Source organism: Sapajus apella, unplaced genomic scaffold (assembly GCF_009761245.1).
Source record: "Sapajus apella isolate SASKATOON/1434 unplaced genomic scaffold, GSC_monkey_1.0 scaffold28, whole genome shotgun sequence".
NCBI classification, from domain to species: domain Eukaryota; kingdom Metazoa; phylum Chordata; class Mammalia; order Primates; family Cebidae; genus Sapajus; species Sapajus apella.
The window spans coordinates 23713261-23785349 of record NW_022436968.1 but is presented as its reverse complement, the minus strand read 5'-3'; the positions used below and the strand labels follow the sequence as shown (position 1 = coordinate 23785349).

General features: G+C 41.9%; 1 protein-coding gene and 1 pseudogene across 2 annotated transcripts; one reads left to right on the top strand and one right to left on the bottom strand.

Moving 5' to 3' along the window:
* Nucleotides 1-17235: 17235 nt before the first annotated feature.
* Nucleotides 17236-18873, bottom strand: LOC116561188 (annotated as a pseudogene). Its single transcript, XR_004273327.1, has one exon. The product of XR_004273327.1 is annotated as a phosphatidylinositol 5-phosphate 4-kinase type-2 gamma pseudogene (transcript).
* Nucleotides 18874-29436: 10563 nt separating this feature from the next.
* Nucleotides 29437-66299, top strand: GORASP2 (golgi reassembly stacking protein 2). The gene is made up of 10 exons (XM_032293006.1): nt 29437-29823; nt 49183-49263; nt 50344-50547; nt 51029-51115; nt 52482-52612; nt 55762-55894; nt 57602-57725; nt 62123-62209; nt 63319-63426; nt 64977-66299. The coding sequence occupies exons 1-10, from the start codon at nt 29761-29763 to the stop codon at nt 65315-65317; spliced, it is 1359 nt and encodes a 452-aa protein (XP_032148897.1). The 5' UTR covers nt 29437-29760; the 3' UTR covers nt 65318-66299.
* Nucleotides 66300-72089: the final 5790 nt, after the last annotated feature.

Below are 72089 nucleotides of genomic sequence, written 5' to 3'. Positions count from 1 at the left end.
CCTTGAAGCAGGCAGTCTATCCCTGTCTAAATGTCACAATTGTAAGATCAGACCCTGACTTTCACAAATGCTTGCATGAGCTTGAGCTATGGGAATACAATCCTTATTCAACACGTTCTCTTGCTTGTTAAACAATATTTTAAAATACTGAAATTCCTTGCAACTCTCTTCTTAAAAGAAAAACTCTAAATAAATCCACCCTACTTACCTGTTAACCAAAGCACCATCTTTCCTTCTGAGAAATAAGTAGAAGATGGCTAATTGATCTTGATTGAAGGTGACGATAAACCATAAAATGGATTTGGGTTATATTTCAGAAATTTAGATTAGATATAGGCAAGTTCTTTGTTATGTTAAATATGGGGATAGGGAAAGCTTCATCTCCATCTCTAAGAGTTATCAGTAGAATCAGGACTTTCGAAGAGAGAGGAGGAATCGCATTCTGGGATTCTGAGATAGAGCTGATTACAATTACTTAGGGGCCACAATAAGATGCTCTACCAAGAGTGGGAAGTGAAGGAAATGTCCAGTTTTCAAAGGTTAAAATGCAAGAGAAATACATTCTGGATTAGAGTAGGTAGGGTCAAAGTCACTTAAAGACAGGATGCCTCCCAGGCTGGCAACTCTCCTTTACAATCTGTTTTAATGTCATTTCTGCTCTTCTTCCTTACTGCTGCCAGAAATGTGTTGAAATGGCTGGAGCTCTCCCAGCTGTCTTGGATCATGAGATGACCTTGACAAGAGAAGCCACTTTGCTGAAGATAGCAAATTAAAGGTGTAGCAGGCTGAGATTTTGTTGACACAGAAAAACTGCTCTAACACCACACCTAGAAGGTCTACTTCCAGATGAGGAATTGTTCTCAATGTAAGCCAGATATTATGCATTCTTCTGTTATATGTGGCCTAACCTCATCCAAACAAATGCAACTCAAGTTCACCAACTGTGTAAATTATTTGGGCACTCCTAGCCTAGGGCCCCCTTGAAAGCAAGGAGAAGAGATCAATGGAAAGAAAAGTAAAAACAATAAAAAAATAAAAAACAGTTTAGGAATATAATACATCTATCAAATTAGCTCAGTAACTAAGGGTATATTGTTATGGAACTGAAAATATTTCTCTAGCCACCCCAAAGATGGTAAGATGGCCTTTTGCCAGACCAGAAAAAAATAATTTTAACTCTTAATTGGGTTTTGGTCCAAGTCACTGGAGGAAGCATAAGGGCAGGAGTAATAATAAAGGTGGACGCTGGATGGAGGGAAGGGTGGAGGGCGGCCTAAAAGCTTCACCTGCACACAGGCTAACAGTCTCCTGTGCAGGTGTAAAGACACAGGAGCCAATGCAGCACGTCACCCAGACCCCAAAGCTGAACTAGTGAGGCCACTCCGATGTCACCCCGAACTAACCTCATGGCAAGGATAGCACACGTTAGTAAAATTTCTAGTTACTTGGCCCTTTTATTAATTTCAGCTGATCTATCAATTTGTTCCAACCTGCACTGAATGGAGGTGGGTCCAATTAGTCTCCTCCTGGCTGTGGGGCCTGCTTAATTATATTTGGCATCTAGTTTATCGCCTTAGAGCCTTCTTCATGAAAGATGTCACTGACCTCCTGGAAAAGGAAGTACTTTATAACACACCATTTCCTGGAGAGGATTTCACTTGCCAAATGGGAAAATACAGCTTGTCAGGCAGCTGGGCAAGGCATTCTTCATGCTGAGTGTTTTCTTTCAGCTGTTCAGTAGGCTGTGGCTACCCACACACCAGGCTGCAGAAGCCACACAGCACTGCTAGCAACACTCCCATGGTTAGGCTTCTTTCAGTTCTTCAGAGGTGCCACATTGCTTTAGAACAAGCAATGAACTGCTGATCTGGGTTCAAATGCCGACTCCTCCAGTTATGACATTACCTGGGGTGATACCTCCCGGCAAGACAGCTAACTTCTGAGGGCTTCAGTACATTTATTTGTAAAATAATGGGTTTAAGTGTCCTTTTTAAAAGCTTTCAGCTTTAACAGACTGGAATTTTGTGAGTTATCTTATTTGGAAAAGAAAAATGAAAACTCATCTATATTTTTGTTGCACGTGACCAATTTTTACCAGCTCTATTGAGGCATAATTAACTAATAAAATTGTATATATTTAAAGTATAATACATGATGATTTGCTTTACATATATGATTACCACAGTCAAGTTACTTAACACATCCATCATGTCACACAGTCAACTTTGCGTGTGTGTGGTGAGAAGTCAAAACCTACTCTCAGCAAATTTCAAGTATACAATTCAATATTACTGATTCTAGCAATTATTTGTATTACTCAAATAGCCCACATTCTTTGCCAAAAGTACAAATACATATTTACAGAAAGATGAAAATGTAAATATTCCATAATCTCACCACTGTTAATGTTTTGTGTATATCCTTCCAGACTTTTATCTAAGCATAAACATGCTCAAAATCTTTTTACAAAAAAATCACATGCTATCAACTGCTCTGTTGTTTTTCACTGAACACAATATTCAAAACGTTTTTCTGGCCAGGTGCGGTGGTTCACACCTGTAATCCTAGCACTTTGGGAGGCCAAGGTAGGAAGAGCACTTGAACTCAGGAGTTTGAGACCAGCCTGGGCAACGTAGTGAGACCTCGTCTCTATGAAAAATAATAATAAATTTTAAAAAATATTTTATGTCATATATGTGACATACATATATGTTTAATGATCATAGCATTTTATTGTAAAAAATTCCAAAAGTTAAACAAAACTCCTATGCTTTTTGATATTATTCTGTCATATATATTATTTTGCTATTTTTCTATGTTGTATACACACACACACACACACGTTTAATGATTATAGTATTCTTTTGTAAAAATATACCAAAATTTAACAAAACTCCTATGCTTTTTGCTAATATAAATACTGCTGTATTAAATATTCATGTATATATACTTTGTCTAATTTCTTTGTTTCCTTATGAAAAATTCCTAGAAGTAAAAAGTATCATTCCTGGATTTAATAGTATCCTCTTTTTTTCTCTTTTTTTTTTTTTTTTTTAAATAAGACAGGGTCTCGCTTTTGTTGCCAAGGCTGGAGTGCAGTGGTGTGATCTTGGCTTACTGCAGCCTCAACCTCCCAGGCTCAAGTGATCCTCCGAATTCAGCCTCCAGAGTAGCTGGGACTACAAGCATGCACCACCATGCGTAGCTACTTTTTTGTATTTTTAGTAGAGATGGGTTTTGCCATGTTACCAAGGCTGGTCTTGAACCCCTGGGCTCAAGCAATCCGCCTGCCTCAGCTTTCCAAAGTGCTGGGATTATAGTCATAAGCACCCGGCCAACAGTATCTTCTTTTTAAAGACTTTATAAATATTCCAAATTGTCCTCTGGTGAAGTATATTAATTTATATTACCCCAGTAGTGTGTAAAAAATGCACTTCCCCATCCTCTCGCTCATTCCTTTTACTTTTTATCTTTCCGATAGATACAGCCTATTACTTTTAGTTTTGCATTCTGTCATAACCAGTAACCGACTCCAGAGAGCAGAGGAAAGAGACACAGAACTTGCACCCCTAAAGATGTGGGGAGAGCTGACACAGCCCTCCAGCTGACTACCTGATCCTTGGCTGCAGTAGACAGTTAGGGCACTGGGAGAGCCAGAGCAGCCCACGAGCTGTCATGTAGAAAAAGTGACTAGTAGAAGACAATGTCCAGCTGCCCTACTGGCACCCACTACGTATTTATGCTTTTGGTTATTTGATAAATATTTATTATTTACTATTAGCCAGGAACTGTGCTCTCGAAAATAAATAAATACACTACGGTAAATTGTTACTTATATACCTATTTGTGTTTTGTTTCTGCAAAAGGATTCTATTTTCGGTGTTCAACATTCAGAAGACTATTTCATTTGAAATATTTAAAAGGTGTAGGATCCTCAGATCCTCAGAATAGGATCTGAGTAGATGAAATGGAATACTTCTCCAAATGATATGTTTCCACTGAACCGTGAGATTAGACAGGACCTGGAGATGACATGTAGAATTGCAAAAATGCTCTAAATGGTTCCTTTGGGACCTGGGGAATTGATACAGCCCTAGTCCCAGCCAACTCACCACGTGGGATATGTTTTCACGAAAGGCAAAGCTATCAGGAGTTTGTACTGAGTAGTGGTGGTGGCAGTATTAGCAGTGGTACTAAAACATCTAACAGTTTTTACAGGGATGTAAGTTAAAACATTTTAGTGCAAGAATCTCCAGACTATTGATATTTAAAAATGGAAACTTCTGAATATGACGCTGTGGCAGCTGTTCAATAATTCGCTACAGCTGACTCAGAGAGGATTTCAAAATCAGTAGAGTTCAGCCCCTCTTCCTTACCTGCTCCCAAATAGCGACGTCTGGTACAATAAAAAATCAATAGTTCAGTCATGTGCGTTATCTCAAAGGTGTGAGGCAGTATAATAAATAAGGCCCTCCTTTACTGCCTGCTCAGATTTGTGGGGCAGTTTTCACATTTCACCCTGGGCATGCTACTTGCCCAGCCAGTTTTCCTTTCTGTGAGCTTTGTTTCAGTGGACCAGAGGCTAAATGCCACAGCTTGTAGCTTCCAGCACAGGGTGGGGGGGTGTCTCTCGCAATCTTCCAAATAAATAACAGCCATTCGGGAGCACGGATCTTTGTTTCAGCAGCTCAGGAGAATTCATTCTCCGTAGAGAAAACTCATTTGCTCGTGGCAGTGATTCAAGCCGCCAGCTTCACAGAGAGTATTGCTGGAGCCAAATTCTTTCTCAGTTATGGAGGTCAGAGGTGAGGCAGCTGTGCTTACAGGGCAAAGCTCTTTTATGGATTCCCTTGGCTTTCTGCTTTCTTCTTTACAGCTGATTAACACCCAATGGCCATTTCTTTAAAAAAGAAAAATTCAATTCCTTGATTTAATTAACTTCCTTAACACAGTATTTACCACAGCCTGCCAGAATTCAAACAATGATTTGGGACTTCTTAATACTTGATTTCGGTTTGCAGTAATTCATTGCTTGCAGCTCACTAAATTCCAGATATCATCTCAGGGCTGTGTGGTCAAAATCAGTTCTGGATTCAACCCTTAGCTGGCGCACACGAGGACACCTGAGTGCTGAGTCCAACCAAGGTGACTTTGGACAGTCTGAAACTTTTTGCCCTTAGTGTGAGATTTTGACCCCACTTCATGGTCAAAGCCCTAAAATCAGTCTTCATCCTTCTCCCAATCCCAGACTCCCAACAGCATGGGTTTTGTTATTGTTCATTCTAACAAAATGTGGGGTACTTCCTTCTGCCTCATTTTTTGAACAATCAATAAACAAGTTTTTATTGAAAATCCAGAGAGCATGGTTTACTATCTACATTTACTTAGTAGCTGTGGATTTGGACAACCATATGGATTTTTATTCTTTCATTACAGCTCTTCAGTACTTTATGGTGTAGGCAATACAGTGTAAAGGTTAAGACGGTGACTGTTAAGTCAGTCGTCTGTCTTCAAACCCAGCACTGACATTTAGCAGCTATGTGATTTTGGGCAAATTAATTCCTATCTCTGTGCCTCAGATCCCTCATATGTAAAATGAGGATAGTAACAGCGTCTACCTTGGTGTTAAGTAGTAAAGAAGTTAACAAATGGAAAGTAGTTAGAATGGTGGCTGGGCCCATAGTAAGCCCTCATCATGAGCATGTATTAGAGGACGTCACTACTGAGAGATCATTATTTCATCAAGAAGTGAGGCTGTAAATTATCTACAACTAATTGTCGTGTCAACTACCACTCATCTATTACCCACTTTGTGGGTAATGGTGGGTGATGGAGCTGCAAGGGGTGACTCCTACATAAACTCTACTTTCTGGTTGCTTGGGGATTTTGCACATACATCACAATCATGTGATGAGTTGCTGCATGCAGAGTCACCCCATTGCAGCAGCCTGGCTGTGACTGAGTCAGGGCCATATATCACCAGATATCACCAGATAATACGAAGCATCACAGTGCTCTGACATCCAACTCATTATTTCCTTTAAACCTTTCTAAATCACCTCACCGTTGTCTGTAGTCTGTGCTTCTGGAAAAAGCTCAGGACACAAGAAAGAAAACAATTCAGTCTCCTTTAAAGAGAACCCTGAGGAAGGTGTTACTATATACCAGTGATTATAAGGTGCTTATTTTTTTCACGTTTTTCCTCCTCTGAAATTGGATACAGCAAGATAGCATTGCCATTGCCTACGTGTGCACAAACAGGCTTATAGCTGCCCATCTGTCCCCGCAGTTGAGTGATGTGCATTGTTCATAGCACAGGATTTGAGATTAATCGATGTCAAAATGTCTTTCAGATTGAGATTGAAATGAAAAGTTATCGAACATACAGAAAGGCACAGGAACAGAGCAGGGCAATATATGAGTTAAGAAATAATGCCTAGTCAGCCTAAAAGAGTGCTTTCATTAAACATAAAACAAAAAATTCTAAGTGCTAAGAACACTGCGTCATAGTTTAGTTGACAACATTTTCTTGTTTCTTCATGGTACAGGATTCATTTTACAATTAAAAGCCCTTCAGATTTGATGAAATATGATACATTTTAGAGTGCTAGCAACAATCTGGAGAACCTAAAATAGCTACCTTGAAATTTTCCCCAACATTCCAAACTTTCAGCTTGTTCCACCAGCACTAATAATATTTAATTAATTTTAAAATTTGTCCGGGTGCAGTGGCTCACACCTGTAATACCAGCACTTTGGGAGGCTGAGCTGGGTGGATCACCTGAGATCAGGAGTTCGAGATCAGCCTGGCCAACGTGGTGAAACCCTGTCTCTACTAAAAATACAAAAATTAACTGGGCATGATGGTGTGTGCCTATAATCCCAGCTACTCGAGAAGCTGAGACAGGAGAATCGAATCGTTTGAACCCAGGAGGTGGAGGTTGCAGTGAGCCAATATCAGGCCACTGCACTCCAGCCTGGGTGACAAGAGCAAAACTCCATCTCAAAAAAAATTTTTTTTAAATAAAATAAAACTTTTCTCATTGTTTAAACCTAAACACATTTCTTTTAGAAAAAAAAGTATATTATTCTTGTTAATGTAAAATGAAGGTTTTGATGAGCTAGTTGAATTATTTAAATATAAATTAAAATAAATCTGTTGCCATTAAGATGAACAAAAACGTTTAACCATTTACCACATAAAATTGTCTTACAGTAGAATACAGACATGAACAGAATCCCTTGGGGAAATGCCACATTTTGATGACATTCCACCTCCTCAGATTTATCTTTCCCTCCCAGCCACTGAGGCAGATCCCAATCTGACATTTCCAGACTCGATTTGCATTTTCTTCAAGAAATTTCCACTGAAAAACCCTGCACAAACTGAATTCACAGACAGCTGCTGCCAACTTAGCGTTCTACTCCTCCATATCCATAATTCCCAACTCTTTTTTGTTACTAAGGGATAGAAAGTTTGGTGTCCTACTTTGGCTGTGACGACTGACTCTGCCATGAATTCTTACCAACATTTTGACACAATAGTTTTGAAACTTTGGGAGAAGGGTCTGATTTTAGCCTAGGGAAATCATTTTTCAGGTTGGTACTTGTCCTTCAATTCAATTTGTAAACCCTGTCCTATGTCTTCTTTGACTCAACAGAGCGTCACTTTCACATATGGGCTGGATTCTTCCATCTTGAAGATGAGAAGATCTTGTTCATCAGCAAGTGACACTTTCCCCGCTTGCACTTCCCACTCATCATATGGCTGTTGTCAGGGTCCTATCACAAAGAGCAGCTCATTAACTTTAATTATTTTTGAAATTCATTGGTTCAAAGTGAAGCTAGCAGGTGCCAGAGGTTCATCATTACAGATATTAATTACCAAATGAGTGGAAGCTCTTATTAGCTGATACTTTTTTTTTTTTTTTTTTTGATACAGGGTCTCATTCTGTCACCCAGGCTAGAGTACAGTGGTGTAATCTCAGCTCACTACAGCCTCGACCTCCCAGGCTCAAGCAATCCACCTCAGTCTCTCAAGTATCTGGAAGTACAGCTATGTGCCACCATACTCAGCTAATTTTTTTAAAATTTTTTGTAGAGACGAAGTCTCACTTTTGCCCAAGCTGGTCTTGAACTCCAAAAGTGCTGGGATTACAGGTGTGAGCCACTGCTCCTGGCTGAGCTGATACTTTTTGCTATCTTTTTGTTCTACCATTAAACCAGTTCAGAGTGAGTCTGAGACCCTTCAAACTGGAAGCAGAGAAAAGGTAAGAGCTAAGTGCCCGAGACACAAGAAATCCAAGTTTCAGGCCCCAGACAAGAGCAGAGCATTTCCCTAACTCCTATTCCATCATTTTCCCAACTCAGTCACTATTGCATCTGAATTTAGAAAACCCACAGATTAGTTGGTTTCCAAATCACCGCCAGCTGATGTTTATGTTTAGTTAATTCCAGATAGAAGGTGACACTTAAAAGTTTTGCTGGAATCTCTCTGCATGGTAACCTGTTAAAATTATATTCAATGGCTCATGGAAGTCCTGGCTCTGTGAAGACATGGCATTTTGCTAGTATTCTTTAAACATCAAACCAGTTATGATCTGTTGTAGATTTCATTACTAAATCCATGCTTGTTCCAATTTCTCTTTTTGAAAGTAACTGCCTGATATGGAAAAACAGTATCTTCCAACACCGCTAGAGGCAGTATTAATTAGTATAATCTTCCTTTTAAAATTTCTTCTTCTGTTTTTTTTTTGGTACAATCTTTCTTGAAAGCAAGATAGCTGTAAGATTCAGATGCCATAAACACACGTATCATTTGGTCAAAATTACCACAAGTATTTTGTCCAAGAAAATAATAAGAAATGCAGGCAAAGATTTAGCAACAAAGATATTCATTCCAGCATTAATTATAGTACTGAAACATTAGTAAAACCTAAACATCCCAAATAGGCCAATTTGTCAAATAAATTCCAGTACATCCATCTGAATATAATATAGCCAGTGGAAGTAATATCATATAATATTTGATACAGGGACACATTTACTCTGTACTATGAAGTCAAATAAGCATATTGCAAAACTATATATAATGTTATTCTAATTTTCTGTGTGTGTGTGTGTGTGTTTTTAGAGACAGGGTCTTGCTATATTGCCCAGGCTGGCTTCAAACTCATGGGCTCAAGTAATTCTCCTGCCTCAGCCTCCCTAATAGCCAAGACTATAGGCATGCCACACTGTGCCCAGCCTAATTTTTGATGTTTGTATACATTTATAAGAGTTATGGGTGGTAGAGTTACAGTAAATTTTATTTTCATTTATTTATGTTTCTGTATTTTTCAAATTTTCTGCATTGAACAACTACCCCTCTTTTAGCTACCCGTTTTTAATCTTTTAAAGGAACATAACATGATTTTTAAAAGAAAAGAAAGTGGGCTGGACACAGTGGCTTATGCCTGTAATCCCAGCTCTTTAGGAAGCTGAGGAGGGCAGATCACTTGGGCTGAGAAGTTCGAGACTGCCTGAACAACATGGTGAAGAAACCGGGATCTCTACAAAAAATACAAAAATTAGCTGGTAGCATGCACCTGTAGTCCCGGCTACTCAGGAGGGTGAGGCGGGAGGATCATCTGGGCCTGGGGAGGTCAAGGCTGCAGTGAGCCATGATTCTGCTACTGCACTCCAGCCTGGACGACAGAGTGAGACCCTTTCCCAAAACAACAACAAAAAAAACCCAAAACCAAGTGTGGGAAGTAGAAAAGTTCCTCTTTAAAGTCTCCTTTCTTGTTAAAGAATAAATCATAAGTGTGCTAATAACTCTGTGTTAAGCCCTATCCTATGTAGCTGTTAGACATGCCATGCTTACAGGCACATAGTCCTTGTACTTTAACCAAGATATCTGTGCTGGACCTGCTCACAGGCATGTCCCAGCTCGCCATTGCTTTTACCTGTTTAGAAACGTTTTAAGTTGTTAGCCAATCAGATTTTAATTTAGATTGTGAGGTCTAGCTCCAACCAACGAAGATCAGACACAGCAGTAAGGACACCCCCAAATACGTAAGGAATAAATATGTTTGCTTTTTCCTTTGTTCATTGTACTCTCATGGCAAGATGGCTATCGAGGGTACCCCTCCTGCAATGCAGGAAGTAAAACAGTAAAAATTGCTTTGCTGAGAGATTCGTTGTCTCAGTGCTAATTTTTCTTTGTGGCACCGAGCATTTGTTTCCAACACCAAGCAAGAAACCTCCTTGATGCATAGCACAACGGTATGCCTTAAGTCATACAGAGCATATAAAACTCAAGTCTCTAAATTCAAAGCTGACAAAAATTAAAAGTTTATAAAAATGAAGCTCTTATTCTTTCCAAAAGTCCAGGAAGGAAGGAGACTATGACTTGTTGAGGGCTTGCTATGAGCTAAGCACTGGGCTAGGACCTTTTGTATATATCATGCCTCTTGTCATCACAACAGTGTTATAAGGTGGCTACTAATAACCTTATCCTATGGATGAAGACACAAGATAAGAGAACTTTAAGTAGTTTAACTTAACTCAGTTCAAACAGCTATTAAATGAGAAAGTCAGAATTATGAGTCAAGTTTCATTCATTTGTTCATTCATTAATTTTTTCATATATTTATATACACCTAGTTTTGAAAATAAATGCTTCTAGCAACTGAAAACAGAGTCTAATATAACAAACATAGACAATAATATGGAAAATATCCACAAATTCACCTTCCAGCTTAAGAAATAAATATTTCAGCTACAGATGATGCCCCTGTGTACTGATTCCCAATTCTATTCTCTCTCTTCCAACCAGCAGTAACCAGTATCTTAAACGTGGGGTTTATTATTCCCATGGAAGTTTTTATTCCTTTGCTACCTGTTTGTATCCATAAACTATATTCAATCAACCACTGTTCAGTCAGGAAAACGGAAACCACTCTATGCATTTCACACAACGGAGATTTAATACTGAGAATTGGTTATAAAGGTACAGAAAGGAAGGGTTGAAGAAGCAAATGGAATAAGGGGTTATGTTTAATTTCATCCATTTATCCTCCAGATCAATTCTCTACCTTTTTTTTGTGCTTAGAAAAGTGAGTGATGTAGACTGCCTCACTGGACTCCCTTCATCTCTGGTTTCTGGCTGGCTTTGGCCAATGGGAAGCACTGGTAAAATGTGAAGAGGAAGAGGAGAAGGAGATCAGAGTACCTGTTCACTTGGCTTCTTCCCTGTTGGGTTGCTACAGGTTGGCACTGCTACTGCCAAAAGAGCCACTGATACTACTGAAATGCTTCTCTTCAGTCATCTACTATTGCTGCTGCTGCCATTGCTAGGAGCACCGCCCGGAACAGAAAGAAAAATGACATCTCCCTTCTGTTTTCTAATCTCCTGCTATTGCCTTGCATGGGAAAGCCTAAACAGAACCAACTAGCAAGGAAGCCTGCAGCAGGTATGTAGCTCACAGGTTTCTAGCCTCTTGCAATACGGAAGAGTGCACAGCACACAACCAGCTCAAGTGTCTAGTACTGTTTGCATTGTTTTTTTTTTTGAGACAGGGACTCATTCTGCTCCCTAGGCTGGAGTGCAGTGGTGCAATCATGGCTCACTGCAACCTAGACCTCCTATACTCAAGCAATCCTCCCATCTCAGCCTCATGAGAAGCTGAGACTACAGGTGTATGTTACAATGCCTGGCTAATTTTTAAAAAGTGTTTTTTGTAGAGATGGGGGTCTCACAATGTTGCCCAGGCTTGTCTCAAGATCCTGGCCTCAAGCAATCCCCGTGCCTCAGCCTCCCAAAGTGCTGGGATTACAGGTGTGAGCCAACTCACCTGTTGTTTGCTTTTTTTTTTTTTTTTTTTTTTTTTTTTTTTGAGATGGAATCTCGCTTTGTTGCTCAGGCTGGGGTGCAGTGGCACAATCCCAGCTCACTGCAACCTCTGCCTCCCAGGTTCAAGAGATTCTCCTGCCTCAGCCTCCCGAGTAGCTGGGATTACAGGTACAGCCACCATGCCCCGCTGATTTTTGTATTTTGTATTTTTAGTAGAGATGGGGTTTCACTATGTTGGCCAAGGTGGTCTCAAACTCCTGATCTCAGGTGACCCTCTCACCTTGGCCTCTCAAAGTTCTGGGATTACAGGCATGAGGCACCACACCTGGCCAGGAAAAATAAACACGGTTACTAGCTTCAAGAAGGACCCTTTGAGACTGGTATTGCTTGAAACAAAAATATCTCATTTATCCATTACTAATAATGTTTTTTCTTTTCAATTCAATCTATTACTCTGAACAATATACCTTACATAAATTACCTCTAGAACTCACCTATTATATCCTGCCCCATTCCTAGCCTTGACCACAAAAAGGATTTTTTTCTGAATAACAAAATAATTTTAGATTTCAAGTAAGGTAATGGTAACTTTATGGAAGGTCTGAGCTCAACTATTGCTAGAAACCTTTTTCCTTGGAATGAAATACTACTGTCACCTGACCAGAAGGTTTGTTAAAATAGCACTTAAGAATTGCTAGTGTACAGAGAAACCTTTAGGATGGAAAAAAAAAAAAGAAAAAAGAATTGTTAGGGCATTGCCTCCATAAATATTTGACCTAAAATTTGGATAACTTGCTATTAAATTATTGGCTCTTTGTTAAACAGTTATACCGCCACTAGGTATCATTGTCTAAGAAAAACAGAACAGTATTCATTACCATTCAATTATCTTTGTCTTTAAAAACAAAACGCTGGAGCTGGTTGTTCAATTTTCATGTAGTTGTGTGGTTTTGAGTGAGTTTCTTAATCTTGAGTTCTAATTTAATTGCACTGTAGTCTGGGAGACTGTTATGATTTAAGTTCTTTTGCATTTGCTGAGGAGTGTTTTACTTCTAATTATGTGATCAATTTTAGAGCGCCAAGTGGTGCCAAAGTGGGCAAAGGACATGAACAGACACTTCTGAAAAGAAGACATTTATGTGGCCAACGAACATATGAAAAAAAGCTCAACATCACTGATCATTAGAGAAATGCAAATCAAAACCACAGTGAGATACCATAACACACCAGTCAGAATGGCGATTATTAAAAAGTCAAGAAACAACAGATGTTTGTGAGGCTACGGAAATAGGAATGCTTTTACACGGTTGGAGGGAATGTAAATTAGTTCAACCATTGTGGGAGATAGTGTGGTAATTTCTCAAAGACCTAGAACCAGAAATACTATTTGACCCAGCAATCCCATTACTAGGTATATATCCAAAGGAATATGAATCATTCTATTATAAAGATATGTGCACGAGTGTATGTTCATTGCAGCACTATTCACAATCACAAACATGGAATCAGTCCAAATACCCATAAATGATAGACTGGATAAAGAAAACGTGGTACATATACACCGTGGAGCTACTATGTTGTCATAAAAAGGAGCAAGATCATGTCCTTTGCAGGGACGTGGACAGAGCTGGAAGCCATTACCCTCAGCATCCTGCACATGTACCCTGGAACTTACCATTTTCAAAAGTATTTAAAAAAAAACCTCTGTAAAGAAAATGGTCACATAAACTGTAAAAAAAAAAAAACAAAACTGTGTTTATATTTATTATTATGTTTATTAATAGAACAAGATTTTTGAAGCCAGACACAGTGGCTGACACCTGTAATCCCAGCACTTTGGGAGGCTGAAGCAGGTGGATCACTTGAGGACGGAAGTCGAGACCAGCCTAGCCAACAGGGTGAAACCCCATCTCTACAAAAAATACAAATATTGGTAGGGCATGGTGGTGCGTGGCTGTAGTCCCAGCTAACTGAGAGGCTGAGGTAGAAAGATCACCTGAGCCCAGGGTTGAGCTGTGATCTCGCCACTGCACTCCAGCCTGGGTGACACAGTGAGACCCTGTGTCAAAAAAAAATTTTTTTTTAAATATGACCCATGAATGACAATTGCATCCCTCACTGATCCCTATTGGTACCATTGTGTGTCTAGTTTATTTCTCTGCAAATTGGGGTAGACCTAACTCTAGAAATTTTGCAACAGTTTAAACTCTCTCCAGCAGTAGTCCACATATTTTTGCTAACACTGGGTTTATCATTAAAATAGTAAGAAAAAAATGGTAGTATCTATTTTTTAAATTTTATTGTGATATACATGAAATATATATATATAATTTTTATTATATATGTAAATTTACCACTGAAATGGTTTTAAGCATACAATTTTGTGGGATTAATTACATTCACAATGTTGTGCAATCCGAACACTATTTCCAAAGGTTTTATCTCCCTGACAGGAACTCTGTACTCATTAAGCAATAATGCTCCATTCTCCCCTCTCCCAAACCTCTCATTTACTGTGTCTCTATGAATTTGTTTAGTCTAGATTGTTCATGAGTGAAATCACACAATATTTGTTTTTGTGTGTCTGGTTTATTTCACTTAGCATAATGTTTTCAAAGCTCATCCATATCTATCCATTCATCTGTTATGGTCAATTTGGTTGTTTCCACCTTTTGGCTATTGTGAATAATGCTGGTATAAACATTCACATATAAGTATCTGTTTGAGTCCCTGTTTTCAAATCCTTTGGATATATTCTCAGGAGTGAAGGTTTGGGGTTACATGGTAATTTTTTTTTTTTTTTTTTTTTTAAGACAGAGTCTCACTTTGCTGCCCAGGCTGGAGTGCAGTGGCACAATCTCAGCTCACTGCAACCACCGCCTGGCTGGTTTTTGTATTTTTAGTAGAGATGGGGTTTTGCCATGTTGGCCAGGCTAGTCTTGAACTCCTGACCTCAGGTGATCTGCCTGCCTTGACCTCCCAAATTGTCTGGATTACAGGCACTAGCCACCACACCCAGCAACTGGATTATGTGGTAATTCTAGTTTAACTTTTTGATGAACCACCAAACTGTGTTCCACAATGGCTATACCATTTTACATCCCCATCAGCAATTCATGAGAGTTCCAGTTTCTCCATATCTGCATGAATACTTGGCATTTTTCTTTCTTTCTTTTTTTTTTAAAGAAAGAAAGAAAGAAAAGGCTTTCTTGCTTTCTTTCTTTCTTTCTTTCTTTCTCTTTCTTTGTTTCTCTTTCTCTCTCTCTTTCTTTCTTTCTCTTTTCTTTTCCTTTGGCTTTTGGTTTTGGGCTATTTTAAATAATACCCACCCTAATTCAGCGTGAAGTGGTAACTTACTGGGGTTTGATTAGCATTTCCCTAATGACTAATAATGCTGAACAACTTTTCATGTGCATTTTGGCCATTCATATACCTTCTTTGGAGAACTGTCTGTTTAAATTCTTTGTTTATTTTTTATTGGGTTTTGTCTTTTGGCAATTGAGTTGTAGGAGTTCTTTTTTTTTTTTTTTTGATTGAATAATTTATTCCCTGTATTATGATAGCAATGGGAGCAAATACACAAATTTTTATTAATAAAACAAAAAAGATGAGAAACAGAAGCAACAAATGAAGACATCCATACTGCCCATAATACATCAGCCATGTGCTCAGAAAACCCATTTCTAAAGAACAACAGTTGCTGGTGTCACAAAGTTTTATTGCATTCACTGGGGAAAGGGAGATGGTTGGAATGAAAAAGATCCATCAGTCTCCTGACAGGAAGACATTATAGGGGCTCCCACCCCTAACTGGGTACTCCTGTTGCTACCTCCTTTGGAGCAGAAGATGAAGAGGAGAAAGAGCTTCTCCCTATTGCCTCATGGCTTCTTGGGAGACAGATCAGTCCAGCCAGATACAGAGCAAAGCAGCTTTGCATCACCACAGGCCAGATGCTGGTGCCCATCTTAAGGTTTAAAAAAAAAAAAAGTAGAAGCTTCAGGGGGATGGAGGATAGCAAGATGAATGGGTGCCTTGGCTCCAGAGGCATTGTAGGATGGGGAAGACAATGTATCTCATCTCATCAGGGTTCTTAACATTATGAGAATATCACACATCATCAACTCAACTATCTTTGGAGGGGCTGAGTGATTGAGTTATGGCTCTGACTCCTCTCTGGGGGTGGAGAGTATAGATGACAAAGAAGGCCATCTGTCCCCTAAGAGACACAGTAGCAGTATAAGACAGGACAGAAGAGAACAGAACAACAAATCCAACTGGAAAAAGGGTTTGAGAAGGGGTGGGAGAGGGAAGTGTGCTAGGCACACATATCCAGGGAGTAGGGGAGGTTCCCACACTGAGGCCTCCATCCTCTTGAAATGACCAGAATTGATCCAAGTAGAGATATTCCCTTCTTCTGAAAATATACCTTCGGGATGGCTAGGCAGGATGAAAGGAAACTTTTTTTTTTTTGAGATGAAATTTCACTCTTGTTACCCAGACTGGAGTGCAATGGTACCATCTTGGCTCACCGCAACCTCCACCTCCTGGGTTCAAGCGATTCTTCTGCCTCAGCCTCCCAAGTAGCTGGGACTACAGGCATGTGCCACCATGCCTGGCTAATTTTGTATTTTTAGTAGAGATGAGGTTTCTCCATGTTGATCAGGCTGGTCTTGAACTCCTGACCCCAAGTGATCCGCCTGCCTTGGCCTCCCAAAGTGCTGGGATTACAGGCGTGAGCCACTGCACCTGGCTGAAAGGAAACTTAACGTGGAGAATGAACCTTACACCCTTGTCCAGAATCCCAGCCTCCAGAACTGGCCACACACCCACTGAAGGGTTCTAATCCCAGGAGAGGTGCAAGGTTCTGGTGAAGAGCAGCAATAGTCAAACACCTTCCCCCAGGCTTGAATGCTTTTGGCCATCTCTGGGCTCCTGTGTCCAGAAGCAGAGATGGGTGGGGATGGAACTAAGGTGAGGGAAGAGATTACTCCATCTCTGACAGAGGCCCAATCCAATTCTCTGCATAATCACAAGAATCCTCGTAGGCCCCTCTGTGATGTGCCAGGCTGCTGACCCACTCTCTACCCCACCTGTGTAGGGCTGGCCACATTCCATCGTGTGTGTGCATGCCTGTACCCACATCTGTAGTATCTTGACTGTCCTCCAACCTAGGGCTCACCAGGAGGGAAGCATGCCATAGTGAGTTCTATAAAGTTATCAGCAAAATTCAGATGCTTTTAGTTCATCCCACACAGCAAAGTGCATCCAGAGTAGTTGCTTGAGCCAGGTCCATCTGTCCAGTCAGGTCCTGAAGATGGCAAACAACCCCCTTCCCCCAGCTCCTATATCATAGAAACAACAGGAGATTTTACAAAGATCAAGGCACTTGGGAGAGAATCAACAATAACATTCTAATAATACAAGCAGACTTCTTGGGGGAAGGGAGAGAGGGGAGAAAAATGGGCAAAGGGGAGAAAGGACAATGTATTTCTGAGGGTCAGAAGCCTGCTAAACAGGATGGAGTTATCTGGATGGAAGGAGCCTGCAGCCTGAATTTAGCAAAAGAAGAAGAGATGTGGTGGCTAGAATATCCACAATTCCCCCCAGCCTCTCAGAACCCTACCACCTTGAACATCAGGGAGAGTCGGGCAGTCTCTTAGGCACAGATGTTGGTAATAAAATCCAGAAATCGCTTAGCATACTGCTCCAGATGGACAGTAGAGATCTCTGCCCCAGCCCCATGCTTGACAGTTTTAGCTGCATGAGCTGCTTTCTTCTTGGCATCATACTGTGTAAGGATGTCAGTGAGGCCCATGAAACTTCCTTCTGGGGGGTCCTTCAGCACTCCGGACGGCATAGACATCAATGAAAGACTCAAACTCTCCTGGGCCAAGGGGCCGATGGGAATGGATGTAGCCTCCAATACCCTCTGGGGAGGTGCCGTAGGAGCCCACCAGAGCAGGAGGTCCAGTGAGACTGTAGTCTCCATCCACCTCTGACTCATCCTCCCGCGTGGGCCCCTCCTCCTCTGGTTCAGAGGCCCGAATGATGTCGTGGATGCCCAGCAGAAGGCTGTAGTCCATGATCTTCAGCTGCACAAGAAACTCCACATCTCTCTTTAGCTTCTCCAGAAATATTTTCTTCTCCTTTTCACCAATATATACTTTCTGGTTCTTGCTGAGAAAGTCCATATCCTTAAGCGTGGACAATTCTTTAATCTTTTCCTTGTCGCTGGCTTCCCGGGACACTAGGGAACCCTTGAGGTCATACTTCCTGTGAACAGGAAGACGGTGACTAAACATATTGCGCATCACAAGCATGTAGCTGTCTGCATTGTCCACACTGACTCGGTACATCCCCAGGAACTGGGGCAGAAGCGTGTTGCCATGGCACTTCACAATGCACTGATGATAGTTGGAGAGGTTGCTATGCATGTCAGCAATGTCTTCACTGGATACTTCTTTGATGACCAGAGTCCGATCGTAGGAGATAAGGAAGCGACCATCACTGCCTTCACTTTTGCTGGGGGGGTTTCGGGTAAGGGACACCAAGTAATCTTGGTCATCAATGCCAAATCGATGACGGAGGTTCCTGAAGACATGGGGACAATACTCCTTGAACTTGAAATGACTGGGTAGATTTTCCCTGTGGAAAAGGTGATTGTTGACCTTGATCTTGGAGCAGCCTTTAAAGTCATCTGGCAGCAGCATCACCGGGGGAGGCACCTGGCTGAGCTCATTGATCGAGTGGGCTACGCCCCACAGGAACACACCCACCAGTGGGTCTGCCGCCCGGAACACCTTCACCTTCTGCTGCACGAAATGCTGCTTCTTGGTTTTGGAGGCGAAGCCGAAACCTGTACGGGGGCCTGCTGTCGCCGCCCGTACGGTGGCCGGTGGGACAGAGGAGGACGCCATAGTCTCCCGCGCAACCGACCGAGTGGAAACCCGAGCCGGCCGCGATCCAGGCGCCGGACCCCGGAAGCGGCGCTCGCCTGCGCTGCTGTCAGGTGACCGGAGGCCGCACAACGGACGCGCGAGCAGGGCCGGCTGTAGGAGTTCTTTATGTATTCTGAATGTTAAACTTTTTTTTCAGATACATTATTTTGTTTTCTCTTACTCTTTTTTTTTTTCTTTAAAGACAGAGTCTTGCTCTGTCACCCAGCCTAGAGGGCAGTGGTACAATCATAGCTCACAATAACCTTGGGATCACTATAACTCTTGGGCTCAAGGGATCCTTCTGCCTCAGCCTTCTAAGTAGCTAGGACTACAGGTGCACATCACCATGATTGGCTAATTTTTAAATCTTTTGTGGAGTGGGATCTCGCTATGTTGCCCAGGCTGGTCTTGAGCTCTTGGCCTCAAGTGATCCTCCTACCTCAGCCACCCAACGACGTGCTGGGATTACAGGCATGAGCCACTGAGCCCAACCCATTTTCTCCTATTATACATGTTGTCTTTTCACTTTTTTCATAATGTCCTTTGATGTGCAAAAGTTTTTCATTTTGACAAAGTGCAATTTATCTATTTTTGTTGTTGTTGCCTGTGCTTTTGGTATCATACCTAAGAATCTATTTCCAAATCCAAAGTCATGAAGGTTTCCCAATATTTTTTTTCTAAGAGCTTTATGGTTTTAACTCTTATGCTTAGGTTATTAATCTATTTTGAGTTACTTTTCATATGTAGAGTGTGGTAGGAATCCAACTTCATTCTTTTGCATGTGGTTCTCCAGTTGTCCCAGCACGATTTGTTGAAGAGATTATTCCTTTGCCATTGAGTAAACTTGGCATCCTTGTCAAAAATCAATTGGCCGTGGATGTGTGCATTTCTTTCTGGAGTCCCAATTCTAATTTATATTTCTATTATTATGTTAGTATTACGTTTTGATTAACATATTTTTGTAGTAAGTTTTGAAATCAAGAAGTATGAGTCCTCTGATTTTGTTCTCTCTCTCTTTGAGACAGGGTCTCACTTTGTCACCCAGACTGGAGTGTAATGATGCAATCATGGCTTACTGAAGCTTTGACCTCCTGGGCTCAAGCCTCAGCCTCCTGAATAGCTGAAACTACAGGCATGTGCCACCATGCCTGGCTAATTTTTTGATGTGTGTGTGTGTGTGTGTGTGTGTGTGTGTAGATGAGGTCTCACTACATTGCCCAGGCTGGTCTTGAACTCCCAGGCTCACGCAATCCTCTACCTCAGACTCAAAGTACTGGGATTACAGGCATAAACCACCACTCCCAACTTTTTTTCTTGAGAATTATTTGGTAATTGTGGGAGGTGGGAGGGGGTCTCTTGCAATTGCATATAAATTGAATATCAGCTTTTCCATTTCTGCAATAAAAGGCTGTTGGAATTTTGATAGATATTGCAGCAAATCTTTAGATTACTTTGAGTAGTGTTGCTATCTTAACAATATTGTCTTCCAATCTAGGAACATGGGATTTTTTTTTCATTTAATTAGGTCTCCTTTAATTTCTTTCAGTAATATTTTATAGTTTTCAATAGAGGTAGAACCTTTTTTTTTTTTTTTTTTTTTTGAGGCATCGTTTCACTCTTGTTGCCCAGGCTGGAGTGCAATGGTGTGATCTCAGGTTACCATGACCTCCATCTCTTGGGTTCAAGCAATTCTCCTGCCTCAGCCTCCTGAGTAGCTGGGATTTCAGACATGTGCCACCATGCCTGGCTAATTTTGTATTTTTAGGAGAGACAGGGTTTCTCCATGTTGGTCAGGCTGGTCTCGAACTCCCAACCTCAGGTGATCTGCCTGCCTTGGCCTCCCAAAGTGCTGGGTTTATAGGTGTGAGCCACTGTGCCTGGCTGGTAGAACCTATTTTAATTGACTTTAAAATTTTTTACTGGAGATACTTGCCTTTTTTCATATTTCTATTGACTATCTGATTTCATCTTCTATAATTACTTGTTTCAATTCTTTGCCTTACTGCCTCTTGAGATGGTACCTTTTCCTTATAAATTTGCCTTCCTAGTCTTTCTCCTTCAAGTCATTTATCGTTTTGTCATCTGTAGGTTTCATATATGTATTAAGAATATTTTCTCCCATTCTGTGACTTTCCATTTTTAACAATTGTCTTCTGAAGAGAAAAAGCATTAAATTTTGGTAAGTCAACTTACTGTGTTTTTTGAGACCTCTTTATAAATCTTTGCCAAATCCAAATTGCTAAGATGCCCTTCTATTTTTTCTTCTTGCAGTTTTATAGCTTTTGTTTTTACATTTGGGTAAAAAAAAATGGTCTAGGATCCATTTCAAGTTAATTTTTATATGGTGTGGGAAGAGCTGAGGTTTATATTTTGCATTTGGCTATCCAATTGTTCCAGGATGATTTGTAGGGAAAAATATTTCTTTCCATCTATTCACTTTGGTAACTTCATGCCATAGCTGAAAGGAAGGCACTAAGGTCACCCTCCCCCTAAGAGGTTGATGTCCAGCCTGACAACATTCCTGTAGACGTTACCTTAAATGCTCAAAGAGAAGTCCTAAGCACAGTTCCACTGAAATGGCACCAGTGTGCCCTACAGTGTCCTGATCAGCCTCTAGGAGGTAGAACCTGAGACGATGGGGTCAATTCCATTCTTTACAAGTAGCTAAATAATTTTCCCTTCCTTAATTCATTCTTTTTCTCCCTTTCTCATTCACTCTATCCCCAACATTGCCCTCATTTTCCTCCAGGTGCTATGTGGCTGCACTGTGAACATTTGTACCATGGATAGTCAAGTGATCCCTTCACCCTGCAATGATGGCATGAAAAGACTCTGTAGGGAAGAGCTTCTTTTCCCTAGGGTATGCACCCAGTGGGAAGAGCTCATTGTGGAGTTTAGTTTACTTCCAGACAGATTAATAGTAAACATACAACAAAGCTTCTTATAAACAGTTAAATACAGGTTTTTGTATGAACATTTTGGATAGAAATTTATCTTCTCTAAATATCTAGGAGTGAGATCACTGGATCATATATTAAGTGTTTAACTTCATAAGAAACTGCCAAACTGTTCTCCAATGTGGCTGTACCATTTTCACCAGCAATGTTCACACATTCTAGGTGCTCTGCATCCTTGCTAGTGCCTAGTATTGTCAGCTTTTTAAAATTTATTTTATTTTTGAGACAGCGTCTCCTTCTGTCATCCAGGCTGCAGTGCAGTGGTGTGAACATGGATCACTGCAGCTTCAACCTCCTGGGCTCAAGCTGTCCTCCCACCTCAGCCTCCCCAAGTGCTAGGATTACAGGCATGAGCCACTGCACCTGGCCAGCTCTTTTTATTTTAGCTGCTCTAACAGATGAGTAGTGGTATCTCATTGTGGTTTTAATTTTTATTTCCCTAAAGCTAATGTTAAGGAGTTCGAGACCATCCGGGGTAAACTAGCAAGATCTCTCTCTCTCTACTAAAATTTTTTTTAATTTACAATTATTCCAAAATCAACATTTTGTCTAAAAAATAAATACAAAAAAAGTTTGACAATAAAGGTGATGGAAATGACAAAGATATATAAGAAACTGAGCACAATTTGGGCCTTTGTGGCCAAGTCTGATTGCTAAGAGGATTCCTCCCAGTTCTAAAGATTCTTATTCATTATCTGATTACCCATGAAAGAGAAGAGGTTTATTAAACATTGCTCTAATGGGGAAGTTCTAAAACGTGTGTTTAGAATCACCTGGAAACTAATGACAAATACTGGGACCCAGGCTCATCGAAGTAGACTAGCATTTGTACTTCTGTATTTTACCAGATTCCCTGGTGAACCTGATACATACCCCAGCTTGAGAACCACTGGTCTGGTGCTTTTCTGTTGACATTGTTGCAGGATCCTTATGGTGTTGCTTTGACAGCCGGAAACCTCTGTGATCAGCAGCACCTCTGCTTGAGTTTTGCTTGCGCCTGCTGGGCTCGTTCTGCTCACTCAGCCTGGCAGGCTGCACTTGGCTCATGCTACTGGCCTGGATCCCACACCTGCCAAGGGTGAGTCAGGTGTGGAGCAGCAAGAAGTGTGTGAGTGAGTGAGCATGGGGTCTGGCCTCTTTGTACAGCCAGGCACACTGGCTGCTGTGACAGGGTGGGCAGCTCCAAGCACTGGGACAGGCACCAGCTCCATGCGAGGCCACAACTGGACCAGACATACCACAAGTGGCTTCCACTGTGAGTACCAGCATCTAGAAGAGGGGAGTCTGGTGGCATCCAAAAGCTCAGAGACACCAGGAAACACAAGGCCCCAAAGAGGGTGTTACAGTATGTCACAGCCCTGGCTCAGGGAGCCCTGAGGTCTGGACTCCCAGAAGGGCCACAGCTCTTCTCGCCTTGTTGCCCACAGCATGGTGAGTGGGGGTGGGGTGTGTGTTTTGGAGGTCATGTTTCAGCTATTTGTGTTACAGCTCTTTCAGTCCTGCCACCACACTCTGGCCCACAGCTCTGGGCTAGCCTGGCCCCACTGCTGCTTCCTGTCACATAGGGCGGCTGCCTGGTACCAATGGAGGATGGGAGGGCTACAGTGTTGCAGCCCCTTTAGCTCCCACCATAGCTCAGGGAGCCAGCCAGGGAAGTGAGACAGCTCCTTTCTCTCCTGCCATTTGGTGGGTCCTGTGTTCTTGTCACACATCCAGGAAGAATGAGGTTGCATGGGCAACTGGAGGGTAATCAAGGCAGAGAAGAGCTTTACTGGGATACTGAACAGCTCAGCAGAGAGGAGACCCAAACTGGGTAGCTCCTATCCACAGGCAGGTATTCCCAAACAGGGTAGAGGAGACCCAAAGTGGGTAACTCCTCTTCACAAGCAGGTAATCCTGATGAGTCTCTGAGTCTGGCTGAGTCTGTGGTTTTTATGTACTCAGTAGGGAGGAAGTACATGCTGATTGGTCCATGGAAAAGGTATCATCCAACTGGCCGAAAGACATCAAGGAAGTTCTCTCTCTGGGTCATGAACTCCACCTGGAGCTGGCAGTAGGTCCCCCAGGTTTCGGGGCATCCCTGGCTTGACAACAGGGTTTCATCAGGAACCTGCCTCTTCCCACCTAGGAATCTGTCTCTGTCTCCCGCCACCATCAACATGCCATTTGTGGTGCCTAGACTGTCTGCACCAAGGGGCACCTGCAGGCCTGTGTCAAACCTCATTCAGCACCCCAGCCTTGTTCCCATGCTCACTGGTGCCTAAAGTCTGAAGGGGGCCAAGGCAGCAAAGGGCTGGTGCCTCAGTACTGCCCCAAGCACACACACACCTCGCTGGGTTGCAACAGTGCCTGGGCTTGGCCACAACTTTGTTCTACACCAGAGTGGGTTCTGGGGATATGGAGAGGCCAGGGAGTGGGAGAAGGCACTTCTGAGCTTGTGGGGGAAGGGGGCTTCCTGGGCCTCTGAGAGTGTTGGGATTTCTGAGTCTGGAGCCATAGCTGGGCAGCTACAGCTGCACCCAGGAGTTGGTGGGCTCCTACCCACCAACTCCATAGGGAACAGGGGCTCCCATGAGGATCACCCATTCCTGGCCCCCAACGGGCTCCAAGGAGTGCACAGCCCTGGCCACACCTCCCCTAATACAGCTGGCGTACTTGCAATGGCCACTCCACACAGGCTGCCACTGCCATCAGCATGACTATTAACATGACCATTCACTCACTCAACAGCCATTTATTGAGCAACTATTATGTGCCAGCTCTTTGTTACTACTAAGAGTACAGTAGTAGACACTCAGGCAAAGTCCATGCCCTAATGGAGCTTACATTATAATATGCAAATAAATGTACACTGATTGAGTCTCTCCTTGTATTTCCCAGTTCCAAGTCCCCAAAGAGAAAAACTGATTGGTATAGCTAGTCACTACCATCCACTTGTGGCAGGTAGGACCTTTTCTAAAGGCCACCTCATTCAGTGTGGGTGTTGACTGCCTGTATGTGAGTGTTCCCCTCCAGTCCAGTCAGCTGTGATTGAGAGTGCATGGCACATAACATGGTCTCTTAGGTGGTCTCATGTGCTTTGCTCCCTCAGCAAAACATACTAGACTAGGAGACCCCCCCCCATGTCTGCCCTATCCAATGTGATTCTTACCCAAATATGGTAGGAACCAAACTTTCTCAGGGCTTTCTGAAGGCAAAAAGATAAAGCTGCACTAGCCAATACCAAGTTGAGTATCACTAATCTGAAAATCCAAAATCCAAAATGCTCCATTTCAAAACTTTTTGAACACTGATATGATATTCAAAGGAAATGCTCATTGGAGCACTTTGGATTTTAGATTTTTGGATTAGAGATTCTCAACCAGTAATGTTCCAAAATCCAAAATCCAAAATCCCAATCATTTCAGATAAGAGATATTTGATGCATATGATAAAAATGAACCCTCCATCATGAACCACTTATTTACAAGAACTCAGAATTGGCCAGGTGGGGTGGCTCACACCTGTAATCCCAACACTTTGGGAGGCTGAGGTGGGCAGATTGCTTGAGGCCAGGAGTTTGAGACCAGCCTGGCCAACACAACAAAAACTCATCTTTAATAAATATACAAAAATTATCTGGGCATGGCAGTGCATGCCTGTAATCCCGGCTTCTTAGGAGGCTGAGACACCAGAATCACTTGAACCCAGGAGGTGGAGGTTGCAGCAAGTTAAAATTGTGCTACTACATTTCATCCTGGGTGACAGAGTGAGAATCTGTCAAAAGGAAGGAAGAAAGGAAGGAAGAAGGGAGGGAGAGAGGGAGGGAGGGAGGGAGGGAAGGAAGGAGAGAGGGAGGGAGGGAGGGAGGAAAGGAAGGAGGGAGGGAGGGAGGGAGGGAGGGAAGGGAAGGAGGGAGGGAGGGAGGGAGGGAGGGAGGAAGGAAAAAAGGAACGAAGGGAGGAAAAAAGGAAGGAGGGAGAAGGGAAGAGGAAGGGGAAGGGGAAGGGAAAAAAAGGAAGAATTCAGAATTAATGAAACTCAGAATACACACCAAATTGAGTGTTAGATGCTTCTTCCAGAAAAATAGATGGCTTCTCGTTTGATTTTTTAGCCTGTAGACATTTGCTTTTGCTGGACTTCGTTTTTCTGCTGTTTCTGAAGTTTCAAAATACCAACCTGCCCATAGCAGATTCTTACTCCAGTTGAGGCTGATTTGACACTAATCTCCCATGTGTTCCCTCCATCATGTTGTATTATTTATATTAGCTTTGGCACCTTCCTTGAGATTTTATTCTTTGCCTTCTGTTGGAGTGTATTCCCCAACTAAAAGAGGAAGACAACTGGCACCAGGAAAAGTGGGGCAACCGTTCTCACATTTTTTCAGTCCCAAACCAGGTGGGCCCTGTACCTCACCGCCAACTGACTGCCGCTAAAGAAATAACACAGGTTTTTACCATCACCCTGGGGATTAGGGAAAAAAAGAAAAAATAACACAGATTTTGATGAGACACAAACAGTAGCCACAGAGGTAACTTATTAACTGATTCTGAAAAAGAAAAGGCTTTAAAGCTATTCATAAAACACAGTCAATTCAAATCAACAAACAGTACTACCATGTTCCCAACACTCAACCAGGAACTGGGGATCTGAAGATGAAAACACATGATCGGCTGGGCGCGGTGGCTCACACCTATAATCCCAGCACTTTGGGAGGCTAAGATGGGAGGATCATGTGAGCCCAGGAGTTAGAGACAAGCCTGGGCAGCAGAGTGAGACCTCATCTCTGCAAAAAATCAAAAAGTTAGCCAGGTGTGCTAGCGCTTGCCTGTAGTCTTAGCTACTCAGGAGGCTGAGGCAGGATGATCATTTGAGCTCAGGAGGTGGAGGCTGCAGCAAGGTGTGATCATACCACTGCACTCCAGCCTGAGAGAGTGAGACCCATAGAAAGAAAGGAGACAGAGAGAGAGAGAGAGAGAGGAAGGGAGGAAGGAAGGAAGGAAGGAAGGAAGAAAGGAAGGAAGGAAGGAGAGAGGGAGGGAGGGTAGAAGGAAGGAGAAAAGAAAGAGAAAAGCAAGTAAGCAAGAAAGGAAGGAATGAAGGAAGGAAGAAAGGGAGAAAGAAGAAAAGAAAAAACCATATGATCCTTGCTCTCAATGAATGGACCATAAATAGTGGAAGACGGGCCTGTGATGATGATGATGATGTTATAGAAATGAAGGAACTAAGTGGTCCACAAACTCAAGGCAAGGAGAGAGTCACTCTGACCTTAAGGATAAATAACTAATATTTGAGATGGGTCTTAAAGGATTAGAATTTTTTCAAAGTTAGGATTTTTGTAAGTGGAAAATGTAAGGAAGGGCATTCCAGAAGTAGGGAATAGCATGAATAAAATCAAGAAGGTAGGAAAGTAAATGACTTGTGTGGAGGACAGCAAGCAACCACTCATGAAGCTGAAACATACAGTAAAGCTCTCAGGAAGGGCTGGACTTGCCCACGGACCACCAGTGATCCACATCCTGGCTTCTACAAGCCGTGGCTGGCATCAGACACACGGGAGACAACTGGCCCAAAAATTTTGACCACTGAACATGGCAACAGCTTATGAAACTCTCATGAAGATGGTTATAATTGCCAAGCAGAATGAGAACATTATAATTAGATCTAGTTCTTTTATTTATTCTCTTGAATTAAATTTATTAATTTGTTGAATTAGCTGCTAGGCACTGTGGTAAATATCAAGAACACAGAGCCGACTCCACTGCAGACCCTGTCCTTGAGAAGCCTAATAACTGGAGATCTCATTTATGTATTTATTAGGCTTTCTAAAAGCCCACTTATTGATAGCAAAGAAAATTATTTTTAAATTTTAAACAATATTTTCTTATTACAAAAGCAGTTCATGAGTATCATAGTATATGGAACCAGCCCAAAACAAAACATCTCTGTCACCACCCAGAGATCACCATTGTAACCCTTGGTTCATCTTCTCCTCCCACATCTTCATATACATACATATATATTAATCTGTATTTTGAGGACATGTTTTGCATATCGTTTAAGTTACATCCTGTCTTGTAATCAGCTTTTTAAAAGACAATAGGCCAGGCGCGGTGGCTCAGGACTATAATCCCAGCACTTTGGGAGGCCGAGGTGGGTGGATCACGAGGTCAAGAGATCGAGACCATCCTGGTCAACATGGTGAAACTCCGTCTCTACTGAAAATACAAAAAAATTAGCCGGGTATGGTGGTGCGCGCCTGTAGTTCCAGCTACGTACTCAGGAGGCTGAGGCAGGAGAACTGCTTGAACCCAGGAGGCGGAGGTTGCGGTGAGCCGAGATCGCGCCATTGCACTCCAGCATGGCTAACAAGAGCGAAACTCCGTCTCAAAACAAAACAAAACAAAACAAAAAGACAATAATTTCCATATTTCTATATGAATACTTCTAATACTCAGCACATATTCAAATTTCTCCAAATGAGCCAAAAATGTCCTTTACGCCTATTTTTCCCAGTTGGCCCCCAACTCAAGCCCTTGCACTGTGTCTCTTGGTTATGTTCTTCGTGTTCCTTTTAATCCGGCATAGACACTTTCATAGGATTCTGACCCGATAAGGAGAACTGGCCAGCTGTCCCGAAGGAAGGCCCACCTCCTGTATTTGCCTGGTTCCCTGTGGTGTCATTTTACTTGCTCCTCAATTCCCCTGACTTCCTGTAAATATCAAACTAAAGATGCCATAGAGGCAAGTTAACCATCTTGGGCTAATCCTTCATGGGTGGCTGCATGTACTTACGTTGCTCACTTCGGAATCCACATCATACCTGGTTGACGCACCGTTAGTCCAACTGACCACAAGGCAACTGGGGGTTTCAGAGGGAGTACACGTCAGGGGCTAAAGCAGCAACGGAATCCGACAACGGAATAATCCTCAGTGTGACCTGGCTACCTGAAGGAGGTGGGACGGGGAACCGAGCAGCAGCAGGTGGTGGAACGCCAGGGAAATCCAACCGTGCTTCCCGCACTGGCGTCGCTCTGACTGTGACCAATCCTCTAATCTTATTCTCACAACTAGGGAGGGAGAGGAAAAAAAAAAAAAACCCAAACAAAAAAAAATTGGTAGGTGACTCTGTGAGACCTATGTTTTATAAAGGGAACGTTTCCTTTTATAAAATATAGCTGAGGGGCCGGGCGCGGTGGCTCAAGCCTGTAATCCCAGCACTTTGGGAGGCCGGGCGGGTGGATCACGAGGTCAAGAGATCGAGACCATCCTGGTCAACATGGTGAAACCCCGTCTCTACTAAAAATACAAAAAATTAGCTGGGCATGGTGATGCGTGCCTGTAATCCCAGCTACTCAGGAGGCTGAGGCAGGAGAGTTGCCTGAACCCAGGAGGCGGAGGTTGCGGTGAGCCGAGATCGCGCCATTGCACTCCAGCCTGGGTAACATGAGCGAGACTCCGTCTCAAAAAAAAATAAAATAAAAAAAATAAAATATAGCTGAGGAGATGCGGTGTGCAGTCCACAGAGGGCCACTGTTCCCCTCGGCTGTACACTCTGGGGAAAGACCTTTACACCATTAGAACAGAGGGCTGAGTTCGCTCCTGTTCAGGAGCACGCTTTTCCTTGCCTCTGGCCACCAGGGGGAGCTGCAACCAAGTAACTGTTCTTTCGAGCGAGCGGGAACGCGTCTGCATAAATCTGGTCCAATCCAGGACCCCGTAGCAAGGCGCCAAAGCTGAGGGAAGCGCATTTCTGTTCTCTCGCGAGCACGACGAGGCACCTCCTCGTCCTCCCGCGGCCCTCCCCCTCCGCCCTCCCGGCCCGCCTGCGCTGGGGCCCCTCCCGGTGGCTCGCGGCAGGTGGCGCTGTCTGCGGCGTCGCAGCTGCCAGGGCTGCAGCGGAGACGATTTCCCGGCTGGCTGTGCGGCCCGGCTCTCCGGCGGCAGCGAGTGCCACGTCCCAAGTGCTACGCGGAGGAGCAGGGCGGGCGGTGCGCAGGGGGCGGGAGCAGAGCGGAGCCCGGCTTGGCCACACCGATCGCCCGCCGCCATGGGCTCCTCGCAGAGCGTCGAGATCCCAGGCGGGGGCACAGAAGGCTACCACGTCCTGCGGGTAAGGGCTCCGACGGCGGCCCGGAGCTGCGGGCTGGAGGCGGGGCCGGCGGCGGGGAGGTGGAGGCCCCCTTGGGCTCCTTCACGGGGCAGCCAGGCCCGACCTCGCGAAGGAGCGGCGGCCGCGGGCGCTGCTTTGGCGGAGGCTGGTGCCGGAGGCCGCTTGCATCCCGCTTCCGCAGAGCGCCCTGGGCCTGGGGTCCGCGGCTGAGGACCGGCTAGAGCGACTCGGCCGGGGGACGGCCCTGGGAAGGAGGACATCCTTGCCCTCCTTCCGCACGGCCTTCTTTTCCTTCCATCCCCTCGTTTTTAGCTTCCAAAGTTAGGAAGGGCGTGGGGGCAACCTCTCCAAAGAGGTGACTGTGAAGGCAGCCTTTGCGCTTTCCTAGGAGAGGGATCCTGACCCGCAGTCCCGAGGCGGGGCCTGCGGCGGCAGGTGTTAAGTCACCTCGGTGCCGGCCAAGTGGCCAGAAAGGTCAGCGGGGCAGGAGATGGAAAACGAAATGGGCTGGAAGTAGGTTCGACAGACTTAGACTTGATTTTGACAAGACTTTGCCTCTTCTGTGCCACTCCTGACCCTCCCAACTCTCCTCCTCCAAGATTTCCTGGAGTGGGAACTTCCGTTCTGTTCCGACTGCTGAGGGTGTGGTGCAGATTGAGGTTTAGGTCCCCGGTGGTAAAGAGGTAATGCAGAGGAGTATTTTAATTTAAAAAAAAAAAAATCACAGTAAATAAAGGAAAGCAACCCTAGCTTAGCTGCCAGCACACAGAGAAACATAGTATCTGAAAAGGCGTTAGCTAAGCCCCTACCTGTGAACGGCCTGGGCCTGCGTGGTCCAAAGCAAGTGGTCTTTTCCTCATGGAATCCGGTGGCTTTAGAAGTAGCATTGATGGTTGTGTGCTGTGACACCTGTGTGAGTGTTAACATGATGAACTGTCAACAGAGTTTCCCCAGCGCCTAGCGCCATTTAGGGGTGTAATAGAGTGTCACTCAATATTAGCTCCTCACAGGCAAGAACGTTTTCTCTGAAAGTAAGAGAGTGCATTTCCTGGTGCTACCTTCATTTCCTGCCCTGGGTCCCCTGTTTTACGTGAGACAACATTCTTAAATTGTCCAGCTGCTGGACAAGGCTGAGACAGATCATCTTTCTGATCTTCAGGATTATCCTGTCTATTGCCTTTCCATTACACTAAAAATTCCTCCTCTAGCCATACTCCTGGTAGGAAAGGGTGATTTTTTTATTTTCCCAAAAGGAAAAGGGCGCCTATAAATAAACCGTATTCTTTTTCTATCCCCTTCAGCTAACCAAACCCCCAAGTGCCACACTAAGAGAGGAAATGGAAGGAGAATTGTCTGTTCCCAGATGTGAGGTGAAAGCTGTGCTTTTCCTTCTATTGTCTGATTTTGAGTTCTCTACCCTGGAGTGTTACCCAGTATTACCAGCTGTTTCTCACAGTGGCTGATTGTGGTCATGAATCCTTGGAGATTCGTGATATTTTTATAATACATGCACTCAGGGAAACTCAGTAAAACACATTAGTGTTAATAAGCAAAAAAAAAGTCTGGAGTGTTTGAAAGAAAGCCATACACATCAAAAGGATTCCAACTTAAGGACTTCATTCCAACATAAAACAAGTTTGTATTTTCTTTATGTGAGTGCACTCAAGTAAATCAGGGTTCATACATATTCAGTAGCGCAGATGTGTTATTAATCTATAAATCTGATTTTTAGAAACACTAGGGACAACCTTAGTTACCAGTCTGCATCTGGAGCATTAATGTTGCACATGATGAAATAATTCTTATTTAGTTAGACTTTTATTAAAGAGAGCTTTAAAATAGTAATAATCTAGTTTAGGAGAATTTTGTGTCTGAGTTCCTAACCCCCTCTGCCTCTGATTCTGTAATTGGTTTTCTTATCTTTGTTTTTAGAGGGAAAAGTGCTATGTTAAATCTTAACATGTAAAAATGTCTTCCTTTCATTTGTTACTGCCTAAATGGACAGCGATATGTTTCATTGTTAGATTACCGAGCTTGTAAACCGGGGTAACCGGCAGGAAGTTTTTGAATAAAATCACCCATATTCGACAAGTTCTAGAATGATTTAATTAGAAGTTAGTTTTCTTGAATAACCAATTCCCTGGCCATTTCCTTATTGTAGTAAAAACTTATATGACTGGCTTTTGAAATATCAATTATAATATCTATATCCACTGCTGTCTTATGATTTTACGAGTCCCTATAATTCAGATAGATTGAACTTTCCATATTTTTCATTATTTTTCAATGTCCATCTAAAAATCTTTAGGGGACAGCCTTGAAATGGATTTAGAAGTTCGGTTATGAGCAATGTGGTTCTTTTTTATATGTTTTCTATTTATGTATGAGTGCGTATTTTCATGATTGGGATTATATTCAACTTCATATCCCCACTACAGAGGTAACCACTGTGGACAGTTCTTACATAGCCTTTCAGATATATTTTATGCTTTTAAAAGAATCTCTTCTCACACCCTTCTCTCTGTTTCTCTTTGTTACCTTGGAATCATATGATCCATGCTGTTGCACGCCTCAGTCTTCTCAGCTGATGACCTATCTTGGCAGTGTTTCTATAGCAGCAAGTGGAGATCTGCCTCATGCTTTTAGTTAGCTCATGGTAGTCTGTTGTACTATAGTTTGGTTAAGCAGTACTTCCTGGTGTTGAACATTTGGTTTTCTAGTCTTCTGTTGTTATAAGTACATATTTACAACTTGAAATTCTACTTTTTGTTTTCACATAAAATACATACTTTTCCCAATTACTGTATTGAATTTTAATGGTAGCTGCCTATATAAATGTTGATCTTCATCTTAGTAAATAACTACATTGTTTTCTGATTGTCAGCATGTGTCCATTAGAGAATATTTGAATAAGGTTAAAAAGTACAGCAAAGAATTTAAATTACCTGTAATCTCGCCATCTAAAGTCAAATACTGTTGAAGTATTTTTCTTTGTCTTTTTTTTTCCCTGGGCCTAACATCGCCCCTTAGCCATGTTTCACAAAGATTTTGAATGATGTGACATATTCAAGGACTATATGGCCAAAAGTTATCATAAGAGGATAACAGTTACAACCAAGATATCCAACAGCTGAGGAATCGTTAAACTAATCAGGGCCTAACCACAGACAGAATGCTAAACATTCACTCAAAATTGTGTTTCAAACACCCTGTGTATGTGCAGGTGCATTTGAGCACTCAGGAAAATAAAGCTGAAAGGTAATAAACCAGGATGTCTGAAAAATTATTATTGGATGGTGACTTTTTTTTCTAACATTAATGTATTTTCTAGGATTTCTGAAGTGATCGTTAAATACTTATATAGACACCAAAAATATAGTTACAAAAAGTTACTTTTAAAAAAGAAGTGGACTCCTAGTGGAAGATTTCAAAATTTGTGTAGAAGTCTTCTTCTAAAAATAACGTATTTCAGATTTTCCCTTGTACAGTGGGTCAGATTCTGTGCTCACCATGAAGGGCACTTTTATTTTGGTTCTCCAATTCTAATGTAAGCCAGGAAAAATGTTAGGGCTTCTCAGTCTTCAAAGTTATTGTAACTTACCTCCTACGTGTGAACTATGTTTAATATCATTTTTTTGCCTACATTTTCCATTAGTTATCAAGTGAACCCAACAAGACCATTTTCAAAATTAAATTTTTGAATTTAATTTTGTCCTGTTACAGGACCTGCTACTAAATTAAAATCTTCATATTCTGTTCCACACTTAACAACGTTTTAAGATGGGGGCCATCTGAGGGCATTCTTTCTGGAGCAAGTATTCACACCAGTGTGGAGACATGGAGAATAGCATTTTCACTCATGCTTTCTTCTGGGAGAGATTTTGAGGTGATGGATGTTTTGAAGGAAGGGTCATTGACATGAAGTGTGTCACCAGTGTAATAACAGGTCTTTATCTTTGAAGCCATTTGCTGCTGTAGACTGGGCAGCATTTAGGTTTTTTCCTCAGAGAAGCAAGTGACTGCAAGTGGAATTACTTCTGTAGAAAATGCAATGCCTAGACCATATCTACTATAATATGGAACTGTTCTTTTTATATATTTTTTCTGTTTTGTCAGAGATGACCTCTCCCAAAGGAACTGTTTGTTTTAAATGGTGCCTAGCAAATCTACATAAAACCCTGTTGTGATGGGATTTCAATTTAGTACTTATTTTGAAAAAGTTAATTTCTAATATTCGATGGTCATTTTCTTTATTCTTGTAACACTGTCTTTCTCAAACTTTTGAAACTCATGACCTCTTTTTTTTTTTTTTTTTTTTTCCCCTGAGATAGAGTTTCACTCTTGTTGCCCAGGCTGGAGAGCAGTGGAGCCATCTTGGCTTACTGCAGCCTCCACCTACCAGGTTCAAGTGATTCTCCTGCCTCAGCCTCCCAAGTAGGTGGGATTACAGGCATGCGCCACTACACCTGGCTAGTTTTGTATTTTTAGTAGAGACGGGGTTTCGCCATTTTGACCACACTGGTCTTGAACTCCTGACTTCAAATGAGCCACCCACCTCAGCTTCCCAAAGTGCTGGGATTACAGATATGAGCCACCACGCCTGGCCTCATGCCCTAACACAGAAATCTCACTCTGGCTCCCTTCTCACTCATTCTGGGAACAATGTGTAAAAAGAAAACAGTGGTTGTTTGGGATTGTTTTCTGAATATGAAGTTATAATTGGGAAACCATCTGGAGAGTCTGACCCTGCACCCAAAATTAATCTCTCCTTTTTTTTTTTTTTTTTTTTTTTTTGAGATGGAGTCTCACTCTGTCACCCAGGCTGGAATGCAGTGGCACAGCCTCGGCTCACTTCAACCTCTGCCTTCCGGGTTCAAGCAATTCTTCTGCCTCAGCCTTCTGAGTAGGTAGGATTACAGGTGCCTGCCACCATGCCCAGCTAATTTTTGTATTTTTAGTAGAGATGGGGTTTTACTATATTGGTCAGCCTGGTTTCAAACTGCTGACCTCAGGTGATCCACCTGCCTCGGCCTCCCAAAGTCCTGGTATTACAGGCGTGAGCTACAGCACCCAGCCCAAAATTGATCTTTTCCAATGAAAGGCCCAGAAGTTGTTTAATAAACATTCTTTGAAATTGCTTTCAAATGTAGGAATCGGGATATCTCAGTTTATTAAATCCATGGAATATAATGTATATAAACCTTGGGACACTTGTTGGAATTATATCATAGAACATAAACTTTTCTTGATATTAATAGGCCTTGAACAAATTAGTAGTATTGTGTTGTTTATATACACTTTGGTTTTTTTGAGACGGACTCTTGCTCTGTTACCCAGGCTGGATTGCAGTGGTGTGATCTCAGCCCACTGCAACCTCTGCCTCTCAAGTTCAAGTGATTCTCCTGCCTCAGCCTCCCAAGTACCTGGGATTATAGGCATGTACCACCACCCCCAACTAATTTTTGTATTTTTAGTAGAGACAGGATTTTACCATGTTGGTCAGGCTGGTCTAGAACTTCTGACCTCAAGTGATCCTCCCACCTCAGCTTCCCAAAGTGTTGGGATTACAGGTGTGAGCCACTGCACCCAGCACCCCCCACAACTCCCACTCTCTCTTTTTTTTGTTGTTCGGTTTTTTTTTGTTTGTTTGTTTGAGACAGGGTCTCTCTCTAGGCTGGAGTGCAGTAACAGTCTCCACCCATTGCAGCCTCCACCTCCTGGGCTCAAGTGATCCTCCCCCATCTCAGCCTTCTGAGTCGCTGACACCACAGGCACACACACACACCACCATGCCCAGCTAATTTTTTGTATTTTGGGTGGAGACGGGGTTTTGCCATGTTGCCCAGGTTGCTCTCAAACTCCTGAGTTCAAGCAATTCATCCACCTCAGCCTCACACAAAGTACTGGAATTACAGACATGAGTCTTTGTACCCGGCCTGTGTAAGCTTTCATACTTACATGATGAGGTGTGTTTTAATGCCTGCACTAATAATCTTCAGGATTCTCACTGGGGGTGATCTGCTCAGCATTGATTCTCCTGCCTTCTGGATCCGATACTAACAGGGCTTTTTAATAATTCCTCTGAAAATTTTATAAAAATTGAGCTTAAAACAACCATTAATATCAGTGTGTTCATTTTGCTGACTTTAATATTCTACTGAAAGGATTATATGTATTGATTGATTCACTAATAAAGTATTAATGTAAACTAGGACATATTTATTTGTAAAGTTTGGTATGTGCTTTAGAAGCTGTGACTTTTTTGTTTTTTGAAACAAGGTCTCTCTCAGTTGCCTAGCTGTAGTGTCGTGATGTGGTCATAGCCCACTGCAGCCTTGAACTTCTGGGTTCAAGCAGTCCCTTCATCTCAGCCTCCTGAGTAGCTTATAGGCACATGCTGCCACACCCAACCAATTTTTAAATTTTTTGTAGAAAGGTCTTTCTGTGTTGCCCAAGCTGGTCTTAAACTCCTGGGCTCAAGCAATCCTCTCATCTTGGCTTCCCAAAGTGTTGGGATTAAAAGTGTGAGCCACCACACCTGGTCCAAAGTAGTTACTCTGAGAGACTGTGTATTTCCCTTTTGGCATTGCAAATAAATTTAATGTAGCATGAAGAGAATTATGCTGGGGTTCCCCTCTCTCTCTCTCTCTCTCTCTCTCTCTCTCTCTCTCTCTAAGCATCAATGAGAGATCCCTCAAGCACATTGTCAGAACGCTTGAGCCAGGCACAGTGTGCACCTGTAATCCCAGCTACTCCAATCAGGAGACTGAGGTGAGGTGGGGACCAAGAATTTAAGACCACCCTGGGCAACATAATGAGATCCTGTCTCAATAAAAACAAAAATGTCACTTTTTTATAAAAGAGCCCAGGAGTTTGAGGCTGCAGCCAGCTCTGCTCAGGCCACTGCACTCCAGCCTGGGTAATAGAGCAGCATCTCTAAAATTAATTAATTGATTAATTTAAAAAAAAAGATTAAGGCTGAGTGTTGTGATTCATGCCTGTAATCCCAGCATTTTGGGAGGCTGAGGGGGGTGGATCACTTGAGGTCAGGAGTTCGAGACCAGTGGGGCCAACATGGTGAAACCCCATTTCTATTAAAAATACAGAAGTTAGCCAGGTTTGGTGGCACATGCCTATAGTCCCAGCTACTTGGGAGGCTGAGGCAGGAGAATGGTTTGAACCCTGGAGGTGGAGGTTACAGTGGACTGAGATAGCACCACTGCACTCCAGCCTGGGTGACTGAGTGAGACTCCATCTCAAAAAAAAAAAAAAGCTTAAGAAACCTGGTCTTGCTCTGTTGCCCAGGCTGGAGTGCGGTGTTGCAATCCCAGCTTACTGCATCCTTGACTTCATGGGCTCAAGCAATCCTCCCTCCCTAGCCTCCCAAGTAGTTAGGACTACAGGTGCATGCCACCATAACTGGCTGATTTTTTTTGAAGGGACAAGGTCTCACCACATTACCCAGGCAGGTCTCAAACTCCTGGGCTCAAGTGAGCCTCCTGCTTTAGTCTCCCAAAGTGCTGGGACTATAGCTGTGAGCCACATACTTGCCCTAATTAATTAATTAAATGTAAAATCCAGGCTTTGTAGCATGTGCATGTAGTCTTAGGTACTCAGGAGGCTGAGGCGGGAGGATTGCTTGAGCCCAGGAGTTCAAGAGTAGCCTCGGAAAAATATTGAGAGCTCGTCTCAGAAAGAAAAGAAAAGGAAAGAAAGAAGAGGAGGAGGAAGCACCAGGTACAGTGACTTTCACCTGTAATTCCAAAATTTTGGGAGGCCAAGGCACAGGATTGCTTGAAGCCAGGAGTTTGAGACCAGCCTGGGCAGCAAAGTGAGATCCTGTCTTTAAAAAAGGCAAGAAGGAAAGAATCTTGTTGTCTTTGTGGACCTGAGTACATTGAGAAACTATCATAGTCAACTACCAGAGACCACCTTTGGGAACAGGATTCTAGTGCCAGCCCTATCACTTCATTCTAGTTCCTTGGGCAACCCTTTGAACTGTTTTGAAAAGCGTCAGTCTTTATATCTGAAAAGTACAGTTAATAGCAGAGCCACTTCCACCTCTTCCACTAAAAACCACATTAGATACTGTATATTAAAATAAAACAATTGAGCAGTATTAAATCTCTTTCTTAAAGTAACACTGTCTACCTCCTTGATTATCCTGAGGATTAAATGAGATATTCCATGTAAAGCACATAACTTAAAATGTGGAATGTGGTGAGAATTCAAATGTTAGCTGACGCCTTTATTACTACCATTTGCATTATTGTGTAGAACCAGTATTGTTACGGCAATACTAGCTGAAATATTCTACCGTTCTTGTAAACATTTTTAGTAGTATTTTTATTTAAGCAATAGTTATTTTTGTCTGTGTACCTAACCTGTACTTTGCTGCTGTTTAAAACATAAGTTTGAGGTCAAATATGACCCATTAATTTTAGTCATCTACTTACACACATAAATGGTGCTGGTTAATTTTCTCATATCCTCATTAAGGAAATTGTTTTTTAATTTTAAATGGGGAGTACCAATATCATTTTCATTGCATTGCTAAAGTGTTACTACACACATTAAAATGGCTGAGTCTATGTAATTTAAATGATCTTGCTGTATTTGATTTTCCTCATTGTAGAACCTATAGATAGCAGCAGTTAGTCTTATTTCATGATGGATCATTCAGGTTTACAGATTACCTAGTTAGCCTTCTCATTTTTGCAGCTAAAGAAAAGAACCACAGGCCAAGCGTGGTGGCTCATGCCTGTAATCCCAGCCCTTTGGGAGGCCCAGGCAGATGGATCACCTTAGGTTGGAGTTCGAGACCAGCCTGGTCAATATGGTGAAACCTTGTCTCTGCTAAAAAATATATTAAAAATTAGCCAGGCTTGATAGCAGGTGCCTGTAATTCCAGCCACTTGGGAGGCTGAGGCAGGAGAATCATTTGAACCCAGGAGGCAGAGGTTCCAGTGAGCTCAGATTGAGCCACTGTACTCCAGCCTGGGCAACAAGAGTGAAACTCTGTCAAAAAAAACAAAAGCAAGAAAAGAAGCACAGAGACATTAATCTGATTTACCCAAGGTCACACAGCAAGTTTTCTTTCCCTAAGCAACAAATACCTAAGTTATTTGAAGAATAGCGTAAAGAAAACTTTAAAGAAATCCATTAAGAAGTTGTCAGAGTTTTTGCTTCTTTTAGAGCAGACTTCAATTTCTTCCAATGTTATTTTTCTAATGTACAGATCTTTTCTAGAAAACTATTATGCAATAATGGGTTATTTCCTTTTAGTTGCCATTAGAATTTTATTTTAAACTGCTTGAATGTTAAAAATTATGCCAGGGTTGGTTTCAGGAGAACATGCAATTTGCTTTATTTGGGAAGAACGTGTGGAGACATTGTTTTAGCAGGTGAGGCTTGAACTCTTCTAGTCAGTCTACTGCAAAATTATTTACTATAAATTTGTGTCAAGACTCAAATAAGGAAAGTTACCCATCTGCAGACACAGAATATAGTAGCCTCACCTTATTCACAGTTTGACTTTCTGTGGTTTCAGTTACCTTTGGTCAACTGAGGTCCAAAAATACCAGATGTAAAATTCCAGAAATGAAGTTTATAAGTGGTAGATTGTTGTATTTTCTTAGTAGTTACTGTTGTTAATCTCTTACTGTGCCTGGCCTGTAAATTGAACTTTATCATAAGAATTTGTCTATGGGAGAAAACGTAGTACAGTATAGGTAGGGTTTGGTACTCTGCAGTTTCAGGCACCCATGGAGGGGTCTTGGAACATATCCTCTGCAGATATCAGGGACTGCTATAGCTCCCTCACCCTCCCCCACTAAAAAAATGCCTATTATAACTATGGAGGATTTACAGTTTATTTTTTGTTATATCACATTCCCAGATCTTTTCTCATCATTTTCATCACCTATGCACATATATAGAGCATGGGAATTTATGTTTATAGTTGAAGTGGCATTTAGGTATTGCTTGGATTGAATTTATTTTCTAGTCTTGTTTGACATCTCTACCATTTTTAAAATCAGTACAAAAGAGAGGAGATGATGGTGTATGTAGATAGTCATGCAGCAGGGTTTTCCACACATTTTATGTGTTAAGCTTTTCTTAACACATTTTATGTGTGGAAAGGGATGTATTGTATACTAATAAAAAGGAGACAGTTATACATTCTAGTAAGCCAATTTTGTGATAAAATTTTCATTGTTAGAAAACTTAAGGAAGATAATTTACATACCTGTCAGAAACGTGGATAAGTGTATCTTTGTATATCACCTAATGAAATACATAGTCTGGTGATATATCTGTGCAGCAAGTTGCCTCATGGTTTCCTTTCTTTGTTACTTTGAGGTAGCAGGTCTGTATACCTCAGCTGAAATTCAAAGACCAGTGCAGTTGTGAGAATGCCTCCCGACCCACAACTCCACCCAAACACTTCTTCCCTCTTACTCTGCCATTCCTCCCTCCCCCAAGTGAAAAATTAAAAAGAAAAAGAGGTTAATGTGAAGTGACCCAAACCTACCATAAGTAGTAGTGTTTGAACACTCTTAATCCTAGAACAAGAGGTGCATGTTTCACTGGAAAGCAATAGTTAGGTCTGTATGTTAAAAGAAAAGAAAAGGAAAAAAAGTTTACGCTAAATCTGGTAAAAACTTTCAATGATCTGGGATCAGAAGTGGAGGGAAAAGTCAGAAAGTTAATTGCCTTTTTTTTTTTTTTTTTTAATCTGGAACTTGATGGAGCAAAAGTGTTAATGGTATCTTGTAGGACAGCTTTTCTAAACTTTATTTTTATTATAGCTCAAAGCAGAAAATATGTTTTCACTGCAACCAGTACATACTACATTTCATGAAGGATATAGGCCTTTATTATATTGTGAATTTTTGACAAATTTTCTATTCCGATACACAATAGATACACATTTAATGTGTCTATTGTGACACACTAAATGGATTTCAGAACCTACTGAAATCATTGACAGTACCTGTAGTTGAATGATACCACTTTAGGGATTATTTCTATAAAGTTGGTGATTTAAAAATCCAGCTTTTAATCATTGATGCAAATTTCTTTTTACGTAATGGAAATGTCTCTTTACTGTGCAGTTTCGTCATAAGCTTCTCTTTTTTTTTTTTTTTTTTTTTTTTTTTTTTTTTTTTTTTTTGAGACAGAGTGTCACTCTTGTTACCCAGGCTGGAGTGCAATGGCGCGATCTCGGCTCACCGCAACCTCCGTCTCCTGGGTTCAGGCAATTCTCCTGCCTCAGCCTCCTGAGTAGCTGGGATTACAGGCACGCGCCACCATGCCCAGCTAAGCTTCTCATTTTTGTTTGTTGAAGAGTAAAAATTGTGTAGCAAATACCATCTTGTTTATTGCAGCTGTTTTTTCTAGAGTGTTAGGAGAGAAGCATTTCTTTCATGCTGCTGTGATTTTTATTTCGTAAGCTAACCTCAGATGTATAGTTTGAACTCTTACAAATGCAAGTTAGTGTGTTCATAATTTCTTTTACCTGTCCATGTTTTGGTAATATATCTTTTTATAATTATTGTAAGCATAATTGTACTTTTGTATTTTCACCTGCTTTATTATGCCTCTTAATTGTCAAAGTAAATCGTGTGGCCCTAAGAAGAATCAGAAGAAAAAAAAAAGCATTGGAAAAAGTGCAACGTCGATATACTTGTTTTGATACAGGGAGCATCTCTTAAGACTTTATATTAAAAGAATGCACACAAGTGTATAGCTTGGTGAATTTTCACAAACAACACACTTATGTAACCAGCCTCTTATCCCTTTCCAGTGACATCCTGCACACCTCCACCTCTGCAGGGTGAATAGTATCCTGATTTCTAACAGCATAGATTAGTTTGGTCAGTTCCTGTACTTTGTATAAGGGGAACCATGTGCTGGGTACTCCTTTGTGTCTGACTGCTTTTGCTCAGATATTGCTTGTGAGATTTATTCATGTATATGATAGTAGACCTTTCACATCATTAATGTATTTGGTGCCATTGAGAGAATATGCCAATAGTTATTAACCTGTTGATAGACTTTTTTGTAGTTTTCAGCTTGGGGCTTTTACAAATAGTGCTACTGTGAACATTATCATGTATTTCTTTTAGAAAACGTGTATACCCATTTTTATTGGATATATACTTAAGGCTGGAATATACGGTCCAGGCTTAAGGTGACATATTTTCAATATTAATAGATATTGCCAAGCCATTTACTAGTTTGCATTCCAGCCAGCAGTAATGGAGGTTTCTAAATGTTCTACATTCTCACTAACACTTAATATTTTTCATCTTTTTAATTTCGGTCATTCTGATAGGTGTGTGGTAGCGTTGCATTGTGGTTTTAATTAGCATTTCCTTGATGACCATTGAAGTTGAGCACATTTTCATATTTATTGATCACTTCAGCATCCTGTTTTGTTTAGGGTCTGCTAAAACCTTTTCCCCAGTTCTCTATTGGGTTGTGTTTTTCTGTTTTAAGCAACTTTATTGTGATACAAGTTACATACCAGAAAGTTCAGACTTTTAAATTATACAGTCTGGTTGGTTTTTAGTATATTCATAGTTGTGCAACCACCACCACTGTCTAATTCCAGAATCTGTTTATTACTCCGGAAAGAAACCCATATGAATTATTAGCCATTCCCCCATTCTTCCACCCACAACCCCTCATAACAACTACTCTGCTTTCTGTCTCTATGGATTTGTCTATTGTGGACATTTCATATTAAAGGAATTAAATAATATTTGGTCTTTTGTGACTAACTTCTTTCACTTAGCATAATGTTTTTAAGATTTATCCATGTCACAACATGCATTGGTGCTTCATCCTTTCTTATGGGTGTACTACATCTTGTTTATCCATTTTTCAGTTGAGGGACATTTGGGCTGTTTCTAATTTGGGGATATTTTGAATAATGCTGTTAGGAAACTTGTGTACAGGTTTTTGCATGGAGATATGTTTTCATTTTGCTTGGTTGTTTGTGTACATGGAGTGGAATTCCTGGATCATGTGATAACTTTGTGTGTAACATTTTGAGGATCTGCCAAACTGTTTTCCACGGCAGCTATACCATTTTACATTCCCACCAGCAAATGTGTGTGTTCCATTTTCTCCACATCCTTGTCAGTGCTTGTTACTCTCTTTTTAATTGTGGCCATTCCAGTGGACAAGAAATGGGATCTCATGGTTTTATTGTCCATCTTTCTTAGTGGTTTACAGTAGTTCAGGATTTGTTCTGGCCACAGATGCTTTGTTGGATATGTATTATATCTTTTTACTTTCTTAATTATACCTTTTGATGAGAAGAAGTTCTTAGTGTAGTTCACTTTATCAATTTTTTTTAGTTGGTAGTGAGTGCATTTTGTGTCCAGTTTAGGAAGCCTTTGCAAACTTAAAGGTCTCAAAGATATTCTTTATGTTTTTCTCTACAGGGTTTATTGTTTTACCCTTGACCTTTAGATCTACCATCCATCTGGAATTGATTTGTGGGAGGCAACATTTGAAAAAGTGGTTTGTCTCTTTTTCCTGCTAACACTTTTACAAGCCTTATTTTTTTCTTTTTAAGAGTAAGAGGTATTTAACATGGTTGCAAAAATAATGTCTAGTAATTGGTTAGCTATAAAGATTTACCCTTAGGTGGTGATTGCAGAGTTATGAGGATGAACTTAAGATTTCTTGGGCTTCTATCATAGGCTTGAGACTTAGCTAGGGATTTCATAAACTTAACTCATCAAATTTTTACAACATTCTTGTGAAGTAGAAGGCATTATCCCTTACTTACAAATAAGAAAATTGAGGCCCAGAGTGGTAAATAAACATTACCTAGCTCATGCAGCTAATAAATGGACGAAATCATGGCTTGAAACCAACTCTGTCTGGCTCTAAAAGTCTATTATTTTTTTCACTGTATATAATCTTATAAAATCTTATTTATGTTTGAGATGGAGTCTTGCTCTCAAGATGATCAGGCTGGAGTGCGGTGGTATGATCATGACTCATTGTAGTCTCAACCTTGTGGACTCAAGCAATCCTCCTGCCTTAGCTGGGACTACAGGCATCTGCCACTACGGACCTGGCTGATTTTTAAAAAAAATTTTTGTAGAAATGGGGCCAGGCGTGGTGGCTCACGCCTGTAATCCAAGCACTTTGGAGGCTAAGGTGGGCAGATCACCTGAGGTCGGGAGTTCAAGACAAGCCCAACCAACATGGTGAAACCCCATCTTTAAAAAAAAAAAGAGAAAAAATTTTGTAGAAACAGAATCTCACTTTGTTGCCAAAGCTGGTCTTGAATTCCTAGCCTCATGAGATCCTCTTGCCTCTGCTTCCCAAAGTGCTGGGATAACAAGTGTGAGCCACTGTGCCTGGCCTTAATTATTAAATTTACAAATTTAACCTGTTTATCTTAAATTGCTATGATATTTGGCCCAGTAATAAATGTTAAATGGTCTGTAGAGCCAAGTATATATAGACTTTTAGTTAAGATGACTTGAAGAAAGCAGGAGATAAATTAATAATCAGGAGATCCCATAGGGGATAGAAAGTATTGAAGTGGTAATCTGATGCTTGAGAGATTAGGTGCCAGAAGATTCTTGTCAGTGGATAACATTGCAAGAGAAACTTACCTGTGTTAGTGTTTGGTTTGCTATGTCGTAGATCATATTTTCTACGCTACAAAATATAAGAAATTTCCTTTAGGTATATTAGGGTCAAAGAGAGCATTTTTCTAAGGCACCCTCTGCTAGCTTCCTAGCAATAATTAAGATAGCTACCTGATGTAATTGTGCAGATACTAATGATGTGAATAAATTTAGGAAAGAAATTAATTTCAAGGGCCATTAGAAGCAGAAAGGAAATCGATGTTAGTAAAAAATGAAATGGAAAAATAGAGTTAGGGAAAGGATCAAGTTTATTTTAGAATTCAAATTTAGCTTTTGAATCCTTTTTAAATTATAGGAAGAATGCTTCTGATATTGGAAAATTTCCATTTCGGACAAATAGTTTAAACTTTATACTCTAAAGTTTAAACTTTCTAAGGGCGGCCTGATAAGAATCAGTATGTAGGGTGAGCTTTCTAAATGAGTGATTACATTATAAAAGTGCTATCTTTAGCCCTTTTTAACTAAAAGGTAAACTTCTGGCAGTCTCAGTGGCAAAGTCTGAAATTGATCAGTGATCTAGTTGGGTTCTAGATAAAATGCTATTAATAGTTATTTGGAAACACTCAGATTCAGAGAATTAGATGATGAGATGTGGGCTTTATTAAATGAGAAACTCCACTCTGAGGAGGCGCCTAAGGATCTGTGCTGGTCATCCCTTTTCACACCTGAGGCCTTTTATGTTTAATTGATAACCACCTAATAGGCATTTCACATCTAGTTGATCTGACTCTGTCCAAGATAACTGTGATATGACCTTACTTTTCCTGTAACTCCAGGCAACCACTACTCTACCTTTCAGAGTTGCCATTTGAGAAGAAATATGCTATTTTGAGTCCTGGACATTTTCTTTGATAACATATAGAATATGAAATCACCCCCATTTTAGAAAACAGTATACAGAGACTGAAAGCTGGGTGTGATGACTTGCCCCATCATCCTAGTACTTTGGGAGGCTGAGAAGGGAGGATCGCTTGAAACCAGGAATTCAAGACCTGCCTTGGCAACATAGCAAGACCCTCATCTCTATCAAAAATTTAAAAATTAGCCAAGCATGATGGTGCACTCCAAAAAAATTTAAAAATTATCTGGGCATGGGGGTGCACACATGTAGTCCCAGCTACTTGGGAGGCCAGGAGTAAGCTATGAATGTACCACTACACTACAGCCTGAGCAAGAGTGGGACCCTGTCTCAAAAAAAAAAAAAGAGGAAGAAGAATAAGAAACTGAACACCTTTAAATAATAAATTCCTTTGATATTTAACTTATTTAATTTACAAAAATGATTTGATCCCAAATTTGCAGGAAAACATAAAAACATGATCAAACAGTTTTAGGGACTTAAACATTGAACCATCTATATAGGGCAACTATAGTGTGACAAAAGAATATCTAGTTTTGGCCGGGCACGGTGGCTCAAGCCTGTAATCCCAGCACTTTGGGAGGCCGAGGCGGGTGGATCACGAGGTCAAGAGATCGAGACCATCCTGGTCAACATGGTGAAACCCCGTCTCTACTAAAAATATAAAAAATTAGCTGGGCATGGTGGTGCGTGCCTGTAGTCCCAGCTACTCAGGAGGCTGAGGCAGGAGAATTGCCTGAACCCAGGAGGCGGAGGTTGCAGTGAGCCGAGATCGCGCCATTGCACTCCAGCCGGGAAAAAAAGAGAAAAACCCCCACACAAAAAAAAAAAAAAAAAAAAAAAGAATATCTAGTTTTACTTCTTCTGAGACTATGATACTGTAATTTGGCTTAAAATAAATAAAAGGTAACATTAAGAGGTAATGAACAATTTTGATTGACATTGGTATTAGAGGGATGTATTTTAGGAACAATCTGTGTTCCATTTTGAAAGTATTAAAGTGACTCGTTACTGTGTAACTGCAGCTTTATGTATGGTTGAATGTGTATCTGTCATTTGCTGTTGGTATTTGCAAAACTGAGTATAGATTTGGACTATTAATAGGAAATCAGCCTATAAATATCAATGCAAACTTTTGTTCTTGTGGAATAGGTTTTTGTTGTTGTTGTTGTTGTTGTTGTTTTGTTTTGAGACAAGGTCTTCCCCTGTTGCCTATGCCAGAGTGCAGTGGTGGGACCTGGGCCCTATGCAGCCTCAATCTCCTGGGTGCAAGTGATCCTCCCAGCTCAGCCTTCCAAGTAGCTGGGACTACAGAAGCATACCCCCATACCCGCCTAATTTTTTGTAGAAACAGGGGTCTCCCTATATTGCCCAGTTTGGTCTTAAACTCCTGGACTTCAATCCTCCTGCCTCGGCCTCCCAAAGTGCCAGGATTATAGGCATGAGTCACTGCTCCTGGCCATGGAATAGCTTTGACATTATTTAATAATATCAAGCAGAATATAAATTCCTTAGACAGGAAAATATTTTGGAAAAAAATGCAGAGTGGATTATATTTGCTTTTTTGTCATATTTCTACTATTACTAGCTACTAACATTTTACTATAAATTTTGAAAATTTGACAATCTGTTGTTGCTAAGTAATCTTTTTTGTTCTATGAACCTATGAATTATATTAAAAGTAATCCCACTCTTCCATTTAAAGGCCAATAAATCTAGCTCTGCCCTTTCTTTCCAGCCTTCTGTTGTACTAATAGTTTCAAGATAGACTTTTGGCCAGGTGCAGTGGCTCACGCCTGTAATCCCAGCACATTGGGAGGCCAAGGTGGGCAGATCATTTGAGGTCAGGAGTTCAAGACCAGCCTGGCCAGTGTAGTGAAACCCTGCCTCTACAAAAAAAATTAATTAATTAAAAAAATAAGGCTGGTATGGTGGTGGTGCACACCTGTAATACTTGGGAGGCTGAGGCACAAGAATCATTTGAACCTGGGAGGCAGAGGTTGCAGTGAGCCAAGATCATGCCACTGCCCTCCACCCTGGGCAACAGAGCAAGCCTCTTGTCTCAAGAAATAAAAATTTAAAAGATGAAGTTTTGAGTTTCACTTCCACTATTAAGCAACTATGGGATCAAAAGACACGGGATTCTTTAAAAAAAAAAAAAAAAAGATGTGGGATTCTCTTTTTTAACCTATAAAATAAAAGAACTGCACAGAATACATGGTTTTTAAACCTTCTTGGAGTCATGGAGAAACCCTCTGAGAATCTGATGAAAGTCACCAATATTTACACCCTGAAAACTGCTTATTCGTATAAAAGATTGCTTATAATTTCAGGAGCTGTAGTATTTTCTAAAGCCATCCACAGACCTCAATTTAAGATCCCTGGATTAGAGGATTTCTGGGTTAATCCTAGGTTTCAAAATCTGTAATTCTCTATTTCTGTCCATACAACCTTGTTGTCTAGCTATACATGCTATGATCCTCATTCTTCAGTCTCTTGCTTCTGGATGTTTACTCACATTGTTTTGTCCATTTTCAGATGTCCTTCATACCCCCTTGACCATCTTTACCTTTGAGTGTTCTACCCTCTTTTTAAAACACATCAATGCCACTTTTTGTGTCTGAAGCTTCTTCAGTCAGAATTAATCTGATCTTTCCCTTAGAACCTTATACTGAAAAGCTCTTAACCTGTTTGGTCTTACAGTGATTAGAGGGCTGCGTATCCATTGCCCCTTCCCCTTCTTACCTGCTCCTCAACAGTTTATAAATGACTTGACGCAGGTGACTGTGTGCCTGTCTTCACTTTGTAACTAAGTGGTACCTTGCTAGTAGTAGTCAAGGAATAATTGCTTGAATTTATCGCTTAATTGTGATGATTAACTGTCTATTATGTCCTGTGCTAATTGCTGAGAGGATTACCCCCTTTCTCTCAAAAAAGGAGAAAGTATTGTGGAAATAGAACCACAGAGGGAGGCCGGGCGCGGTGGCTCAAGCCTGTAATCCCAGCACTGTGGGAGGCCGAGGCGGGTGGATCACGAGGTCAAGAGATCGAGACCATCCTGGTCAACATGGTGAAACCCCGTCTCTACTAAAAGTACAAAAAATTAGCTGGGCATGGTGGCGCGTGCCTGTAATCCCAGCTACTGAGGAGGCTGAGGCAGGAGAATTGCCTAAACCCAGGAGGCGGAGGTTGCGGTAAGCCGAGATCGCGCCATTGCACTCCAGCCTGGTTAACATGAGTGAAACTCCGTCTCAAAAAAAAAAAAAAAAAAAGAACCACAGAGGGATAGAAGATGAACTAGGCCCACTGCAGTGGCTCACACCTGTAATCCCAGCACTTTGGAAGGTTGAGATGGGGGGACTTGCTTAAGTTCGAGACCAGGAGGTCAAGACCAGCCTGGGCAGCATGGCAAAACCCTGTCTCCACAAAAAATACAAAAATTAGCTGGACATGGTGGTGCATGGCTGTAGTCCCAGGTACTTGGGAGGCTGAGGCATGAGAATCTTTTGAATTAGGGAGGCAGAGGTTGCACAACGTTGAACCAAGATTGTACCACTGCACTCCAGCCTGGACAACAGAGTGAGCGTCTGTCTCAAAGAAACAAAAATATAAATAGAAGATGAACGTACAGAACGGATAGAGTTTAGGGGGCTGGACAGGCATTATCTGGGAGAGATTAAGAGAAATGAGAGAACCAGTATGTACTGTATTTCATTATCAGTGAAATTGGTCTATTTTTACTGAAAAGAGAGATTTGGCTTAACAATTTTCACCTAAGCTTTACATTTTTTGTTTTTGTTGTTTTTGTTTCTGCAGGTACAAGAAAATTCTCCAGGACATAGGGCTGGATTGGAGCCTTTCTTTGATTTTATTGTTTCTATTAATGGTTCAAGATTAGTAAGTTCAACTTTTTGTAGTTTTGTCTATAGTATTTGTAATCTCTCAAAATGGAATTTTTCAGATGATCTGAGATGAGTGTTTATTAGTTACATTATGTATACTGTGATGCCAGTTTATAGAAATAATACTGTATTAATAAACATTGAAATATCTAGAATATTGTAGCTTATGCTCCACTGATTATCTTAGGAAAGTCTCCAGAATCACAGGAGTCTTTTATATGTTAAATATTTAATTTTTATAAGCAGAAAGAAATAATTAACATGTAAAAGATTGCTTTTTAAAGATATAAGACTTCTGTTAGTTGTTGACAAATAGATTAGTAGGAAGATTCATTCTTTCATCTAATTCTCTCAAACTTGTCAGTTTTCTTGGTACTAAGTTCCACAGTATACAAATAATTGTATTAGAACCAGACAGAGAGATATGCCCCAAAGTACAAAATTAAAACCACTTTTTATACATTAAGTTCTAAGAAAATGTAATTATATAATCTTGGCGAAGAAAATTATTGGAATAGTAGTTACTTGGTTGGTTTATTTTTTCATAGTAGTCTAAAGTTTTTGTTGATTATAACATCTCTGACATATAAATAAAGGCCAACATCTGGCCTTTTTTTATGAAATGAAATGTTTAATATACTGTTTCTACTTTCTTTTCTATTTGTAAATAATGAAGTATGTATTTAGAAATAGAGTCCAAAGTTAAACTTTAACCCCAGTAAATGTTTTAGATTTTTAAAATCAAAGTCATCACAACTTAGTAATATGACTTCTTAGGGCATATTTTGTTTTTTACACATCGAAGCCCTGGATCATTCTAAATAATGTTGGGTTGCAATTTATAATCCATAGTGAGCTGTTAGAAGAAAGTCAGTTTCAAGTTGTTGCTAACATAAGAGTTGTCCTTAATTTCTTGACGTTCTTTTACGTGGAGGAAAATTTAAATGTCGGTGAAACCTTTGTTGAATGTTCTATTTATGTTGGTTATTGTTATTACTCTTATAATAACCATTTGGATGCTTAAGTTAACATTAAATTTTATTTACTAAGTAATATGATTTCTATGTGTTCACAGAATAAAGACAATGACACTCTTAAGGATCTACTGAAAGCAAATGTTGAAAAGCCCGTAAAAATGCTTATCTATAGCAGCAAAACACTGGAGCTGCGGGAGACCTCAGTCACACCAAGTAACCTGTGGGGTGGCCAGGGCTTATTGGGAGTGAGCATTCGTTTCTGCAGCTTTGATGGGGCAAATGAAAATGTTTGGCATGTGTTGGTAAGTATCAACTGAGCTGTTACTGGTGGTCACAAAGCAATGTAGAAAGATGTTTTAACAATGGTTGTTTCTGGCTTAATAAGAGTGTAAGGATATTATTAGGCAGTTTTTGCTAAAAATCAGCATTCATTGCTTTTTTAAATATGGATCACTTTTTTTTAAGTTGAGGAAGAGAAGCAAATGTAGAAGTTTAAGAACTTTTTCTAAAAAAAAAAAAAAAAAAAAAAAACTTTTTCTAATGATCATTATAAGAAGATGTATTAAAGTAGATAGCTACAAAAATATTTTAAATATTTGTTAAATATTATATAATTTTTATGCTCAGAAGTTTAAAATATATTCTGTAGTTTCTGACATCTGACACATCTCTAGCAAGACAAAAGAATACAGATTTAAAAAATCAATATAATTAAAAATTGAGACTATAAACTAGATTATTTTATATATATTAATTTTAGTGTGTGTTTTTGTGTCATTCTAGGAAGTGGAACCAAATTCTCCTGCAGCACTGGCAGGTCTTAGACCACACAGTGATTATATTATTGGAGCAGATACAGTCATGAATGAGGTAATTTGTGTGTTTATTAATAGTGAAAACTATATTAAATTTCCTCCTTGATGTTTGAGTTGAGAAAGATATTTGCATGCTTTGCATTTAGAGTTAAAATTTCAGTCTTTGTTGATCAAGCATAACTTATGCCTCAGGGTGTTAAATGGAACATCTGGTAGGTGTCTTATTAGGTATAGCTGTGAGGAGAAACACATACTGTGCGGCAATTGCACAGATTTTGTGTATAATATACAGAAATCTCTGCGTACCTCAAGTCTAAATCAAATTCTCATTTTCAATTGTTCATTGATTTCATTTTCTCTTCCCCTTTTTGCTCAGTGACAACATTAGCTCAGCTATATAGATCCTTTTCCTTGTCTGTTAGCTAGTGGAAGTACACTTTGCTAAGTCAAAAATGAGAGAAAAGGCTGGGCGCAGTGGCTCATGCCTGTATTCTCAGCACTTTGGGAGGCAGAGGTGGGAGAATTACTTGAGCTCAGGAGTTCTAGACCAGTCTGGGCAGCATAGTAAGACCCTATCTCTATAAAAACAAAAATTATCCAGGAATGGCTGTGTGTGCCTGTAGTCCCAGTTACCTGGGAGGCTGAGGTGGAAGGATCACTTGCGCCTGAGAGGTTGAGGCTGCAATAAGCCAAAATCATGCCACTGCACTCTAGCCCTGGCAACAGTTAGAGAGACCCTGTCTCAAAGAAAAAAAAGAGAGAGTAAGAAATAAGGTGCCCAGACAACCAGGTCTTTTTTTTTTTTTTTTTTTTTTTTTTTGAGCTAGAGTCTCACTCTATCGCCCAGGCTAGAGTGTAGTGGCGCAATCTCAGCTCACTGCAACCTCCACCTCCCAGGTTAAAGTGATTGTCCTGCCTCAGCCTCCCAAGCAGCTGGGACTACAGGTGCCCACCACCACGCCCAACTAATTTTTGTACTTTTAGTAGAGACAGTGTTTCACCTTATTGGCCAGGCTGGTCTCAAACTCCTGACCTTGTGATCCACCCGCCTCGGCCTCCCAAAGTGCTGGGATTATAGGTGTGAGTCACTGTGCCCAGCCTGACAAACAGGTCTTAATAATGGGAAGTAAGAGCGGAATATGTAGAACTTGGGTATAGAAGAATTGTACTGAGTACCAACTAGATCTTAAGGAACTGGGCATAAAGCCTTGTATGTAGTAGGCTTTACTTGAATTAATATATTGAATTAAACCTGCTTGGTATATTGGTTTTCAGAAGTGATTTTTATGTCTCGGGCAGGGCCCAGAATCTATTTTTTTCTCTTAGGTTTCTCAAGTGACTCTGATAGTAGCCAGGTTTGAGACACACTGTTCCAAAGTACAGTTAACATAAAACATTTTTCTCCTGTGATGCTTTTGCAGTCTGAAGATCTGTTCAGCCTTATTGAAACACATGAAGCAAAACCACTGAAACTTTATGTGTATAACACAGACACTGATAACTGCCGAGAAGTGATTATTACACCAAATTCTGCATGGGGTGGAGAAGGCAGGTAAGGCCATTTTTTAGATGAAGTTATGACTACTTAAACTTACCAGTCAGATACGTTGTAAACATTGGTTGTTTTTATTTTGAAAGAGCTTACTGGCTTATTATAAGACTCCTCTTTAAAAAAGGGAAGAGCTAGCCTAGAATATTGGAACCCATTTTTTTAAAGTACATATCTAGGGAACATACTATATGTACTATAGTCCTTTTCTTTACTGACCTAAGAGCTAACAGCATTTCTTTTTAATTTGAGGAACTATTGCACATAAGCAGTAATTATCGAAAAGCCTAGGATTTGGAAACTTTCCACCTGTTTTCAAAAGTTTTAGTCCTATGCTGGGAAATGTATAACTTAGTTGCTGCAGGCAGGAAAAGCCTCCATTTGCTCACAGTATCTTTACCCACACTACCTGAGATTCTCCAGCTGAATGTGTTTTGCCGCGAGAATTCCAACTTGTTGCAGTTTGAGAAAAGTAAGATAGATGTGTCATCGAAGAGTCTGGCCTATCTAGGGCAATACTTGATGAAATTATTGTCCATTGCCCAGGTTTGTAAGCACCCAGAAATACGATCTACTCAAGCCATTCAAAATTTATTCACTACAGAGGCACTTCCTTGTATAAAGTAGATTTGCAGAGAAGCTGCTGTATTTATTTGAATGGCAAATTTTCAGTTTGCAGTAGAAAAATACCCCCTCTCCAGTTAGAATACCCAGGTCAGATTAGTACCACAAGAATGCCTGGTGAGCATGGAATCAAACTGGAGGAAGAGATCCTGTGGACAGTGAAGACCAACAGCAAAGAACATCACATATTCTTTCTTTTTTAATTGTGTTGACTAAATTTTGCTGCATTCTTTGGAAGACATTTTTCCTTTTGATGTGTTTAATACTGTCAATTGGCCATTGCGTTAGCTAGGCCCATACAGAACATTTTCCCTAGTCTGCCTCTGACCATGCATTAGGCCTTTCTGTGTCTCTGTTTTTATTCCTTCCTCAGAGGCTGACCACCTTTCATTTATTAAATCTTATTTCTCTTAATTTCATTCTTAGATGATCTTTAAGTTTGCCCAGAGTCTTGCTGTTGCCTCAAGTGCATTGTCTCTTACCACTTAATTAGTTTGATCAGTAAGCACCCTGTTTTCAAATGCAGCTACCCTCTGAAAGGCCATAATTGATCAATATAAATTATTTAATCTTTATTTCTCTAAATCTATGTGAGATCCAGTCCAGTGAGAATTGTAGGGTTTTGTTTGTTTGTTTGGAGACAGGGTCTTCTCTGTTACCTGGGCTGGAGCACAGTCATAGTTCACTGTAGCCTTTAACTCCTGGGGTCAAGCAGTCCTCCTGCCTCAGCTTCCTAAGTACCTGGGACTACAGGTGTACACACTGTACCTGACTAATTTAGAAACTTTTTTTAGAGATGGGGCCTTGCTTTGTTTCCCAGACTAGTCTTGAACTCCTCACTTCAAGCATTCTTCCCACCTTGGCCTCCCAAAGTGCTGGGATTATAGGTGTGAGCCACCATGCCTGGCTGAATTGCAGTTTTGATTGTGAGGGAAGAAGGAACAAATAATTGTGAGATGAAGCATCATTGTGCAAACCAGACTGGTTAAAGAAGAGCAGGGCCTGGCACGGTGGCTTACGCCTGTATTGCTACCACTTTGGGAGGCTGAGGCTGATGGATCACTTGAACCCAGAAGTTCAAGACCAGCCTGGGCAACCTAATGAAACTCCATCTCTACAAAAAATATAAAAATTAGCTGGATGCAGTGTCATGCACCTGTAGTCCGAGCTACTCGGGAGTCTTAGATGGGAGAATTGCTTGAGCGCAGGAGGCGGAGGTTGCAGCCGTGAGCCAAGATCATGGCACTGCACTACAGCCTGGGCAACAGAGTAATAACTTGTCTAAAAAAAACCCAGAAACCAAGAGCTGAAGTTGGCCACTGGCAGCTCACCCAGCTTTTGGTGGCAGTGGAGATAATAGATGATGTGGCAGGGAAATGCACAGAGGTATACATGCATGGCATACTCTGAAAGTGTCAAGTTGTTTGGGAAAGAAAAGACATCATGAGGGAAACATAAGTTGGAACCTGATGTGGAGAGCCTTAAATACCACAGTCAGGAATTCTGATGTATTTTGACCAGTTGAAGCTGTGATAATTGTATCAGTAGGGGTTTTGGGGTTCAAATGGTAAAAACCAGCTGTCAGCATCATAAGCAGATAACATACTTATTGATGTAGATTAGCTCATGTAATCAAAGAAACAGCTAAAGAACCAGATGTAGAAAGGGCAGGACTCGGAAAACCTCTAGAGATTTAGATAAGAAGTATTTGGCAATTTCATCAGCATTCATTCTGCTAAAGCCATTTTTGTTTTTTCTCTGATTTCCAAGGTTTGCAGCCATGGGCAAGAGAAATTGGCCTGGCTTTGACCATGGTTTGCCCTTGGTTTGGGCAGAGCAGACTGATTGACAGTCTCACCAGCACTGCACACAATAGCAGAGAAGTAATTCCACAAAGGGAGGAAAGAGAAACGAATGTTGGGAAGTCGCCAGACTAGAAAGAAGCAATGTGATCACATCTGGTAGCAGTGGGAGGATGAAATAGAAGAGATCTGGGTTGAACATACTTGACTGATTTGTGTCAGGTTCTGAAGGAGAACTATGGAATGTGTAAATGATGTCATCATACAGAAGTGCTTAGAGTGCTTCAGTGGAAAGGCTGTATGTATGTCATTCATTTAGCAAATAATCATCGGTGTCTACCATATGCCAGCAGCTGTGAAGGTAGTAAACAGACAAGGTCTCTGCCCTTAAGGACCTTAACATTTTGTTGAGGGAGATAGATAGTAAATAAATATGCAGTGTGTTGGACGGTGATGAATGCTTGAAAAATAAAGGAGTAAGAGTGGTGTCCACAGTGGAGGAAAGGGTGCCGTTTTCTATGGGATGGTCCAGGAGACCTCTGCTTAGATGACATTACTTAAAAGAATGGAATTTGTTTGTTTTTATATCTTAAAATCTCAAAAAAAAGGGAATGCATATTCGGGGCATCTTGAATCTATGCTCTTGAGTTGCCAAAAAAAAAAAAAAAAAAACTCAAAGAAATACAAGCTGTGATTGATAACATTAAGAAAAAAATGTTTTTATAGCCTAGGATGTGGCATTGGATATGGTTATTTGCATCGAATACCTACACGCCCATTTGAGGAAGGAAAGAAAATTTCTCTTCCAGGACAAATGGCTGGTACACCTATTACTCCTCTTAAAGATGGGTTTACAGAGGTAAGATAATGTTCCTACCTGAGTATATCATGAAGTTTTTACCAAAACAAGTCTATGGCAGTAACACTGTAAGATAGGGTAGATGATGAGTTAAGTATTGATTGTGTTAAATTTGAGGTTCATGGGAAATACCTAGATAGAAGTTAGCTATATGAGTCTGGATTTTAGGAAAAAGGACAGGGCTAGAGATGCAGATTTGGGAATCATCAGCAAAGAGAGGGTAATATAACCCAATGGCTGTTATGATACCTGTACTGGTAGGGATTAGATCTGGCTGGGTCAGAGGACTACAGTCAGAATCTTGAAAATCTGAATGGGCAGAGATCTAGCAAAGGAAGCTCAGCAGAAGGCTAGAGGGAAAACAAAGCTTCAGGAAATTGGACACAGTCAGCCATGTCAGGTACTGCAGAGAAGTCAGGTGAAAGGAGTGAAAAAAAAATAATGTCCTGGGCGAGAGCAATTTCAGAGACTTGCCAGAGGGCAAATACCAAATTGCAAGTCAGCAGAGTGAATGGCTGGAAAGGTGCTGCTGGCTGTTGCTTACTATTTCAAGAAACAATTGAGAAAACAAGGAGAGCTGTGTGTGGGGGTTCATGGGGGGAGCGAGGGGGCTATTACAGGATCAAAGGAAGACTTTTTAAGGAATGAGATATTTGAGCAAGCTTACAGGGTTTTTGAGGTTCCTTAAGGCACCTCAGGGCAGTTAACTCTTGTCTGCACAACTAAGTAAAAACCAAACATCCAAAAAGAAAATGCTGCTGTTGTAAAGACAGAGCTGTTGCCACTGTGGTTTTGTCTATGCAATTTGGTCATCCTCAGTTCTGGAGGAAGGAAAAAGCTGCTGAGAAGTTTCATCCTTGCCATTGCCTCATAGCTAGAGCCAATACAGTTACATGTTCAGACCCCAACCACCATATCCACTGACCATAATCAGGGCTTTCCCAGATGAACCTCTTTCGGTAGTCTGAGAAGATGAAACAGTGACTAGCAGCTAGGGAGAGGGCCGGAATACAGGTTGTCTCAGAGTGTACCAAAGGGCACTGGAGTTGCAGAAGGTGGATTATTCAGAAATGAAACCACCCATCTGTAGAGTCCTTATAGACTCCTTTTTTTCTTCTCCTGAAAAGTGGAGATCTGGCTGCCACATTTATTCACTGATGAGAAAATATTAAATGGACTCATGAGGTTGGAAATCTTGAGAAGTCTATCATGTATTACATTTGATCTTAGTCAAAAGGCTGAGAAGCGATGTCTATCATGTATTAAGACTTCCAGCTGATTTCTTTCCTGATTAAGGAAAGTTAAAATAAATAAATAAACAAACCAGCTGGGAATTCAGAGTGAAGAGGAAAGGAGGGGTGGTTTAAAGGTTGAATAAAATGATTTCCAGGTGGTGAGGAAAGAGGAGAGAGTAGAATCTCTCCTAGTGTGGAAGTATCTAGAACAGTGGGTGCAACTTGGGGTAGAAGCCATGTGTCCCAAGACTGGAAGTGACAGGACAGACTGATGCTTACAGTGCATGGTCCATGACATGTGCCAAAATTAGGAGGGAGTGTGTGGAGGCAGATGTGCCAGATGAAGCTTGTGACAGCTCATATATGAACCAAATATGTATGTGGTTCAGATACATACAGGGCAGGTAAGAGCCAATGTTTGTATTTTCTTTTAAATAAACTTAAGTAATCTTTTCTTTCCTTTTTTTGGAAGGTCCAGCTGTCCTCAGTTAATCCTCCGTCTTTGTCACCACCAGGAACTACAGGAATTGAACAGAGTCTGGCTGGACTTGCTATTAGCTCAACTCCACCGGCTGTCAGTAATGTTCTCAGTACAGGTGTGCAGAAAAATATATTCTGTTTTCAGTCTATTTTATTTTGTAATATTATTGCATAGAATTTTAAAAACTGACCAGACACAGTGGCTCACACCTGTAATCCCAGCACTTTGGGAGGCTAAGGCAGGAGGATTGCCTGAGCTCAGGAGTTCGAGACCAGCAATATGGTAGAACCCTGTCTCTACAAAAAAAAAAAATTAATTAGCCAGGTGTGGTGATGTATGCCTGTAGTCCCAGCTACTCAAGAAGCTGAGATGGGAGAATTGCTTGAGCCTCGGAGGTTGTGGCTGCAGTGAGCCATGATTGTGCCACTGCATTCCAGCCTGAGCAACAGAGCGAGACTCTGTCTCAAAAAAAAGAATTCTAATAATTAATGCCAGTGTACCTTGAAAACTGCATATGTACTCTGTGTTGACAGGTCCTGGCTGTGAAAACTTGTTCTAAATCACCATGTGGATACATACGGAGCTTAAATCTCTTTCCTGCATATTTTAGACCCTGAGCTTTCCTTAGGTTCTACAACTTGTAAAGTCAGAACTTGTAAAGTCAGACTTTAAATTCTGTTAAACTGCTCTGGTTACTCAACAAATGTTTGCGTGTTTCTGAAATAGTAGGCGCTAGAGATGCAAAAGTCAGTATGAACTCCTTTCTGAGGAGCTCAGTCTTGCTTAGGGGACATGTGCCTGTCTCCTCCTTTTTCTTTTTTCTTTTTTTTGAGGCAAGAGTTTCTCTCTTGTTGCCCAGGCTGGAGTGCAGTGGTGCGATCTTGGCTTACTGCAACCTCCACCTCCACGATTCAAGTGATTCTCATGCATCAACCTCAGAAGTAGCTGGGATTACAGGCGCATGCCGCCACACCCAGCTAATTTTTGTATTTTTAGGAGACACGGGGTTTCGCCATGTTGGCCAGGCTGGTCTTGAACTCCGGAACTCACGTGATCAGCCCTCCTCAGTCTCCCAAAGTGCTGGGATTACAGGTTTGAGCCATTGCAACTGGCCTCCTTCCTTTTCTTCATTCCTTGTTCAACCTAATGTAGTCCTTTTTGTTTGTTTTGGGTTTTTGTTATTTTTTTTAATTGCTTTCTGGGCGCGGTGGCTCACGCCTGTAATCCCAGCACTTTGGGAGGCCGAGGCGGGTGGATCACGAGGTCAAGAGATCGAGACCATCCTGGTCAACACGGTGAAACCCCGTCTCTACTAAAAATACAAAAAATTAGCTGGGCATGGTGACGCGTGCCTGTAATCCCAGCTACTCAGGAGGCTGAGGCAGGAGAATTGCCTGAACCCAGGAGGCGGAGGTTGCGGTGAGCCGAGATCGCGCCATTGCACTCCAGCCTGGGTAACAAGAGTGAAACTCTGTCTCAAAAAAAAAAAAAGATAAAATGCATATTACTGCATATTACTATACAATTGACCTGCTGAAAGTATACAATCCAGTGTTTTTTAGTGTATTTGTAGAGTTGTACAACCAATAACCTCAGTCAATTTCAGAATATTCCATCACACCAAAAGAAACCCTGTACCCATTATCACGTTCTATCACCTAGGCTGGAGTGTAGTGGCACGACCTGGGCTTACTGCAACCCTCCGCCTCCCAGGTTCAAGTGATTCTCTGCCTCAGCCTCCCAAGTAGCTCGTGCTACAGGCACATACCACCATACCTGGCTAATTTTTGTGTTTTTAGTAGAGACAGGGTTTCACTATATAGGCCAGGCTGGTCTCAAACTCCTGACCTCGTGATCCTGGGTCTGAGCAATTCTCCTGCCTCAGCCTCCTGAGTACCTGGGACTACAGGTGTGCACCACTGTGCCTGGCTAATTTTTTGTATTTTTAGTAAAGACGGGGTTTCACCATGTTGGCCAGGCTGGTCTCAAAAGAACTACTGACCTCAGGTGATCCACCCGCCTCAGCCTCCCAAAGTGCTGGGATTACAGGTGTGAGCCACCGCGCCCGGCCCCAGATGCTCTTCTGATTTTAGGAGATAGTTGACATGTCTCTTCAAGCCCCAGTTTCTCTTTGACATTTTAAATCTTTCCTTACATTGTAGTTATACTTGTATTGTCTTATAAGCATATGCACAGAGATCCCTGGCTTATGGCACTGCAGAGAAATGGCTTCTGTTAAAGACAAATGTAAATAAAGCAGTAATTACTCAAGAGACTGAAAAAAATTGACATCATCATTTTTGAGTAAATAAATTTGAAAAGACTAAAATGTTCTAGCATAATAACAAGTGAGAAACAACTTTTGGAAGGGCATTTAGTTTTCTGTCTTCACTTTTCATTATATTGCTTGCAAAGAAACCCATACAATGTGGCATAATGTAATATAATAGCCTATGTAATATAACTGTAGAGATATAAAAGTAACTGTAGAGAAATAAAAGTATGTATATTTTTAAACTTTTTTGTGGATGTGAAGATTTTTGGATTATAAAATTTTTAGAAAATGACTACCATTTTGAAGTGGCATTCATCATTGTGACCTTTTCAGTGCACGCCTCACACTTTCTGTTCTCCTTCCCTGCTTGATTTTTCTGCAGTATGTCACCTTTTTTTTTTTTTGGAGATGGAGTCTTGCATTGTCGCCCAGGCTGGGGTGGAGTGGTGTGATCTTGGCTTACTGGAACCTCTGCCTCCCAGGTTCAAGTGATTCTCTTGCCTCAGCCTCCCAAGTAGCTGGGATTATAGGCACTCACCACCATACCAACTTAATTTTTGTATTTTTAGTAGAGACAGGGTTTCACCATGTTGCCCAGGCTTGTCTTGAACCGCTGACCTCAGGTGATCCACCTGCCTCAGCCTCCCAAAGTGCTGGGATTACAGGCATGAGCCACCACACCTGGCCCAAGTGTATCACCATTTTACATGCTATGTACTTTACTTACTTGATTTTTCTCCTTTCCTTTTCTTGCCCCTCATTAGAACATAAATTTCCTGACGGTTGTGATTTCTGTTTTCTTCAAGTTGTAAAGTGCCTCGGTGCCTAGAACAATGTGTAACATACAGTAGGTGCCCCCAAAAACTTGAATGAATGACCACGCTCAAGTATGCATCCAACTCCCTTGAGAATCTGATGAAAGCAAAGAACCTGCCTTCCAAAAATTGTTGTATACAATTTTAGGAGCTTCACAGACCCCCTGAAGCCCATTTGTGGGCCCTAGATTTAGAATTCCTGGCTTAGATTTAGTCAGTTATTTTTGAGACTTGTGAATGTATCCTTTAAGAATGAAAAGAAACTTATGTTAAAGACTTTATTGGGAAATAGAAGAAATTTGCTTAACCAATCCAAGCTGCTTTTATTTTCTTAAAACCAAGAATTCAAAACAAATATGAAAAAATGATAGCATTGCTATTGTGTGTGACCACTTAACAAAGCACACAGTCACTAACATTTTGGTACAGAGTAGAGAACTGCTTCTTATATTTGAGTGAAATTATGCAGTCTGGGATCCAGTAGAGCATTTGCCAGTGCTGCAGTTAGACTTTTTTCTTATTTTTGCTTGCCTCTGAATTCCGTAGAAAAGTAGGCAAATGAATAAATAATAGACCATCTGCATAGTTGGTTCATACTTTTAGGCACAATTTATTCCCACTACCATATTTATGCAGATCTGTAAGACAAAATCTGGAATCAGTGTGCTAGATAAATGAAAATGAATGCTAAATTAGTGAAAGATGTGCTTTCATTTATTGTTTCAACATCAGCAAAACCTCCCACTGGGGTAAGTGGTAAACATGACTAGGCGGTATCCTAAGGCTGACTTGTACACGAAAACTATAACCTCCTCAAGCTAACGTTAGTACAAATGGAAATGTGTTAGACTTCAAAGGACTATCACAGAACCTAAGGTCAAAAGGAAATGGACATTCAGGAAGCCAGGTCATTGTCTCCATTCTAGAGGTTCATATGCTGTTTTGTCTCTTTCAGGCTACCTAAGACATGCTCTGCTTTCACAAACCAGCATTCTCTGTTTCACAGGACCCATAGTCCCCCTGAAACCCCAGGCTTACGTGGCATCTTAATTTAGGAGCCCAGTAGAGATTGACTAGAATCCTTGTGTCCCATTTACAAATGTCTAAGATAGTTTTCTATTCCCGCACTGCTTAGGTCAGGCGTAAACCTCCCATCCAGTGAGCTGGGCTGGGAGTGGGATTGCACGGCCTCCTGCCCTCTTGGCCCAGGCTCTGGTAACAGCCTTTGTTAAGAGAAGAGCTGTGGGCAACATTAGTGGAGCTGCCATAAAGGGTGACATACAATCAGTTGCAGCTGCAAATTGGGACCAAATGAAAACCCGACAGTGGTGTAGGAGGGGACTGAAGATTGTCCTAATGTGTTCTGTTCATTTTTTGTCCACTAAATTTGTTAGAAATGAAAAGACTGTGCTTTCATTTTAGGTGTACCAACAGTACCGTTATTGCCACCACAAGTAAACCAGTCCCTCACTTCTGTGCTACCAATGAACCCAGCTACTACATTACCAGGTAACCACCAGGGGACTAGAGATGTGGCTAATGATAATAGCATTACTAATATTTGCATCTTAAAAACAATGAAAAATACTATACCTATGTGGTAACTTTTTATGTCTTTTAATCTCAATTTATCTCGGCAGTAAGTTTGTGATAAATGAGAGCTAGGGCAACTCTTTTTAGTAGCCAAAGAACCAGAGATGTCAGTCATCAGCTAGTTAGCTGCAGAGCCTAGCAGTCCTTACCCCCAGCCAGCAGCCACCTGCCACCCCTGCAACTCCACAGTGCAGCAGCAGCAGCCAGGAATTGGTAATCTACAGAAGTCCATTCTCCAGTGTCTCCTTAGTGACAGATGAACAGTTGTTCGTGTGAGCAGACACTATGTCCTGGAAGAGAAGGCTCCTTATTTGGGTCTTTAGTAGCTCTAACAGTAAATTAAATGTTTGTGTTTTTCTCTTTGTATTCCTAGTGAAGACCAAGTCCCTTTATCCAGCCTATAATAATCAAATATTACTTCAGTGATCAAATATACTTTCATTGTGAGGGCTTTTAATATATAGCTAAAAATGTCATTATCCAAGCATATTAAGCCATGAACCAAATATGTGCACACACACAATGATAAAGCAAGTGTGCTGACACGTGGAGATGTGGGAAGTTGGGTAAAAGGTATATGTGGGGATTATTTGTACTACTTTTGCAACTGTAAGTCTGCAATTATTTTTCAGAATAAGAAATTTAAAATGCCATAGAGACTGTAAACCTCAGCCATCAAAGAAAAATTCAGTTTCATTTTTTGCCATATTCACTGAAACAAATCAGCCTTTTCTCCAAGGCACTCGGGCCATAATCATTCTTATTCCAGAGCATTAGGAGTATTATTTATTTTCATCTTTACCCATTTAGCCACCTAATCCATCTAATCACTTGGGTATAGAAATATATTTCAGTTAAGTGAAATTTCGTTGTTGTTAATGCGATTATGATACAAACTGCCACACATTAGGTGGACTTCTGCTACTATCACTTGGAAGTGGCTAGGATTGTTTTTAATACACATGGATTTATTTCTTCCCCAGGTCAAGTGATTTCCCTTTTGTGCTTTTCTGCCTTCTGTTCAGGTCTGATGCCTTTACCTGCAGGACTGCCCAACCTCCCCAACCTTAGCCTCAACCTCCCAGCACCACACATCATGCCAGGGGTTGGCTTACCAGAACTCGTGAACCCAGGTACGTTGCAGACCTCACCCTCCTAGGATACTCTCTAATAAAAAGTTTCATTCAGGAATGCCCATCCTCTTCAGTTTTTTTCTGGAAAGAGTGAATCTGTTCAAAAAATTTCAGCTACTTCAAATAACTATTCATCTTTTTTGTTTAAAAAGTTTAAGAGCACACCTATTATCCCAGCACTTTGGTAGGCCAAGGTGGTGGGTGGATCACCTGAGGTCAGGAGTTCAAGACCAGCCTGGCCAACATGGTGTGAAACCCTGTCTCTACTAAAAATACAAAAATTAGCTGGGCATGGTAACACCTGCCTATAATCCCAGCTACTTGGGAGGCTGAGGTAGGAGAATTGCTTGAACCCAGGAGGTGAAGGTTGTAGTGAGCTGAGATTGCACCACTGTACTCCAGCCTAGGTGACAGAATGAAACTCCATCTCAAAATAAAAATAAAAATGAAGTACTAGTAGTAAAGTCAAAGAACCATTTACTGTCTCAGCGCTCACCCCGCCTTTCCTTTTGTGCCCTGTATTCTTGGCTGCTCCTCTGCCCTTTCCCCAAATTTGACAGGCTCTCAGCAGTGAGGGTTTCACCAGCCGGCAGTTGCCCTTTGAACCTGTGCTTTATACCTTGCTTTTCCTTTGTTTCTTGAAGTAATTACCCATTCCTTCATTCTGCATTTTAAATTTTTTTTTTTTTTTTTTTTCTTTGAGACCAGAGTCTCACCCTGTTGCCCAGGCTGGAGTGCAGTGGTGTAATCTCATCTCACCTCACGGCAGCCTCCGCCTCCTGGATTCAAGCAATCCTCCTACCTCGGTGCCATTGTAGTCCCTAGTAGCTGGGACTACAGGTGTGTGCCACCAAGCTAATTTTTGTATTTTTTTTTTTTAATAGAGACAAGGTTTTGTCATGTTGCCCAGGCTGGTCTCTAGCTCCTGGGCTCAAATAATCCTCCCACCTCGGCCTTCCAAAGTGCTGGGATTACAGGCGTGAGCTACCACGCCTGGCCTTGCATTTTAAGATCATTATAATGAGCCCACCAAATATAATGTAAATGGTTGTCAATCACAGATTTTAAGCAGAGGCAGGGTACCCCTGTTGAGGACAGTGGAGGGGACGATAATCCAGACCCCTCCCTTCTGCTGCCTTCGCAGGATGGTTGTTGCCTACCTCTTCCTGTTGTCTGTCAAAAGTGCAGCTGTAACTCAGCTTGCAGCCGGCCTGGGTGAGCATGAGTCCCCCTGTCTGAAATCCAGTGTAGCTGTGTTACCTGCTGGGTGGGCTGCTATCTGTCCTGACTGGATCATTTCTTCCCTGAGCCAGTTCCCCCAGTGCTGGGCCAGGTCACATAGAGCCTAGAAGCTGAGAACCTATTCCTCTAGGCAGCCTTGATAGGGAATAGTTAGCCCTGCCAGGGCCTCCATCTGGAAAGGTGGTGATTTGTGTTACCTACTCAGCTTCAGTTTCCTTAATGAAATGTAAATAAAAATAGCCCTTTGGCGATGCCTGCTGCCCTTTCAGTGCTGGGAAGATGTATGATCTGTGCTGTTTCTGTCCTAGGTCTACCACCTCTGTCTTCCTTGCCCCCCCGAAACTTACCTGGCATTGCACCTCTCCCCCTGCCATCTGAGTTCCTCCCATCATTCCCCTTGGTTCCAGAGAGCTCTTCTGCAACAAGCTCAGGGGAGCTGCTGTCTTCCTTCCCGCCCACCGGCAGCCCACCTTCCGACCCTGTCACAACTACTGCAAAGGCAGACACTGCCTCCTCACTCACTGTGGATGTGACACCCCCCACTGCCCAGGCCCCTGCCACTGTTGAGGACAGAGTCAGCGACTCCACTCCAGTCAGCGAGAAGCCTATTTCTGCGGCTGTGGATGCCAATGCTTCTGAGTCACCTTAACTTTGAACTGTCCTTCAGAATCGGCGTGGTATATTTATTTAACCACGGGAGCGTGTCTGGAAATGCAAACTATCATTAATTGCATACTAGTTTGTACCGTATGTGTAGGCATCCTGTAAATAATTGCAAGGGGAAAACTAAACAAGAGGACGTGCGTTGTATCCTGCCAGGTTGAGTGGGGCTCATGCTCTAGGGAGAGAGATGGCAGAAAGTGCTTGTATTTTAAACAACCAAAAAGAATGAAGGGTGGCTTGCTGCCAGGCTTCCACCGACATTCCTAGGGGTGTGTGTCTTCAGGAAAGGTGATGGCAGGGTGTCCACGAGGCTCCTTGTCCCTTGCTGCTCCTTCCCTAAGAAAATGAAATATTCTATGCCTAGTACTCACACGCAACATTTCTTGTACTTTGTAAGTCGTTTGCGAGAATGCAGACCACCTCACTAAACTAAATGGTAAAGAGATTTTACTTTTGGTCTCCGGGAGTCGCATCTCTATTAAGGTTTACACAGAAATTCCACCTGAAGACTTGTGTTAAAGTTCCACAGTGTGCACTGTTATTTGAACGTCTTTTTATTCAGCCTATACAGGGATCCTTGTTTTGAGCTCTCAGAATCACTCAGACAACATTTTGTAACTGCTGCTGTTGCTTTCTACATCCACCTTCTAAAGTGGCATTTCAAAAGAAATAAAGAAGGTGTCGCAGTTTTAAACCAGAAGGTGGCACTCTGTGGCTCCCTGTAGTAGTAGTATAGCTATACTGGGAAAGCATAGATACAGCAATAAAGTACAATAATTTTACTTTTTTTCTTGTGTTACATCTAAATTACAATCCTTAATTGCCACATGTGCACTTATTACTCTCCAGTATGTCACGCATCTTTAACTTTTCATGTCCTATGCTTGCTTTCTCCTGTTTTCTAAGAGATGGTAAGTTAACTGGAATTGATTTACTGAATGAAATTAAATGCAGCTATTCCTGTTTTTGAAATAAGACCAAAGTGATTCCTCAGTTATTGCCCTGGTATGAATCTGAAGATGCTCATCCCCTGCAGAGAGGATGTGGCTGAGGTGGCAGCACCTCATGTCACCCTCATGTCACTCGCCCCTGGCTGCCCTGCTGGACGCTGGAGGTCAACGCCAGCCTAGCACTCTCCCAGGAAGCCCAGTGCCAAACAGTTACAGGGGTAGATCGGTTTCTGGAGCCAGGTTTGTACTTAAAACTGAATTATGAAAGAAGGCTCCAGCCCTAATCATAGCTGCTTCTGTTTACACTGTGGAAATGTTTCTAGAATATTTCAGTTAGTAATCCTATTTTTTGAAAAAGAGCTTGTAACAGGTGAAGAAAATATTCACAAGCACATTTAAATGTTACAATTTTTGACTTTCCAGGATAGGAAAAGTTGAAGTTACTACCTTCCAAAAGATTTCTTAAAACAAACATTAAGATCTCCTTAATATTTGTTGCTTTACATTAAAAAACAGCTATTAAGGAGATCACTTAGTGAAAAGCAAGTGAGTAATTTTTAAGTTACACAAGATGATTTTTTTAAAAGCAGGTCTTCCGAGGCAGTGGCTGTGAACTCCGGTGCAGGCACGGCTCTCATTTGGGAGCAGTAACAGCCTGGGTGCTCTTCTGGGCAGATGTCCCTGGCATAAATGAAACACTAATCTCTAGTGAGGTTGAGGGTTTTTTTTGTTTGTTTGTTTGTTTGTTTTTGAAACAGGGTCTTGCTCTGTCACCCAGGCTAGAGTGCAGTGGCTTGATCTTGGCTCACTGCAGCCTTGACTTTCTGAGCTCAAGCCATCCTCCCACCTCAGCCTTCTAAGTAGCTGGGACCACAGGTGTGTGCCACCATGATGGTGAGGGAATCTTAACATTCACTTGGGAAGTGGACACAGACTTGGCCTGGATTGGCTCATTGGATCTTCCCTGAGGCGGAAGGTACTTCATTATTCTCTGCTGTCTTGGGAAAAACCATTTTGAGTCTTTAACAGTGATAGATCTGCTACCGGGTTCCAGAAACACGGATGTAAGAGAGCTTTCCTGACAGTTGGCCACTTTCTGTGGCCCTGTAGGGAGACAGACCAGGGAATCAGTCCTTAGGGCCAAGGCAGAAGGATTGCTTGAGCCCAGGAGTTCACTGCAGCCTGGGCAACATAGAGAGACCCTGTCTACAAAAAAAATTAAAAATTAGCTGGGCATGGCGGCACATGCCTGGAGTTCCAGCTACTCAGGAGGCTGAGGTGGGAGGATCGCTTGAGCACAGGAAGTCAAGGCTGCAGTGAACTGTGAGGAAGCCATGCAGGGTTAGGAAAAATCTTGAATGTTTGTGTCCATGGGGCTGGGTCCTATGTGCTGGGCTAGGGAGTTTGAACTTCTGCTTAAATACGGCAGTCATGAAGGCTGAAGGGCAGCGGCAGTTGGGAACCAGTTTCAGGAGGGACGCTGACCTGAACCTCCCTTGCTAGCTAAGACTCTTTTAAGTCTTGGATGATGACTCTGTTAGTCTGTACTCATACTCCTATAAAGAAATACCCAAGACTGGGTAATTTATAAAAGAAAGAGGTTTAATTGCCGGGCGCGGTGGCTCAAGCCTGTAATCCCAGCACTTTGGGAGGCCGAGGCGGGTGGATCACGAGGTCAAGAGATCGAGACCATCCTGGTCAACATGGTGAAACCCCGTCTCCACTAAAAATTACAAAAAATTAGCTGGGCATGGTGGTGTGTGCCTGTAATCCCAGCTACTCAGGAGGCTGAGGCAGGAGAATTGCCTGAACCCAGGAGGCGGAGGTTGCGGTGAGCCGAGATCGCGCCATTGCACTCCAGCCTGGGTAGGTAACGAGTGAAACTCCGTCTCAAAAAAAAAAAAAAAAAAAGAGGTTTAATTAACTTAGTTCCACGTGGCTGGGGAGGCCTCAGGAAACTTAGAATCATGGCAAAAGGCAAAGGGGGAGCAAGAACCTTCTTCACATGGCAGCAGGAGAGAGAAGCCCAAGCCCGGGAAATGCCAGAGGCTTATAAAACCATTATATCTCATGAGAACTCACTCTCACCGAGAACAGCATGGGGGAAACCACCCCCACAGTCCAATCACTTGCCACCGGATCCCTCCCTCAACACGTAGGGCTTGGCTTATGAGAACTATAATTCAAGAAGAGATTTGGGTGGGACACAGCCAAACCATATCAGTGACTTTACCTTTTCCCTCTGATTTTTGTTCATGTTTTATCTTTAGTCCATTACTAATTGTGCTTACCTGGGAGCAGCTTAACTTAGCTCATTTCCTGAAAATTCTGAAGACCTCTTCCTCACCTGAGAGGCACCTACTGAAGCTCAAAGATGGCTCCGCCTTGGATGTCTAAACACTTCTGCCCTTGACTACAGTGAAGATGTGAGACCAGCAGGTTGCTGGAGCTGTGGGAGTGACGTGGAAGCCCTGGTCCCACCTTCAAGGAACCTATGGTTTAGGTGGGAGCATGAGGCAACTTCATGCAAACCTCAGCAAGAGAAGAGTCTCAGCTGAGCAGAGACCGGGAATGTCGAGTCTGGGTGAAGGGAACATACTCTGGCAGCTGAAGAAGCCTTACCCAGACCTACATTGTATCAGGTGGAGAAGGGGTTTCCAGCAGCAGTTGGCTACAGGTGCATTTTGTTAGAAAATTAAATACATGTTATTTCAAGGATTTATTTGTGGAAAGTTTTTTCTTGCAGAGAGTGGCCCTATTTTTTTAAGTTAACTTTTGAAGGAAGGTTGGGTCTTCCCCCTGTGACCCTGAAGATGAAGTCCTTCTTTAATTATCTGACTTTCCAGCAAGTTTTCAACCCTGTCTTCAGATTAGAATCGCTTCAAGTAGATAGAATATGATTCCTGGCATCTTGAAGTTTTTAAAAACTTCTCCAGGGAAGGGGGTGAGCGCCACCATACTAAACACATTTCTTCCTCCTGGGTGGGCCTGTTTAACTTCGGGAGGTAACGGGCATAGGAAGGTCATTGTTCTTGCTGGGTGTTTACTTTTACCACTAAGCAAAGTGCATAGGTTAGAGGAAATATCCTTTTATCACTTTTTTTTTTTTTTTTTTTGCATTAGATCTAGGAAGAACAGTGTCTGGCTTGGCCAACCAAAGTGTTCCTTTATAAGCCTTTTGTATATGGAGCCAATTGATAAAATGGGGAATTAATGCCACATCTAATTCAAGCACTAGGACTCCTCGGAAGGGCAAGTGGGACCCACTCCCAGCTGGGGACTACAGGTGAGGCGGATGGGGAGGGGTGAGGAGTGGGGACAGGTGCAGATGCCGCCCCACTGCCTCTCCAGGGAGTTACACAAACATGGGTACTCTGGTCACTGACAGTTTAAAGAAAACACCACATTGGAGCCATTAATGGAGGTGGGCCTTGGACTTTCAGTGTGATCACAGTTGAGGTTACACCGTATTTCCTGGCAAGAAATAGATCAAAGCCCACGCTCCATGAAGGCTGCTGGGGCTTGGGATAGTAACAGTAGCCAGCGTTAAGCGTTGACTGTTGTTCATGGGGTGAAGAAAGATAAGAGCGCTCTACCGAGCAAACAGCAGGAAGCACACGGGTTCCCCCCAGGCATGTTGCCTTTGAACTCCCCTGTATATATCAAAATGTGAATTAATTCCCAACATTTAAAAATCAGAAGGTTTCACGTAAATCCAGATTTCTGGTTTCACTTGTCACAAGATCTGGTAACAGCCCTACAGAGAAGTGAACACCTCCTGGAGTCTGTCCTCTGGTCTCCAATTCCCAGAGCCCCACCTGTGAGTGCCAACTCGCCTCCCACCACCGATAGGTGCCTCGGTTTGCAGAGCCCTGTGTTATCCTGGTAGTAACATGGCTGAGGCTGGGGAGAGGGGAGGGATGGCTGGGAAAACAAGGCTTCCTTACAGTCAGCAGGGCCAGAACCCATGGGGACCCGGGATCAGAAAACAAGGTCCTTCACGAATTTCATTATTTGGGATCCAGTGAATTGGGTGGAATAGTCACTAAGGTTAACAAAAATTGAAGCAGTCACTTAGCAAAGCTGAGGGAGAAAATGTCCCTGCACAATGACTGGGACAGTAACAGCAATTTGGATTTCACCAGCCTCTTTTCCTAAAGCCATATTCTGGGTCCCTAAACCCATTGATTATTTACCTTAACAACCAACTCCATTGGAATTGATCAGTTCTCTTTTTCCAGGGACCAAGGGTTGTGAATAAGAGATGAATCCCTGACTGGCTCTCTTACCTTCCATACTTCATGCCTCACTTCCTGGGAGGGGCCTGTTTGCCCAGCTCTGCCCAGGCTGGCCTGGTTTGAGACTCACACTATTCTTAGTGAGGCTCAGGGCAGCCCTCTTCCAGAAGCACTTGAATTATGGTGGCTGGGGTTGGGGTTATAGAAACTTCTCATTTCTTCTCATAAACTTGCCTATTGCCAGAATTTTTAAAAACATTTGAAGTAATTTTTATTTTATTTTTATTTTTGAGATGGAGTCTCTGTCGCCCAGGTTGGAGTACAGTGGTGCAATCTCAGCTCACTGAAACCTCCACCTCCCAGGTTCCAGCAATTCTCCTGTCTCAGCCTCCCCAGTAGTTGGGATTACAGGCATGCACCACCATTTTTATTTTTAGTAGAGACGGAGTTTCGCCATGTTGGTCAGGCTGATCTCGAACACCCGACCTCAGGTGATCCACCCGCCTCAGCCTCCCAAAGTGCTGGCATTACAGGCCTAAGTCACCACGTCCAGCTTTGAATTACTTTTTTTTTTCCCCCCATTTATTTATTTTGTTGCATTTTAGGTTGAATTACTTTTTAATCACTAAAAACAATAGTATTTTGATCTAGGGGGTGAATGGGAGACTTAGCCAGAGAAAGCCTTTCATTTCAGTCTGTCCAGGATGACCCCTGCTGCAGGGGCTGGCAGCGTTTTTCCCCAGCAGCGTCATGACTGGTCAGAGGGAGCTCTGCTAAAAACCCCCAACCCTGTCCCTAAATTAGAATTATCCATGAAATTTCCCTTAATAGACTGGCCCTGTGACTGATTTGCAATGCTGTGTTGTGTTTGTAAATCAGTTTGGCCAGAACGAACTGTCTGTGTAGCTCAGACAGCTATGCTGAAAGGAGAGCCCAGAAACACAATGGCAGGAGTCCACGTTGTGCCCAGGCGCTGTTTGGGGCTCTAGAGCTCGGGAAGCAGTGTTAGCTGTCAGGTAGTGAAGTATGCATGTTTCCAACACGTTCACTCAGCATCAGTGGCTAAACAACCTGTGTGCTTCTTGGTGGTGAGGAACAGAACTACTAGAGGAGCCTCATAAAATCGAGAAGGAACAGGTGGTTGTTGTGTGAGTCCAAGAGCTCAAAGCCCATTCCAATTTCAATAGTTACTTTCCTTGGCCTGTGTCAACGTTTTGTTTTTAAAGGGCTTGAGACTAATTCATTTTCCCAAATTCAGATCTCTCCTCTGTATGTAGTACAACCTGAGAAAAGAGGACAACCCTCTGGGATCTTTGGACCGTGATGCTGCCATATTCCAGGAGGGGACAGGTGAGGGTTCACTAGCTGAATCGGAAGGACACAGAAGAGGCAGGGAGGAGCGGCCGGGCAGGCCTCAGGCCAGGCTCGGGTTCTGAACCTGATCCCGTGGACTGGTGTTACCTAGAGTGAAGAAAACCGTCTTTCCTTCTCAACCAATATATTTCACTTTACCACGTATTGGGGGAACAATAGTTGCATTGGATAAGGCTAATTTTACAAACTGCAGTGA

Coding starts and splice junctions, on each gene's coding strand:
- GORASP2 (XM_032293006.1), top strand. CDS start 29,761: ATGGGCTCCTCGCAGAGCGTCGAGATCCCAGGCGGGGGCACAGAAGGC. Junction 29,824..49,182: donor AAGGCTACCACGTCCTGCGG/GTAAGGGCTCCG, acceptor TTGTTTCTGCAG/GTACAAGAAAATTCTCCAGG. Junction 50,548..51,028: donor AAAATGTTTGGCATGTGTTG/GTAAGTATCAAC, acceptor GTGTCATTCTAG/GAAGTGGAACCAAATTCTCC.